The sequence below is a fragment of the Salmo salar genome, chromosome ssa18, assembly GCF_905237065.1.
Source record: "Salmo salar chromosome ssa18, Ssal_v3.1, whole genome shotgun sequence".
Lineage (NCBI taxonomy): Eukaryota > Metazoa > Chordata > Actinopteri > Salmoniformes > Salmonidae > Salmo > Salmo salar.
In genome coordinates this window covers 82,291,885-82,363,973 of record NC_059459.1, presented here as the reverse complement: position 1 = coordinate 82,363,973, position 72,089 = coordinate 82,291,885, and the positions used below count along the sequence as shown (strand labels likewise).

The 72,089-nt window shown below is 41.9% G+C and overlaps 1 protein-coding gene across 1 annotated transcript; it reads left to right on the top strand.

Moving 5' to 3' along the window:
- The first annotated feature begins 31,378 nt into the window (after positions 1-31,378).
- On the top strand, positions 31,379-58,805 carry if4e2 (Eukaryotic translation initiation factor 4E type 2). The gene is given in 8 exon segments (NM_001141413.1): positions 31,379-31,542; positions 38,698-38,782; positions 42,241-42,375; positions 42,832-42,936; positions 49,259-49,307; positions 50,991-51,094; positions 58,301-58,437; positions 58,565-58,805. Coding segments are annotated over 8 exon segments (672 nt in total). The 5' UTR covers positions 31,379-31,525; the 3' UTR covers positions 58,605-58,805.
- Positions 58,806-72,089: the final 13,284 nt, after the last annotated feature.

Below are 72,089 nucleotides of genomic sequence, written 5' to 3'. Positions count from 1 at the left end.
ACAGCTCTCACACACACACACACACACACACACACACACACACAGCTCTCTCTCACACACACACACACACACACACACACAGCTCTCTCTCACACACACACACTCTCACACACACTCTCACACACACACACTCTCACACACACACACACTCTCACACACTCTCACACACACACACACACACAGCTCTCACACACACACACACACACACACACACACACACAGCTCTCTCTCACACACACACACACAGTTCTCTCACACACACACACACACACACACAGCTCTCACACACACACACAGCTCTCACACACACACACACACACACACACACACACACACACACACAGCTCTCTCTCACACACACACACAGCTCTCTCTCACACACACACACACACACACACAGCTCTCTCTCACACACACACACACACAGCGTTGTCAGGGGTAACCAGCTGAGCCGGGTCAGAATGTGGATCTGAGCGCTAAGAGGATGGGAAACAGTCAGGGATCAGCACACACACCACCTCTATACACACACCACCTCTATACACACACCACCTCTATATACACACCACCTCTATACACACACTATACACACACCACCTCTATACACACTATACACACCACCTCTATATACACACTATATACACACCACCTCTATACACACACCACCTCTATACACACACTATACACACACCACCTCTATACACACTATACACACCACCTCTATATACACACTATATACACACCACCTCTATACACACACCACCTCTATATACACACCACCTCTATACACACACCACCTCTATACACACACCACCTCTATACACACTATACACACACCACCTCTATACACACACCACCTCTATACACACACTATATACACACCACCTCTATACACACACCACCTCTATATACACACTATACACACACCACCTCTATACACACACCACCTCTATACACACACCACCTCTATATACACACTATACACACACCACCTCTATACACACACCACCTCTATATACACACTATATACACACCACCTCTATACACACACCACCTCTATATACACACTATACACACACCACCTCTATACACACACCACCTCTATATACACACTATACACACACCACCTCTATACACACACCACCTCTATACACACACCACCTCTATACACACACCACCTCTATACACACACCACCTCTATACACACACCACCTCTATACACACTATACACACACCACCTCTATACACACACCACCTCTATATACACACCACCTCTATACACACACCACCTCTATACACACTATACACACACCACCTCTATACACACACCACCTCTATACACACACCACCTCTATACACACACCACCTCTATACACACACCACCTCTATACACACTATACACACACCACCTCTATATACACACTATACACACACCACCTCTATACACACACCACCTCTATACACACACCACCTCTATACACACACCACCTCTATACACACACCACCTCTATACACACTATACACACACCACCTCTATACACACACCACCTCTATATACACACTATACACACACCACCTCTATACACACACCACCTCTATATACACACTATACACACACCACCTCTATACACACACCACCTCTATATACACACTATACACACACCACCTCTATACACACACCACCTCTATATACACACTATACACACACCACCTCTATACACACACCACCTCTATATACACACTATACACACACCACCTCTATATACACACTATACACACACCACCTCTATATACACACTATACACACACCACCTCTATACACACACCACCTCTATATACACACTATACACACACCACCTCTATATACACACTATACACACACCACCTCTATATACACACTATACACACACCACCTCTATACACACACTATATACACACCACCTCTATATACACACCACCTCTATACACACACCACCTCTATACACACACCACCTCTATACACACTATATACACACCACCTCTATACACACTATACACACACCACCTCTATACACACTATACACACACCACCTCTATATACACACCACCTCTATACACACCACCTCTATATACACACTATACACACACCACCTCTATATACACACTATACACACACCACCTCTATACACACACTATACACACACCACCTCTATATACACACTATACACACACCACCTCTATATACACACTATACACACACCACCTCTATATACACACTATACACACACCACCTCTATACACACTATACACACACCACCTCAATATACACACTATACACACACCACCTCTATACACACACTATACACACCACCTCTATACACACACTATACACACACCACCTCTATACACACACTATACACACACCACCTCTATACACACACCACCTCTATACACACACCACCTCTATATACACACTATACACACACCACCTCTATACACACACCACCTCTATACACACACCACCTCTATATACACACTATACACACACCACCTCTATACACACACTATACACACACCACCTCTATACACACACCACCTCTATACACACACCACCTCTATATACACACTATACACACACCACCTCTATATACACACCACCTCTATATACACACTATACACACACCACCTCTATATACACACTATACACACACCACCTCTATATACACACTATACACACACCACCTCTATACACACTATACACACACCACCTCTATATACACACCACCTCTATATACACACTACACACACACCACCTCTATATACACACTATATACACACACCTCTATACACACACCACCTCTATACACACTATACACACACCACCTCTATACACACACCACCTCTATATACACACTATACACACACCACCTCTATATACACACCACCTCTATATACACACTACACACACACCACCTCTATATACACACTATATACACACCACCTCTATACACACACCACCTCTATACACACTATACACACACCACCTCTATACACACACCACCTCTATACACACTATACACACACCACCTCTATACACACACCACCTCTATACACACTATACACACACCACCTCTATACACACTATACACACACCACCTCTATACACACACCACCTCTATATACACACCACCTCTATACACACTATACACACACCACCTCTATACACACACTATACACACACCACCTCTATACACACACCACCTCTATACACACACCACCTCTATATACACACCACCTCTATACACACTATACACACACCACCTCTATACACACACTATACACACACCACCTCTATACACACACCACCTCTATACACACACCACCTCTATATACACACCACCTCTATATACACACCACCTCTATACACACACTATACACACACCACCTCTATATACACACCACCTCTATACACACTATACACACACCACCTCTATACACACACTATACACACAGCACCTCTATATACACACCACCTCTATACACACACCACCTCTATACACACTATACACACCACCTCTATATACACACTATACACACACCACCTCTATACACACACTATACACACACCACCTCTATACACACACCACCTCTATACACACTATACACACACCACCTCTATACACACACTATACACACACCACCTCTATACACACACCACCTCTATACACACACTATACACACAGCACCTCTATATACACACCACCTCTATACACACTATACACACCACCTCTATATACACACTATACACACACCACCTCTATACACACACCACCTCTATACACACACCACCTCTATATACACACACCACCTCTATACACACACTACACACACACCACCTCTATATACACACTATACACACACCACCTCTATATACACACTATATACACAACACCTCTATATACACACTATATACACACCACCTCTATATACACACTATACACACACCACCTGTATATACACACTATACACACACCACCTCTATATACACACTATACACACACCACCTCTATACACACACCACCTCTATACACACACTACACACACACCACCTCTATATACACACTATATACACACCACCTCTATATACACACTATACACACACCACCTCTATATACACACTATACACACACCACCTCTATACACACACCACCTCTATACACACACTACACACACACCACCTCTATATACACACTATATACACACCACCTCTATATACACACTATATACACACCACCTCTATATACACACCACCTCTATATACACACTATACACACACCACCTATATATACACACTATACACACACCACCTCTATACACACACTATACACACACCACCTCTATATACACACTATACACACACCACCTCTATATACACACACCACCTCTATACACACACTACACACACACCACCTCTATATACACACTATACACACACCACCTCTATACACACTATATACACACCACCTCTATATACCACCACCTCTATATACACACTATACACACACCACCTCTATACACACTATATACACACCACCTCTATATACACACCACCTCTATATACACTATACACACACCACCTCTATACACACTATACACACACCACCTCTATACACACTATACACACACCACCTCTATATACACACTATATACACACTATATACACACCACCTCTATATACACACTATACACACACCACCTCTATACACACTATACACACACCACCTCTATATACACACCACCTCTATATACACACCACCTCTATACACACACTATACACACACCACCTCTATATACACACCACCTCTATATACACACCACCTCTATACACACTATACACACACCACCTCTATATACACTATATACACACCACCTCTATATACACACCACCTCTATATACACACCACCTCTATATATACACTATACACACACCACCTCTATATACACACACCACCTCTATATACACTATATACGCACCACCTCTATATACACACCACCTCTATATACACACCACCTCTATATACACACTATACACACACCACCTCTATACACACTATACACACACCACCTCTATATACACACTATACACACACCACCTCTATACACACTATACACACTATACACACACCACCTCTATATACACTATACACACACCACCTCTATATACACACTATACACACACCACCTCTATACACACTATACACACACCACCTCTATACACACACCACCTCTATATACACACCACCTCTATATACACACTATACACACACCACCTCTATATACACACTATACACACACCACCTCTATATACACACTATACACACACCACCTCTATACACACTATACACACACCACCTCTATACACACACTATCTCTATATACACACCACCTCTATATACACACTATACACACACCACCTCTATACACACTATACACACACCACCTCTATACACACACCACCTCTATATACACACTATACACACACCACCTCTATACACACACCACCTCTATATACACACTATACACACACCACCTCTATATACACACTATACACACACCACCTCTATATACACACTATACACACACCACCTCTATACACACTATACACACACCACCTCTATACACACACCACCTCTATATACACACCACCTCTATATACACACTATACACACACCACCTCTATATACACACTATACACACACCACCTCTATATACACACTATACACACACCACCTCTATACACACTATACACACACCACCTCTATACACACACTACCTCTATATACACACCACCTCTATATACACACTATACACACACCACCTCTATACACACTATACACACACCACCTCTATACACACACCACCTCTATATACACACTATACACACACCACCTCTATACACACACCACCTCTATATACACACTATACACACACCACCTCTATACACACTATACACACACCACCTCTATATACACACTATACACACACCACCTCTATACACACTATACACACACCACCTCTATACACACCACCTCTATACACCCTATACACACACCACCTCTATACACACTATACACACACCACCTCTATATACACACACCACCTCTATACACACTATACACACACCACCTCTATATACACACACCACCTCTATATACACACCACCTCTATATACACACACCACCTCTATATACACACCACCTCTATATATACACACCACCTCTATATACACACACCACCTCTATATACACACACCACCTCTCTATACACACCACCTCTATATACACACCACCTCTATATACACTATACACACACCACCTCTATACACACACCACCTCTATATACACACACCACCTCTATATACACACACCACCTCTCTATACACACCACCTCTATATACACACCACCTCTATATACACTATACACACAACACCTCTATATACACACAACACCTCTATATACACTATACACACACCACCTCTATACACACTATACACACACCACCTCTATATACACAGTATATACACACCACCTCTATATACACACTATACACACACCACCTCTATACACACACTATACACACACCACCTCTATATACACACTATACACACACCACCTCTATACACACTATACACACACCACCTCTATACACACTATATACACACCACCTCTATATACACACTATACACACACCACCTCTATATACACACTATACACACACCACCTCTATACACACACTATACACACACCACCTCTATACACACTATACACACACCACCTCTATATACACACTATACACACCACCTCTATATACACACTATATACACACCACCTCTATATACACACTATACACACACCACCTCTATACACACTATACACACACCACCTCTATACACACTATACACACACCACCTCTATACACACACCACCTCTATACACACACCACCTCTATATACACACCACCTCTATACACACACCACCTCTATACACACACCACCTCTCTATACACACTATACACACACCACCCTATATACACACCACCTCTATATACACACTATACACACACCACCTCTATATACACACTATACACACACCACCTCTATATACACACTATACACACACCACCTCTATATACACACTATACACACACCACCTCTATACACACTATACACACACCACCTCTATACACACTATACACACACCACCTCTATATACACACTATACACACACCACCTCTATATACACACTATACACACACCACCTCTATACACACCACCACCTCTATACACACACCACCTCTATACACACCTATACACACACCACCTCTATATACACTATACACACACCACCTCTATACACACTATACACACACCACCTCTATATACACACTATACACACACCACCTCTATATACACACTATACACACACCACCTCTATACACACTATACACACACCACCTCTATATACACACTATATACACACCACCTCTATACACACACTATACACACACCACCTCTATATACACACACCACCTCTATATACACACTATACACACACCACCTCTATATACACACTATACACACACCACCTCTATATACACACTATACACACACCACCTCTATATACACACTATACACACACCACCTCTATATACACACTATACACACACCACCTCTATACCCTACACACACCACCCCTATACACACCTATACACACACCACCTCTATACACACACTATACACACACCACCTCTATATACACACTATACACACACCACCTCTATATACACACTATACACACACCACCTCTATATACACACTATACACACACCACCTCTATATACACACCACTATACACACACCACCTCTATATACACACTATACACACACCACCTCTATATACACACTTTACACACACCACCTCTATACACACACCACCTCTATACACACACCACCTCTATAACACACTATACACACACCACCTCTATATACACAGTATATACACACCACCTCTATATACACAGTATACACACACCACCTCTATACACACACTATACACACACCACCTCTATATACACACTATACACACACCACCTCTATACACACACCACCTCTATATACACACACCACCTCTATATACACACACTATACACACACCACCTTTATACACACACCACCTCTATACACACTATACACACACCACCTCTATATACACACTATACACACACCACCTCTATATACACACTATACACACACCACCTCTATACACACTATACACACACCACCTCTATATACACACTATACACACCACCTCTATATACACACTATATACACACCACCTCTATATACACACTATACACACACCACCTCTATACACACTATACACACACCACCTCTATATACACACTATACACACACCACCTCTATACACACACCACCTCTATATACACACCACCTCTATATACACACCACCTCTATACACACACCACCTCTATATACACACTATACACACACCACCTCTATATACACACCACCTCTATATACACACTATATACACACCACCTCTATATACACACTATACACACACCACCTCTATATACACACTATACACACACCACCTCTATACACACACCACCTCTATATACACACTATACACACACCACCTCTATATACACACTATACACACACCAGCTCTATACACACTATACACACACCACCTCTATACACACTATACACACACCACCTCTATATACACACTATACACACACCACCTCTATATACACACTATACACACACCACCACTATACACACTATACACACACCACCTCTATACACACACTATACACACACCACCTCTATATACACTATACACACACCACCTCTATATACACACTATACACACACCACCTCTATATACACACTATACACACACCACCTCTATATACACTATACACACACCACCTCTATATACACACTATATACACACCACCTCTATACACACACTATACACACACCACCTCTATATACACACTATATACACACCACCTCTATATACACACTATACACACACCACCTCTATATACACACCACCTCTATATACACACTATATACACACCACCTCTATATACACACTATACACACACCACCTCTATATACACACCAACTCTATATACACACTATACACACACCACCTCTATATACACACTATACACACACCCCCTCTATATACACACTATACACACACCACCTCTATATACACACTATACACACACCACCTCTATATACACACTATACACACACCACCTCTATATACACACTATACACACACCACCTCTATACACACACTATACACACACCACCTCTATACACACACTATACACACACCACCTCTATATACACACACTATACACACACCACCTCTATATACACACTATACACACACCACCTCTATATACACACTATACACACACCACCTCTATATACACACCAATTTACACACACCACCTCTATATACACACTATACACACACCACCCCTATACACACCACCCCCTATACACACACCACCTCTATACACACACCCCTCTATACACACACCACCTCTATATACACACTATACACACACCACCTCTATATACACACTATACACACACCACCTCTATATACACACTATACACACACCACCTCTATACACACACCCCCTCTATACACACACCACCTCTATACACACACCACCTCTATATACACACTATACACACACCACCTCTATATACACACTATACACACACCACCTCTATATACACACTATACACACACCACCTCTATACCCTATACACACACCACCTCTATACACACACTACCTCTATATACACACCACCTCTATATACACACTATACACACACCACCTCTATACACACTATACACACACCACCTCTATACACACTATACACACACCACCTCTATACACACACCACTATACACACACCACCTCTATATACACACTATACACACACCACCTCTATACACACACTATACACACACCACCTCTATACACACACTATACACACACCACCTCTATATACACACTATACACACACCACCTCTATACACACTATACACACACCACCTCTATATACACACTATACACACACCACCTCTATACACACTATACACACACCACCTCTATACACACACCACCTCTATACACACACCACCCTATACACACACCACCTCTATACACACACCACCTCTATATACACACTATACACACACCACCTCTATATACACACTATACACACACCACCTCTATACACACTATACACACACCACCTCTATACACACACCTATACACACACCACCTCTATACACACACCACCTCTATACACACACCACCTCTATATACACACTATACACACACCACCTCTATATACACACTATACACACACCACCTCTATACACACTATACACACACCACCTCTATACACACTATACACACACCACCTCTATACACACACACCACCTCTATACACACTATACACACACCACCTCTATACACACACCACCTCTATAACACACTATACACACACCACCTCTATATACACACTATACACACACCACCTCTATACACACTATACACACACCACCTCTATACACACTATACACACACCACCTCTATATACACACTATACACACACCACCTCTATACACACTATACACACACCACCTCTATATACACACTATACACACACCACCACTATACACACTATACACACACCACCTCTATACACACACTATACACACACCACCTCTATATACACTATACACACACCACCTCTATATACACTATACACACACCACCTCTATATACACACTATACACACACCACCTCTATATACACACTATACACACACCACCTCTATATACACTATACACACACCACCTCTATATACACACTATATACACACCACCTCTATACACACACTATACACACTACCTCTATATACACACTATATACACACCACCTCTATATACACACTATACACACACCACCTCTATATACACACCACCTCTATATACACACTATATACACACCACCTCTATATACACACTATACACACACCACCTCTATATACACACCAACTCTATATACACACTATACACACACCACCTCTATATACACACTATACACACACCACCTCTATATACACACTATACACACACCACCTCTATATACACACTATACACACACCACCTCTATACACACACTATACACACACCACCTCTATACACACACTATACACACACCACCTCTATATACACACACTATACACACACCACCTCTATATACACACTATACACACACCACCTCTATATACACACTATACACACACCACCTCTATATACACACTATACACACACCAACTCTTTACACACACTACCTCTATATACACACTATACACACACCACCTCTATACACACTATACACACACCACCTCTATACACACACCACCTCTATATACACACTATACACACACCACCTCTATACACACACTATACACACACCACCTCTATATACACACTATACACACACCACCTCTATATACACACTATACACACACCACCTCTATACACACTATACACACACCACCTCTATACACACACCACCTCTATATACACACCACCTCTATATACACACTATACACACACCACCTCTATATACACACTATACACACACCACCTCTATATACACACTATACACACACCACCTCTATACACACTATACACACACCACCTCTATACACACACTACCTCTATATACACACCACCTCTATATACACACTATACACACACCACCTCTATACACACTATACACACACCACCTCTATACACACACCACCTCTATATACACACTATACACACACCACCTCTATACACACACCACCTCTATATACACACTATACACACACCACCTCTATATACACACTATACACACACCACCTCTATACACACCACCTCTATATACACACTATACACACACCACCTCTATACACACTATACACACACCACCTCTATACACACACTATACACACACCACCTCTATATACACACACTATACACACACCACCTCTATATACACACTATACACACACCACCTCTATATACACACTATACACACACCACCTCTATACACACTATACACACACCACCTCTATACACACACTACCTCTATATACACACCACCTCTATATACACACTATACACACACCACCTCTATACACACTATACACACACCACCTCTATACACACACCACCTCTATATACACACTATACACACACCACCTCTATACACACACCACCTCTATATACACACTATACACACACCACCTCTATATACACACTATACACACACCACCTCTATATACACACTATACACACACCACCTCTATACACACTATACACACACCACCTCTATACACACACCACCTCTATATACACACCACCTCTATATACACACTATACACACACCACCTCTATATACACACTATACACACACCACCTCTATATACACACTATACACACACCACCTCTATACACACTATACACACACCACCTCTATACACACACCACCTCTATATACACACCACCTCTATATACACACCACCTCTATACACACACCACCTCTATACACACACCACCCTATACACACACCACCTCTATACACACACCACCCTTTACACCTATACACACACCACCCTATACACACACCACCTCTATACACACCCACCTCTATATACACACTATACACACACCACCTCTATACACACTATACACACACCACCTCTATATACACACTATACACACACCACCTCTATACACACTATACACACACCACCTCTATACACACCACCTCTATACACCCTATACACACACCACCTCTATACACACTATACACACACCACCTCTATATACACACGCCACCTCTATACACACTATACACACACCACCTCTATATACACACACCACCTCTATATACACACCACCTCTATATACACACACCACCTCTATATACACACCACCTCTATATACACACACCACCTCTATATACACACACCACCTCTCTATACACACCACCTCTATATACACACCACCTCTATATACACTATACACACACCACCTCTATACACACACCACCTCTATATACACACACCACCTCTATATACACACACCACCTCTATATACACACACCACCTCTGTATACACACCACCTCTATATACACACCACCTCTATATACACTATACACACAACACCTCTATATACACACAACACCTCTATATACACACAACACCTCTATATACACTATACACACACCACCTCTATACACACTATACACACACCACCTCTATATACACAGTATATACACACCACCTCTATACACACACTATACACACACCACCTCTATATACACACTATACACACACCACCTCTATACACACTATACACACACCACCTCTATATACACACTATACACACCACCTCTATATACACACTATATACACACCACCTCTATATACACACTATACACACACCACCTCTATACACACTATACACACACCACCTCTATACACACTATACACACACCACCTCTATAGACACACCACCTCTATACACACACCACCTCTATACACACACCACCTCTATATACACACCACCTCTATATACACACCACCTCTATACACACACCACCTCTATATACACACTATACACACACCACCTCTATATACACACTATATACACACCACCTCTATATACACACTATACACACACCACCTCTATATACACACTATACACACACCACCTCTATACTACACACTATACACACACCACCTCTATATACACACTATACACACACACCAGCTCTATACACACTATACACACACCACCTCTATACACACTATACACACACCACCTCTATATACACACTATACACACACCACCTCTATATACACACTATACACACACCACCTCTATACACACTATACACACACCACCTCTATACACACACCACCTCTATACACACACCACCTCTATACACACACTATACACACACCACCTCTATACACACTATACACACACCAGCTCTATATACACACTATACACACACCACCTCTATATACACTATACACACACCACCTCTATATACACACTATATACACACCACCTCTATACACACACTATACACACACCACCTCTATATACACACTATATACACACCACCTCTATATACACACTATACACACACCACCTCTATATACACACCACCTCTATATACACACTATATACACACCACCTCTATATACACACTATACACACACCACCTCTATATACACACCAACTCTATATACACACTATACACACACCACCTCTATATACACACTATACACACACCACCTCTATATACACACTATACACACACCACCTCTATACACACACTATACACACACCACCTCTATACACACACTATACACACACCACCTCTATACACACACTATACACACACCACCTCTATATACACACTATACACACACCACCTCTATATACACACTATACACACACCACCTCTATATACACACTATACACACACCACCTCTATATACACACACCACCTCTACATACACACTATACACACACCACCTCTATATACACACTATACACACACCACCTCTATATACACACTTTATACACACCACCTCTATACACACACCACCTCTATACACACACCACCTCTATATACACACACCACCTCTATACACACTATACACACACCACCTCTATATACACAGTATATACACACCACCTCTATATACACAGTATACACACACCACCTCTATACACACACTATACACACACCACCTCTATATACACACTATACACACACCACCTCTATACACACACCACCTCTATATACACACACCACCTCTATATACACACACTATACACACACCACCTTTATACACACACCACCTCTATACACACTATATACACCCCACCTCTATATACACACTATACACACACCACCTGTATATACACACTATACACACACCACCTCTATACACACTATACACACACCACCTCTATATACACACTATACACACCACCTCTATATACACACTATATACACACCACCTCTATATACACACTATACACACACCACCTCTATACACACTATACACACACCACCTCTATATACACACTATACACACACCACCTCTATACACACACCACCTCTATATACACACCACCTCTATACACACACCACCTCTATATACACACTATACACACACCACCTCTATATACACACTATACACACACCACCTCTATATACACACTATACACACACCACCTCTATATACACACATACACACCCACCTCTATACACACTATACACACACCACCTCTATATACACACTATACACACACCACCTCTATACACACTATACACACACCACCTCTATACACACTATACACACACCACCTCTATATACACACTATACACACACCACCTCTATATACACACTATACACACACCACCTCTATACACACACTATACACACACCACCTCTATATACACACTATACACACACCACCTCTATACACACACCACCTCTATATACACACTATACACACACCACCTCTATATACACACTATACACACACCACCTCTATAACACACTATACACACACCACCTCTATATACACACTATATACACACCACCTCTATACACACACTATACACACACCACCTCTATATACACACTATACACACACCACCTCTATATACACACTATACACACACCACCTCTATATACACACCACCTCTATATACACACTATATACACACCACCTCTATATACACACTATACACACACCACCTCTATATACACACCAACTCTATATACACACTATACACACACCACCTCTATATACACACTATACACACACCACCTCTATATACACACTATACACACACCACCTCTATATACACACTATACACACACCACCTCTATATACACACTATACACACACCACCTCTATATACACACTATACACACACCACCTCTATACACACACTATACACACACCACCTCTATACACACACTATACACACACCACCTCTATATACACACTATACACACACCACCTCTATATACACACTATACACACACCACCTCTATATACACACTATACACACACCACCTCTATATACACACTATACACACACCACCTCTATATACACACACCACCTCTATATACACACCACCTCTATATACACACTATACACACACCACCTCTATATACACACTATACACACACCACCTCTATATACACACCACCTCTATACACACACCACCTCTATATACACACTATACACACACCACCTCTATATACACACACCACCCTATACACACACCACCTCTATACACACACCACCTCTATATACACACACCACCCCTATACACACACTATACACACACCACCTCTATACACACACTATACACACACCACCTCTATATACACACACTATACACACACCACCTCTATATACACACTATACACACACCACCTCTATATACACACCACCTCTATATACACACTATACACACACCACCTCTATACACACACTATACACACACCACCTCTATATACACACCACCTCTATACACACACCACCTCTATACACACTATACACACACCACCTCTATATACACACTATACACACACCACCTCTATATACACACCTATACACACACCACCTCTATACACACACTATACACACACCACCTCTATATACACCTATACACACACCACCTCTATACACACTATACACACACCACCTCTATATACACACTATACACACACCACCTCTATATACACACTATACACACACCACCTCTATATACACACACCACCTCTATATACACACTATACACACACCACCTCTATATACACACTATACACACACCACCTCTATATACACACTATACACACACCACCTCTATATACACACTATACACACACCACCTCTATACACACACTATACACACACCACCTCTATACACACACTATACACACACCACCTCTATATACACACTATACACACACCACCTCTATATACACACTATACACACACCACCTCTATATACACACTATACACACACCACCTCTATATACACACTATACACACACCACCTCTATACACACACTATACACACACCACCTCTATATACACACTATACACACACCACCTCTATATACACACTATACACACACCACCTCTATATACACACTATACACACACCACCTCTATATACACACACCACCTCTATATACACACTATTCACACACCACCTCTATATACAGACTATACACACACCACCTCTATATACACACTTTATACACACCACCTCTATACACACACCACCTCTATATACACACTATACACACACCACCTCTATATACATACTATATACACACCACCTCTATATACACACCACCTCTATATACACACACCACCTCTATACACACTATACACACACCACCTCTATACACACACTATACACACACCACCTCTATACACACACTATACACACACCACCTCTATATACACACTATACACACACCACCTCTATACACACTATACACACACCACCTCTATACACACACTATACACACACCACCTCTATATACACACTATACAACTTACACACACCACCTCTATATACACACACCACCTCTATATACACACACTATACACACACCACCTCTATATACACACTATATACACACCACCTCTATATACACACCACCTCTATATACACACTATACACACACCACCTCTATACACACACTATACACACACCACCTCTATATACACACCACCTCTAAATACACACACCACCTCTATACACACACCACCTCTATATACACACTATACACACACCACCTCTATATACACACTATACACACACCACCTCTATACACACACTATACACACACCACCTCTATATACACTATACACACACCACCTCTATACACACTATACACACACCACCTCTATATACACACTATACACACACCACCTCTATATACACACTATACACACACCACCTCTATATACACACTATACACACACCACCTCTATATACACACACCACCTCTATATACACACTATACACACACCACCTCTATATACACACTATACACACACCACCTCTATATACACACTATACACACACCACCTCTATATACACACTATACACACACCACCTCTATACACACACTATACACACACCACCTCTATACACACACTATACACACACCACCTCTATATACACACTATACACACACCACCTCTATATACACACTATACACACACCACCTCTATATACACACTATACACACACACCACCTCTATATACACACACCACCTCTATATACACACTATACACACACCACCTCTATATACAGACTATACACACACCACCTCTATATACACACTTTATACACACCACCTCTATACACACACCACCTCTATATACACACTATACACACACCACCTCTATATACATACTATATACACACCACCTCTATATACACACCACCTCTATATACACACACCACCTCTATACACACTATACACACACCACCTCTATACACACACTATACACACACCACCTCTATACACACACTATACACACACCACCTCTATATACACACTATACACACACCACCTCTATACACACTATACACACACCACCTCTATACACACACTATACACACACCACCTCTATATACACACTATATACACACTATACACACACCACCTCTATATACACACACCACCTCTATATACACACACTATACACACACCACCTCTATATACACACTATATACACACCACCTCTATATACACACCACCTCTATATACACACTATACACACACCACCTCTATACACACACTATACACACACCACCTCTATATACACACCACCTCTAAATACACACACCACCTCTATACACACTATACACACACCACCTCTATATACACACTATACACACACCACCTCTATATACACACTATACACACACCACCTCTATACACACACTATACACACACCACCTCTATATACACTATACACACACCACCTCTATACACACTATACACACACCACCTCTATACACACTATACACACACCACCTCTATATACACACACCACCTCTATATACACACTATACACACACCACCTCTATACACACACTATACACACACCACCTCTATACACACTATACACACACCACCTCTATATACACACACCACCTCTATATACACAATATACACCACACACCACACCTCTAAATACACCACACCTCTATATACACCACACCTCTATATACACCACACCTCTATATACACCACACACCACACCTCTAAATACACCACACACCACACCTCTATATACACCACACACCACACCTCTATATACACCACACCTCTATATACACCACACACCACACCTCTAAATACACCACACCTCTATATACACCACACCTCTATATACACCACACACCACAGCTCTAAATACACCACACACCACACCTCTATATACACCACACCTCTATATACACCACACCTCTATATACACCACACACCACACCTCTAAATACACCACACCTCTATATACACCACACCTCTATATACACCACACCTCTATATACACCACACCTCTATATACACTACACCTCTATATACACCACACACCACACCTCTAAATACACCAAACCTCTATATACACCACACCTCTAAATACACCACACCTCTATATACACCACACACCACACCTCTATATACACCACACCTCTATATACACCGCACACCACACCTCTATATACACCACACCTCTATATACACCACACCTCTATATACACCACACACCACACCTCTATATACACCACACACCACAACTCTATATACACCACACACCACACCTCTATATACACCACACCTCTATAAACACCACACCTCTATATACACCACACACTACACCTCTATATACACCACACCTCTACATACACCACACACCACACCTCTATATACACCACACCTCTATATACACCACTCACCACACCTCTAAATACACCACACCTCTATATACACCACACCTCTATATACACCACACCTCTATATACACCACACACCACACCTCTATATACACCACATGCCACACCTCTATATACACCACACCTCTATATACACCACACACTACACTCTAAATACACCACACCTCTATATACACCACACACCACACCTCTATACACCACACCTCTATATACACCACACCTCTATATACACCACACCTCTATATACACCACACACCACACCTCTATATACACCACATGCCACACCTCTATATACACCACACCTCTATATACACCACACCTCTATATACACCACACACCACACCTCTATATACGCCACACCTCTATATACACCACACCTCTATATACACCACACCTCTATACACACACCACACCTCTATATACACCACACACCACACCTCTAAATACACCACATCTTTACACACTCCACACCTCTATACAAATCAAATCAAAGTTTATTTGTCACGTGCGCCGAATACAACAGGTGTAGTAGACCTCACAGTGAAATGCTGAATACAACAGGTGTAGTAGACCTCACAGTGAAATGCTGAATACAACAGTTGTAGTAGACCTCACAGTGAAATGCTGAATACAACAGGTGTAGTAGACCTCACAGTGAAATGCTGAATACAACAGTTGTAGTAGACCTCACAGTGAAATGCTGAATACAACAGGTGTAGTAGACCTCACAGTGAAATGCTGAATACAACAGGTGTAGTAGACCTCACAGTGAAATGCTGAATACAACAGGTGTAGTAGACCTCACAGTGAAATGCTGAATACAACAGGTGTAGTAGACCTCACAGTGAAATGCTGAATACAACAGGTGTAGTAGACCTCACAGTGAAATGCTGAATACAACAGGTGTAGTAGACCTCACAGTGAAATGCTGAATACAACAGGTGTAGAGACCTCACAGTGAAATGCTGAATACAACAGGTGTAGTAGACCTCACAGTGAAATGCTGAATACAACAGGTGTAGTAGACCTCACAGTGAAATGCTGAATACAACAGGTGTAGTAGACCTCACAGTGAAATGCTGAATACAACAGGTGTAGTAGACCTCACAGTGAAATGCTGAATACAACAGGTGTAGTAGACCTCACAGTGAAATGCTGAATACAACAGGTGTAGTAGACCTCACAGTGAAATGCTGAATACAACAGTTGTAGTAGACCTCACAGTGAAATGCTGAATACAACAGGTGTAGTAGACCTCACAGTGAAATGCTGAATACAACAGGTGTAGTAGACCTTACAGTGAAATGCTGAATACAACAGGTGTAGTAGACCTCACAGTGAAATGCTGAATACAACAGGTGTAGTAGACCTCACAGTGAAATGCTGAATACAACAGGTGTAGTAGACCTCACAGTGAAATGCTGAATACAACAGGTGTAGTAGACCTCACAGTGAAATGCTGAATACAACAGGTGTTAGACCTCACAGTGAAATGCTGAATACAACAGGTGTAGTAGACCTCACAGTGAAATGCTGAATACAACAGGTGTAGTAGACCTCACAGTGAAATGCTGAATACAACAGGTGTAGTAGACCTTACAGTGAAATGCTGAATACAACAGGTGTAGTAGACCTCACAGTGAAATGCTGAATACAACAGGTGTAGTAGACCTCACAGTGAAATGCTGAATACAACAGGTGTAGTAGACCTCACAGTGAAATGCTGAATACAACAGGTGTAGTAGACCTCACAGTGAAATGCTGAATACAACAGGTGTAGACCTCACAGTGAAATACTTACTTACAGGCTCTAACCAACAGTGCAAAAAAGGTATTAGGTGAACAATATTACAATTAGGTAAAGAAACAAAACAACAGTAAAAAGACAGGCTATATACAGTAGAGGCTATATACAGTAGAGGCTATATACAGTAGAGAGGCTATATACAGTAGAGGCTATATACAGTAGAGAGGCTATATACAGTAGAGAGGCTATATACAGTAGAGAGGCTATATACAGTAGAGAGGCTATATACAGTAGAGAGGATATATACAGTAGAGAGGCTATATACAGTAGAGAGGTTATATACAGTAGAGGCTATATACAGTAGAGGCTATATACAGTAGAGAGGTTATATACAGTAGAGAGGCTATATACAGTAGAGAGGCTATATACAGTAGAGAGAGGTTATATACAGTAGAGAGGCTATATACAGTAGAGAGGCTATATACAGTAGAGAGGCTATATACAGTAGAGAGAGGTTATATACAGTAGAGAGGTTATATACAGTAGAGAGGCTATATACAGTAGAGAGGCTATATACAGTAGAGAGGCTATATACAGTAGAGAGAGGCTATATACAGTAGAGAGGTTATATACAGTAGAGAGGCTATATACAGTAGAGAGAGGCTATATACAGTAGAGAGGCTATATACAGTAGAGAGGCTATATACAGTAGAGAGGCTATATACAGTAGAGAGGCTATATACAGTAGAGGCTATATACAGTAGAGGCTATATACAGTAGAGAGAGGTTATATACAGTAGAGAGGCTATATACAGTAGAGAGGCTATATACAGTAGAGAGGCTATATACAGTAGAGAGGCTATATACAGTAGAGAGGTTATATACAGTAGAGAGGTTATATACAGTAGAGGGGCTATATACAGTAGAGACTATATACAGTAGAGAGGCTATATACAGCAGAGAACCTATATACAGTAGAGGCTATATACAGTAGAGAGGCTACATACAGACACCGGTTAGTCAGGCTGATTGAGGTAGTATGTACATGTAGATATGGTTAAAGTGACTATGCATATAGGATGAACAGAGAGTAGCAGTAGCGTAAAAGAGGGGTTGGCGGGTGGTGGGACACATTGCAGATGGGACGGTTAACCAATGTGCGGGAGCACTGGTTGGTCGGCCCAATTGAGGTAGTATGTACATTAATATATAGTTAAAGTGACTATGCATATAGGATGAACAGAGAGTAGCAGCAGCGTAAAACGATGGGTTGGGGGGGATGCAGATAGACCGGGTAGCCATTTGATTACATGTTCAGGAGTCTTATGGCTTGGCGGTAAAAACTGTTGAGAAGCCTTTTTGTCCTAGACTTGGTACTCCGGTACCGCTTGCCATGCTGTAGTAGAGAGAACTGTCTGTGACTGGGGTGGCTGGGGTCTTTGACAATTTTTAGGGCCTTCCTCTGACACCGCCTGGTGTAGAGGTCCTGGATGGCAGGAAGCTTGGCCCCAGTGATGTACTGGGCCATACGCACTACCCTCTGTAGCTCCTTATGTTCAAATGCCGAGCAGTTGCCATACCAGGCAGTGATGCAACTAATTAGGATACTCTCGATGGTGCAGCTGTAGAACCTTTTGAGGATCTGAGGACCCATGCCAAGTCTTTTTAGTTTCCTGAGGGGGAATAGGCTTTGTCGTGCCCTCTTCACGACTGTCTTGGTGTGTTTGGACCATTCTAGTTTGTTGTTGATGTGGACACCAAGGAACTTGAAGCTCTCAACCTGCTCCACTACATCCCTGTCGATGAGAATGGGGGCGTGCTCGGTCATCCTTTTCCTGTAGTCCGCAATAAGCTCTTTAGTCTTGGTTACGTTGAGGGATAGGTTGTTATCCTGGCACCACACGACCAGGTCTCTGACCTCCTCCCTATAGGCTGTTTCGTCATTGTCGGTGATCAGGCCTACCACTGTTGTGTCGTCTGCAAACTTAATGATGGTGTTGGAGTCGTGCCTGGCCATGCAGTTGTGGGTGAACAGGGAGTACAGGAGGGGACTGAGCACGCACCCCTGGGGAGCTCCGGTGTTGAGGATCAGCGTGGCGGATGTGTTGTTACCTACCCTCACCACCTGGGGGCGGCCCATCAGGAAGTCCAGGCTCCAGTTGCAGAGGGAGGTGTTTAGTCCCAGGATCCTTAGCTTAGTGATGAGCTTTGAGGGCACTATGGTGTTGAACGCTGAGCTGTAGTCAATGAACAGCATTCTCACATAGGTGTTCCTTTTGTCCAGGTGGGAAAGGGCAGTGTAGAGTGGAATAGAGAATGCATCATCTGTGGATCTGTTGGGCGGTATGCATATTGGAGTGGGTCTAGGGTTTCCGGGATGATGGTGTTGATGTGAGCCATGACCTGCCTTTCAAAGCATTTCATGGCTACGGACGTGAGTGCTACGGGTCTGTAGTCATTTAGGCAGGTTGCCTTAGTTCTATTGGGCACAGGGACTATGGTGGTCTGCTTGAAACATGTTGGTATTACAGACTCAGACAGGGAGAGGTTGAAAATGTCCGTTTGTTAACAAGAAATTTGTGGAGTGGTTGAAAAACGAGTTTTAATGACTCCAACCTAAGTGTACGTAAACTTCTGACTTCAACTGTAGGTGTTACAGACTCGGTCCGGGAGAGGTTGAAAATGTCAGTGAAGACACTTGCCAGTTGGTCAGCGCATGCTCGGAGTACACGTCCTGGTTGACCTGTTTAAAGGTCTTGCTCACATTGGCTATAGAGAGTGTGATCACACAGTCGTCCGGAACAGCTGGTGCTCTCATGGATGCTTCAGTGTTGCTTACCTCAAAGTGAGCATAGAAAGCATTTACCTCGCCTGGTAGGCGAGATAAATGGGCAGTTTGCGGCTGGATTTCCCTTTGTAGTCTGTAATAGTTTGCGTGCCTTCCACATCCGACGAGCGTCAGAGCCAGTGTAGTAGGATTTAATTTTAGTCTTGTATTGACGCTTTGCCTGTTTGACGGTTCGTCTGAATGCATAGCGGGATTTCTTATTAGTGTCCCGCTCTAGTCTTTACCTTGGTGCGGATGTCGCCTGTAATCCATGGCTTCTGGTTGGGATATGTACGTACGGTCACTGTGGGGACGACGTTGATGAAGCTGGTGACTGATGTGGTGGACTCCTCAATGCCATTGGATGAATCCCAGAACATATTCCAGTCTGTGCTAGCAAAACAGTCCTGTAGCTTAGCATCTGCGTCATCTGACCATTTCCGTTTTGAGCATGTCACTGGTACATGTGACATGCTGGTAAAAAATTGGTTAAACTGATTTTAAGTTTTCCTGCATTAAAGTCCCCGGCCACTAGGAGCGCCGCCTCTGGATGAGCGTTTTCCTGTTTGTTTATTTCCTTATACAGCTGACTGAGTGCGGTCTTAGTGCCAGCATTTGTCTATGGTGGTAAATAAACAGCCACGAAAAGTATAACTGAAAACTCTCTAGGCAAGTAGTGTGGCCTGCAATTTATCACAATATGCTCTACTTCAGGCGAGCAAAATCTAGAGACTTCCTTAGATTTCGTGCATCAGCTGTTGTTTACAAATATGCACAGACCGCCCCCCCCCCTCGTCTTCCCGGAGTGTGCTGTTCTATCCTTCCGGTGCAGCGTATTATCCCGCTAACTGAATATCCATGTCGTCATTCAGCCACGACTCCGTGAAACATAGGATATTACAGTTTTTGATGTCCCGTTGGTAGGATATTCGTGATCGTACCTCGTCTAATTTATTGTCCAAATCGTTGGCGAGTAGTATTGACGGTAACGACAGCTTTCCCAGTCGCCTTCTCCGGTCCTGACCAGGCACACCTCTATACACCTCTATACACCCACCACACCTCTATACACCTCTATACACCCACCACACCTCTATATACAGCTCTACACCACCACACCTCTATATACAGCTCTAAACCCACCACACCACAATACACCTCTACACCCACCACACCACAATACACCTCTACACCCACCACACCACAATACACCTCTACACCCACCACACCACAATACACCTCTACACCCACCACACCACAATACACCTCTACACCCACCACACCACAATACACCTCTACACCCACCACACCACAATACACCTCTACACCCACCACACCACAATACACCTCTACACCCACCACACCTCTCTACACCCACCACACCTCTATACAGCTCTACACCCACCACACCACAATACACCTCTACACCCACCACACCACAATACACCTCTACACCCACCACACCTCTATATACAGCTCTACACCCACCAAACCTCTATACACACACCACACCTCTATATACAGCTCTACACCCACCACACCTCTATATACAGCTCTACACCCACCACACCTCTATATACAGCTCTACACCCACCACACCTCTATACACCTCTATACACCCACCACACCTCTATATACAGCTCTACACCACCACACCTCTATATACAGCTCTAAACCCACCACACCACAATACACCTCTACACCCACCACACCACAATACACCTCTACACCCTCCACACCACAATACACCTCTACACCCACCACACCACAATACACCTCTACACCCACCACACCACAATACACCTCTACACCCACCACACCTATATACATCTCTACACCCACCACACCTCTATACACCTCTACACCCACCACACCTCTATATACAGCTCTACACCCACCAAACCTCTATACACACACCACACCTCTATATACAGCTCTACACCCACCACACCTCTATACACCTCTACACCCACCACACCTCTATATACAGCTCTACACCCACCACACCTCTATATACAGCTCTACACCCACCACACCACAATACACCTCTACACCCACCACACCACAATACACCTCTACACCCACCACACCACAATACACCTCTACACCCACCACACCACAATACACCTCTACACCCACCACACCTCTATACAGCTCTACACCCACCACACCACTATATACCTCTCTACACCCACCACACCTCTATACACCTCTACACCCACCACACCTCTATATACACCTGTACACCCACCACACCACAATACACCTCTACACCCACCACACCTCTATACACCTCTACACACACCACACCTCTATATACAGCTCTACACCCACCACACCTCTATATACAGCTCTACACCCACCACACCTCTATATACAGCTCTACACCCACCACACCTCTATACACCTCTATACACCCACCACACCTCTATATACAGCTCTACACCACCACACCTCTATATACAGCTCTAAACCCACCACACCACAATACACCTCTACACCCACCACACCACAATACACCTCTACACCCTCCACACCACAATACACCTCTACACCCACCACACCACAATACACCTCTACACCCACCACACCACAATACACCTCTACACCCACCACACCTATATACACCTCTACACCCACCACACCTCTATACACCTCTACACCCACCACACCTCTATATACAGCTCTACACCCACCAAACCTCTATACACACACCACACCTCTATATACAGCTCTACACCCACCACACCTCTATACACCTCTACACCCACCACACCTCTATATACAGCTCTACACCCACCACACCTCTATATACAGCTCTACACCCACCACACCACAATACACCTCTACACCCACCACACCACAATACACCTCTACACCCACCACACCACAATACACCTCTACACCCACCACACCACAATACACCTCTACACCCACCACACCTCTATACAGCTCTACACCCACCACACCACTATATACCTCTCTACACCCACCACACCTCTATACACCTCTACACCCACCACACCTCTATATACACCTGTACACCCACCACACCACAATACACCTCTACACCCACCACACCTCTATACACCTCTACACCCACCACACCTCTATATTCACCTCTACACCCACCACACCTCTATACACCTGTACACACCCACCACACCTCTATATACAGCTCTACACCCACCACACCTCTATACACCTGTACACCCACCACACCTCTATACACCTGTACACCCACCACACCTCTATACACCTGTACACCCACCACACCTCTATATACAGCTCTACACCCACCACACCTCTATATACAGCTCTACACCCACCACACCTCTATACACCTGTACACCCACCACACCTCTATACACCTGTACACCCACCACACCTCTATACACCTGTACACCCACCATACCTCTATATACAGCGCTACAACCACCACACCTCTATACACCTGTACACCCACCACACCTCTATATACAGCTCTACACCCACCACACCACTATATACACCTCTACACCCACCACACCACTATATACAGCTCTACACCCACCACACCTCTATACACCTCTACACCCACCACACCACAATACACCTCTACACCCACCACACCACAATACACCTCTACACCCACCACACCACAATACACCTGTACACCCACCACACCTCTATACACCTGTACACCCACCACACCTCTATATACAGCTCTACACCCAACACACCTCTATATACAGCTCTACACCCACCACACCTCTATACACCTCTACACCCACCACACCTCTATATACAGCTCTACACCCACCACACCTCTATATTCAGCTCTACACCCACCACACCTCTATATTCAGCTCTACACCCACCACACCTCTATATACAGCTCTACACCCACCACACCTCTATATACAGCTCTACACCCACCACACCTCTATATACAGCTCTACACCCACCACACCTCTATATACAGCTCTACACCCACCACACCTCTATACACCTCTACACCCACCACACCTCTATATACAGCTCTACACCCACCACACCTCTATACACCTCTACACCCACCACACCTCTATATACACCTCTACACCCACCACACCTCTATACACCTCTACACCCACCAAACCTCTATATACATCTCTACACCCACCACACCTCTATACACCTCTACACCCACCACACCTCTATATACAGCTCTACACCCACCACACCTCTATATACAGCTCTACACCCACCACACCTCTATATACAGCTCTACACCCACCACACCTCTATATACAGCTCTACACCCACCACACCTCTATATACAGCTCTACACCCACCACACCTCTATATACAGCTCTACACCCACCACACCACAATACACCTCTACACCCACCACCCCTCTATATACAGCTCTACACCCATCACACCACAATACACCTCTACACCCACCACACCTCTATATACAGCTCTACACCACCACACCACAATACACCTCTACACCCACCACACCTCTATACACCTCTACACCCACCACACCTCTATACACCTCTACACCCACCACACCTCTACACCCACCACACCTCTATATACATCTCTACACCCACCACACCTCTATACACCTCTACACCCACCACACCTCTATATACAGCTCTACACCCACCACACCTCTATATACAGCTCTACACCCACCACACCTCTATATACAGCTCTACACCCACCACACCTCTATATACAGCTCTACACCCACCACACCTCTATATACAGCTCTACACCCACCACACCTCTATATACAGCTCTACACCCACCACACCACAATACACCTCTACACCCACCACACCTCTATATACAGCTCTACACCCATCACACCACAATACACCTCTACACCCACCACACCTCTATATACAGCTCTACACCACCACACCACAATACACCTCTACACCCACCACACCTCTATACACCTCTACACCCACCACACCTCTATACACCTCTACACCCACCACACCTCTACACCAACCACACCTCTATATACAGCTCTACACCCACCACACCTCTATATACACCTGTACACCCACCACACCTCTATATACAGCTCTACACCACCACACCACAATACACCTCTACACCCACCACACCTCTATACACCTCTACACCCACCACACCTCTACACCCACCACACCTCTATATACAGCTCTACACCCACCACACCTCTATATACACCTGTACACCCACCACACCTCTATATACAGCTCTACACCCACCACACCTCTATACACCTGTACACCCACCACACCTCTATATACAGCTCTACACCCACCACACCTCTATATACAGCTCTACACCCACCACACCTCTATATACAGCTCTACACCCACCACACCTCTATATACAGCTCTACACCCACCACACCACAATACACCTCTACACCCACCACACCTCTATACACCTGTACACCCACCACACCTCTATACACCTCTACACCCACCACACCTCTATACACCTCTACACCCACCACACCTCTACACCCACCACACCTCTACACCCACCACACCTCTATACACCTGTACACACACCACACCTCTATATACACCTCTACACCCACCACACCTCTATATACACCTCTACACCCACCACACCTCTATATACAGCTCTACACCCACCACACCTCTGGACGTTCCCCCCATCTTTGCCACATGGCCTGAAACTGCACCATTTTGTTTCTCTATAGCCGACGCACTTTCAATATTTAAATAATAAATCATTAGATTGTTCGATTGTGTTAATGATGGCTTTTGATTGATTTCCTAGTTCTTAATATATGTTTTCTCAAGATGAGTGATGAGAATCATCCTGCCCATTGGGTATCTCACCTAACCCCCATAATGTCATGTTTTGAAATATGCAGACAGATTCATTAAAAGTATGTTTACATTGTAATACTTCTGACAGCTAAACTTTCTAGCTCCGCCCACAACTTCCAGACTTCATAACGTTCCCAGAAAGCTTGGATTATTGAGTCGTTACTAGTTTTACACTTAAGATATGACTCTGCCATTGTAGAATGTGAATTTTGTCTGTTGTATAATACATTATATACATTAGTTTATACTTTTTCATTAACTGTAATTTTGTTATTTATGTTCCAACTTTGACTCCATAGTTAATTTTCTTTTTAAGATATTGTCATTTGGAAATCTTCCCTATCATATGAACATCCTTTTCCCTCAAGGTTGCTCTGATGTCCAAAATAAATCAAATACTTTATATGTGCTTGTTTGTGCTTGCCTGGCTTAATAAACCAATAGAAAAGTCACAAAATTGCAAACCATCACCACTGTCAGTGCCAGCCTTGTATTACATCTACTGACGACAGAACAGAACAGAAGGTAGTAGCGCCCTCCTGTGGTGGACCATGATATTACTGCTACAGTTCTTCAGATAGAGCACACCGGTCCGCAACATGTATTACATTATGATGATTATTATTATCTAAAACAGGAAAGCAGGCCATAGATCCGTCCATCCTTCCAACATCAATACATTCGAGAAATGAACGGAGCTGGGGCATTCCGCTTTCAACTTCGTTCCGTTTGTCCCATCCACCGACCCGTCTGCTTCCACTCCCAAGCGGAACCGCGGCCAGCTGTCTGGCGTGTTGTTTGAACGTTACCAGCTGTCTAATGAAAACGATTACCGTTTAAACCCATCAACTATCCTTGTTGTGGTGAGGTTCGCCTCTCTGTGAAGAAGACTGCTCGAAGCTGAGATGAACCAATTTGAACAGTAAGTTATCTTTCTGAGCTAGCCATGATGCTAACCACGATGTTAGTTGATTTTATATCTACCCACAGTCACCAGTTAGCTAACATCTACCCACAGTCACCAGTTAGCTAACATCTACCCACAGTCACTAGTTAGCTAACATCTACCCACAGTCACCAGTTAGCTAACATCTACCCACAGTCACTAGTTAGCCAACATCTACCCACAGTCACTAGTTAGCTAACATCTACCCACAGTCACCAGTTAGCTAACATCTACCCACAGTCACCAGTTAGCTAACATCTACCCACAGTCACCAGTTAGCTAACATCTACCCACAGTCACCAGTTAGCTAACATCTACCCACAGTCACTAGTTAGCTAACATCTACCCACGGTCACCAGTTAGCTAACATCTACCCACAGTCACCAGTTAGCCAACATCTACCCACAGTCACCAGTTAGCCAACATCTACCCACGGTCACCAGTTAGCCAACATCTACCCACGGTCACCAGTTCGCTAACATCTACCCACAGTCACCAGTTCGCTAACATCTACCCACGGTCACCAGTTAGTTAACTTTAGCTAACATCTACCCACAGTCACCAGTTAGCTAACATCTACCCACGGTCACCAGTTAGCTAACATCTACCCACGGTCACCAGTTAGCTAACTTTAGCTAACATCTACCCACCGTCACCAGTTAGCTAACTTTAGCTAACATCTACCCACCGTCACCAGTTAGCTAACTTTAGCTAACATCTACCCACCGTCACCAGTTAGCTAACTTTAGCTAACATCTACCCACCGTCACCAGTTAGCTAACTTTAGCTAACATCTACCCACGGTCACCAGTTAGCTAACTTTAGCTAACATCTACCCTTGCTTGGTTGTAACCTGCATGAAAGTGCTAACTATTTAAGTCAGGCTCCACTGAAAATGTGCATATTGAATCCGCCATGGAGGCCAGTTTTTTAATAACATTATCGTATGCCACACCTGCTTGCCATAGTTTTGAAGTAATCGCGTAAAAGCCTTTATTTGAGGCCATTTTTCATGCTGCCAGCTCCTATGAGTTATATTGAGCACCGCGCTCAACTCGTTGTTCTGCCTCACAATGCCAGCTGTCCCCGGTGAGCGGTATCACTGTCTGGCTGGGTGCTCGTTGTGGCGACCCACGGTGCGATAAATGGCTGGTGCCGATCCAGCAAAAGTTCCACATTTTCTGGTCATGGTTAACCCTACTTTATTCACAAAAATATGTCCCTCTTTCAAGATGTGGCCAATTTTTAAACCCACAATTATTTTTATTTTTTAATTTAGCAGACGTTCTGGATAAGACTTACACTAGTGAGTGCATACATTCTCGTACTGGACCCCCGTGGGAATCGAACCCACAACCCTGGCGTTGCAAGCGCCATGCTCTACCAACTGAGCCACACGGGACCACACATTCTAGATTTAAAATAAATATTTTTGTAGCTTCTAAATAGCTGCTGGGTAGTTTGATATGAATTGAGTGTATGCTGCACAGGTTCACTGAGTTGCAAACCAACTGGATGGGTCTAGCTCATTGATTTGTGGATCTGAGGTATGTAGTACCCGCCGATGGCCACGGGGAGGAACCAGAGAGCTGTAAAACATTACTGTTTTTTTTGCTCCCAGATAATGAAATCTAACCCTAGTTAGATTTTAACCATAACTCTAACCCTAGTTAGATTTTAACCATAACTCTAACCCTAGTTAGATTTTAACCATAACTCTAACCCTAGTTAGATCTCTTAAAGTTAGGTATAACCTAGTTTAACCATAAATCTAACCCTGAACACCCAGTGACCCTGAACACGCAGTGACCCTGAACACCCAGTGACCCTGAACACGCCGTGACCCTGAACACGCAGTGACCCTGAACACCCAGTGACCCTGAACACGCCGTGACCCTGAACACGCAGTGACCCTGAACACGCCGTGACCCTGAACACGCAGTGACCCTGAACACGCCGTGACCCTGAACACGCCGTGACCCTGAACACGCCGTGACCCTGAACACGCCGTGACCCTGAACACGCAGTGACCCTGAACACGCCGTGACCCTGAACACGCCGTGACCCTGAACACGCCGTGACCCTGAACACGCCGTGACCCTGAACACGCAGTGACCCTGAACACCCAGTGACCCTGAACACGCCGTGACCCTGAACACGCCGTGACCCTGAACACGCCGTGACCCTGAACACGCAGTGACCCTGAACACGCCGTGACCCTGAACACGCAGTGACCCTGAACACGCAGTGACCCTGAACACCCAGTGACCCTGAACACGCCGTGACCCTGAACACGCCGTGACCCTGAACACCCAGTGACCCTGAACACCCAGTGACCCTGAACACGCAGTGACCCTGAACACGCCGTGACCCTGAACACCCAGTGACCCTGAACACGCCGTGACCCTGAACACGCCGTGACCCTGAACACGCCGTGACCCTGAACACGCCGTGACCCTGAACACCCAGTGACCCTGAACACGCAGTGACCCTGAACACGCAGTGACCCTGAACACGCCGTGACCCTGAACACGCAGTGACCCTGAACACGCCGTGACCCTGAACACGCAGTGACCCTGAACACCCAGTGACCCTGAACACCCAGTGACCCTGAACACCCAGTGACCCTGAACACCCAGTGACCCTGAACACCCAGTGACCCTGAACACGCAGTGACCCTTAAAGCCATATCCTTAATTCTGGTCCAGGGTAGCCTGCAACACTTCTACAAACTATTTTAGTAGTTAGTTAGTTAGGCAGGACACTTTTTATAAAGAAGCCACATTTGTATTTATTTTAAATGTGGATTGAACTGGGTGAAAGTCCTGCTGTTGGCATTGGGGCAGGTTTGAGACTGATCTCTGGAATTAATAAGGAAAATATACATTTCTCATCTACCTCTCCAATGTCTTTACGTTCTGCTGTGAATTAATAACTTAAAATTGCTAAATATTTCCAATAGATGGCAGTATAAAACCACAAAGCATCAGTTCCAGTCTAAAGCAGCAATATGAAAAATAAACTGCAATATCCAATTTACATAAGTATTCAGACCCTTTACTCAGTTCTTTGTTGAAGTACATTTGGCAGCGATTACAGCCTCAAGTCTTCTTGGGTATGATGCTACAAGCTTGGCACACCTGTATTTGGGGAGTTTCTCCCATTCTTCTCTGCAGATCCTCTCAAGCTCTGTCAGGTTGGATGGGGAGCGTCGCTGCACAGATATTTTCAGGTCTCTCCAGAGATGTTCGATCGGGTTCAAGTCCAGGCTCTGGCTGGGCCACTCAAGGACATTCAGAAAATTGTCCCGAAGCCACTCAAGGACATTGTCTTGGCTGTGTGCTTAGGGTCGTTGTCCTGTTGGAAGGTGAACCTTTGCCCCAGTCTGAGGTCCTGAGCGCTCTGGAGCAGGTTTTCATCAAGGATCTCTCTGTACTTTGCTCCGTTCATCTTTCCCTCGATCCTGACTAGTCTTCCAGTCCCTGCCGCTGAAAAACATCCCCACAGCATGATGCTGCAACCACCATGCTTCACTGTAGGGATGGTGCCAGGTTTCCTCCAGATTTAGGCCAAAGAGTTCAATCTTAGTTTCATCAGACCAGAGAATCTTGTTTCTCATGGTCTGAGAGTCCTTTAGGTGCCTTTTGGCAAACTCCAAGCAGGCTGTCGGGCCTTTTTCTGAGTAGTGGCTTCCGTCTGGCCACTCTACCATAAAGGACTGATTGGTGGAGAGCTGCAGAGATGGTTGTCCTTCTGGAAGGTTCTCCCATCTCCACAGAGGAACTGCGTGACCATCGGGTTCCTGGTCACCTCCCTGACCAAGGCCCTTCTCCCCCGATTGCTCAGTTTGGCCGGGCGGCCAGCTCTACGAAGAGTCTTGGTGGTTCCAAACTTTTCCATTTCAGAATGATGGAGGCCACTGTGTTCTTGGGGACCTTCAATGCTGCAGACATCGTTTGGTACCCTTCCCCAGATCTGTACCTCGAAACAATCCTGTCTCAGAGATCTACGGACAATTCCTTCCACCTCATGGCTTGGTTTTTGCTCTGACATGCACTGTCAACTGTGGGACCTTATATAGACAGGTGTGTGTCTTTCCAAATCATGTCCAATCAATTGAATTTATCACAGGTGGACTCCCAATTTGTAGAAACATCTCAAGGATGATGAATGGAAACAGGATGCACCTGAGCTCAATTTCGAGTCTCAAAGGGTCTTACTTATGCAAAAAAATGTATTTTTTTTAAATAAATTTGTAAAAATGTATAGAAACCTTTTTTCGCTTTGTCATTACGGGGTATTGTGTGTAGATTGATGAGGGAGACAATTCATTTCATCCAAAAGTAAAGGGGTCTGGATACTTTCCGAATGCACTGTACACAATCCATGTCTCAGGGCTTAAAAATCCTTCTTTAACCCGTCTCCTCCCCTTCATCTACACAATTTTAAGTGGATTTAACAACTGACATCAATAAGAGATTATAGATTTCACCTGGATTCACTTCAGTCTATGTCATGGAAAGAGCAGCTGTTCCTAATGTTTTTTACACTGTCATTAAAACAGTGAACAAAACTGTGTTTGTTGGGGGGGGGGATTGTAATGGCAACAAACAACTAATCAACAACTCTGGACTGGTACCTAATTAGACCAGTTCCATTTCCTAATCAACAACTCTGGACTGGTACCTAATTAGACCAGTTCCATTTCCTAATCAACAACTCTGGACTGGTACCTAATTAGACCAGTTCCATTTCCTAATCAACAACTCTGGACTGGTACCTAATTAGACCAGTTCCATTTCCTAATCAACAACTCTGGACTGGTACCTAATTAGACCAGTTCCATTTCTTAAGTGTTCCCTTTTATTTTTTGGAGCAGTGTACTATTATGAGTGGAACTTCTCCTGGTTAGGGTTAGGCAGGAGGCCCTGGATCAGTGGGAGGTTAGGGTTAGGCAGGAGGCCCTGGATCAGTGGGAGGTTAGGGTTAGGCAGGAGGCCCTGGATCAGTGGGAGGTTAGGGTTAGGCAGGAGGCCCTGGATCAGTGAGAGGTTAGGGTTAGGCAGGAGGCCCTGGATCAGTGGGAGGTTAGGGTTAGGCAGGAGGCCCTGGATCAGTGGGAGGTTAGGGTTAGGCAGGAGGCCCTGGATCAGTGGGAGGTTAGGGTTAGGCAGGAGGCCCTGGATCAGTGGGAGGTTAGGGTTAGGCAGGAGGCCCTGGATCAGTGGGAGGTTAGGGTTAGGCAGGAGGCCCTGGATCAGTGGGAGGTTAGGGGTGAGGGCTCACTTTCAAGCACACTCACTACCTCTATCAGTCCATCTCCAGGTGCTACAGAGATACTGGTCCAAGGACCTCTAGAGCGTTCTGACCAACTAACTGCCATCTCTCCAGAGCCCAGATTATAATTGGATCTAGCTAACGTGTGGCAGTTAGTCAACATGCATAGCTTCTGACACATCCCATGATCCTCCTTGCTTTACGTCTGACAGATATAGCTACCATAGGCTAGATAATGGGTTCTGATAATTGCACTTTAGTTAATTATCTAGCCTATGGTAGCTATATCTGTCAGACGTAAAGCAAGAAGGATCATGGGATGTGTGTAAAACTGACAGTCTAGTTGTAAAACGCAACTACTTAGCTTGCTAACCAACAAGCTAACTAGCTTGACACTCAGTAATGTTAGCTTACCATGTTAGCTTACCATGTTTTCAGGACAACTCGACATTCCTCTTGCCATTCCCAGTCGACTTCTTGCTTACTCCCGTCTCTCGGTCTTCTTCCAGGTTCAAAACTGTGTGGCTGTAGACAGTCCAGCGGCTGTAGACAGTCCAGCGGCTGTAGACAGTCCAGCGGCTGTAGACAGTCCAGTGGCTTATTGTCAAAAAGCCACACGCTCGTTACACAGCCAGCTGGTGCAGTCAATTCTTTGTTCCAAAGCTATTTACCGACACAGCAGCATCGCTTTTATCTCAATGTCGATTATAAAACAGTGACATATCAAATTGATACATTTGCAAATTATTGTTTATGGGGGGTGCTAATATGAAACATGGCATTTAATGAATATATAAATGTAGAACGAACTCTCCATCTTCAGTGTTTCCTTGGGGGTACAATAACTACTGAGCACAGGGCTTGAAATCATCTCCCCAGGTTAAACAACACTAATCCTGATTCGTCCAAATGATCAATGAAGAAACCCCAAAACGAGGAACTACTGCTAGTCTTGACAGATTCTCGTCGTTTACATGTGAATCTGTCCACCAGAGATTATAATCCATGTCTCAAGATTTCAAAATCCTTTAACCCGTCTCATCCGCTTTATCTACACTGATTTAAATTTAATAAGTGACATCAATGGATCATAGCTTTCACACAGATTCACCTGGTCAGATTCACCTGGTCAGATTCACCTGGTCAGTCTGTCATGGAAAGAGCATAATGTTTTGTACACGTGTATATTCTCTCCCCCAGTCTGAAAGATGACGACCCAGAGGACCAGCAGTGTTGGGGTGTATATTCTCTCCCCCCAGTCTGAAAGATGACGACCCAGGGTATCAGCAGTGTTAGGGTGTATAATGGGTGTATATTCTCTCCCCCCAGTCTGAAAGATGACGACCCAGGGTATCAGCAGTGTTAGGGTGTATAATGGGTGTATAATGGGTGTATATTCTCTCCCCCCAGTCTGAAAGATGACGACCCAGGGTATCAGCAGTGTTAAGGTGTATAATGGGTGTATAGCATGGGTGTATATTCTCTCCCCCAGTCTGAAAGATGACGACCCAGGGTATCAGCAGTGTTAGGGTGTATAATGGGTGTATATGGTTATATCTCTCCCCCAGTCTGAAAGATGACGACCCAGGGTATCAGCAGTGTTTGGGTGTATAATGGGTGTTTCTCTCCCCCAGTCTGAAAGATGACGACCCAGGCTATCAGCAGTGTTAGGGTGTATAATGGGTGTATATTCTCTCCCCCAGTCTGAAAGATGACGACCCAGGGTATCAGCAGTGTTAGGGTGTATAATGGGTGTATATTCTCTCCCCCCAGTCTGAAAGATGACGACCCAGGGTATCAGCAGTGTTAGGGTGTATAATGGGTGTATAATGGGTGTATATTCTCTCCCCCCAGTCTGAAAGATGACGACCCAGAGGATCAGGATGAGACGGTCTGTAACCGGGAGGAAGACTGCTCCATCAACAACAATCGACGCAAGGTACGCCACACACCATCACGCACACAGCACCAGTCAAAAGTTTGGACACCTACTCATTAACGGGTTTTTCTTTATTTTTGCTATTTTCTACATTGTAGAATAATAGTGAAGACATCAAAACTATGAAATGATAAATGGAATCATGTAGTAACCAAATAAGTGTTAAACAAATCAAAATATATTTGAGATTCTTCAAAATTGCCACCTTTGCCTTGATGATGGCTTTGCACACTCTTGGTATTCTCTCAACTAGCTTCACGAGGTAATCACCTGGAATGCATTTCAACTAACAGGTGTGCCTTGTTAACCTGTTGGGGATAGGGGGCAGTATTGACACGGCTGGATAAAAAACGTACCCGATTTAATCTGGTTACTACTCCTGCCCAGTAACTAGAATATGCATATAATTATTGGCTTTGGATAGAAAACACCCTCAAGTTTCTAAAACTGTTTGAATGGTGTCTGTGAGTATAACAGAACTCATTTGGCAGGCAAAACCCTGAGAAGGTTTCATGCAGGAAGTGGCCTGTCTGACAAGGTGTCGTTCTTCTTGTCTCTGTTTATTGAAGAGTGAGGATCTTAGCTGTCCCGTGACACTTCCTATGGCTGCCATAGGGTCTCAGAAGGCGGCAAAAAGCTGAATCGTGGCTTTGCAGGCTCTGGCTGAAACAAAGTAGCGCGTTTGGGTAGTGGCTGGTTACAGTACTGTGAGACTCAGGCTCGTGCCCGCGTCGACCGAAAGCTTTGTTTTCTTTCCTCTGTTTAGCTAAATGGAGATTCCCGGTCGGAATATTATCGCTTTTTTACGAAAAAATGGCATAAAAATGGATTTTAAACAGCGGTTGACATGCTTCGAAGTACGGTAATGGAATATTTAGATTTTTTTTGTCACGAATCGTGCGACCCTGATTTACCATTTCAGATAGTGTCTGGGACGCACGAACAAAACGCCGCTATTCGGATATAACAATGGATTATTTTGGACCAAACCAACATTTGTTATTGAAGTAGCAGTCCAGTGCATTCTGACGAAGACAACAAAAGGTAATGAAACTTTTATAATAGTAAAGCTCATATTGGTGAGTGCTAAACTTGCCGGGTGTCTAAATAGCTAGCCCTGTGATGGCTGGGCTATGTACTTAGAATATTGCAAAATGTGCTTTCACCAAAAAGCTATTTTAAAATCGGACATATCGAGTGCATAGAGGAGTTCTGTATCTATAATTCTTAAAATAATTGTTATGCTTTTTGTGAACGTTTATCGTGAGTAATTTAGTAAATTGTTAGCGAATTCCCCGGAAGTTTGCGGGGGGTATGCTAGTTCTGAACGTCACATGCTAATGTAAAAAGCTGGTTTTTGATATAAATATGAACTTGATTGAACAAAACATGCATGTATTGTATAACATAATGTCCTAGGGTTGTCATCTGATGAAGATCATCAAAGGTTAGTGCTGCATTTAGCTGTCTTCTGGGTTTTTTGTGACATTATATGCTAGCTTGAAAAATGGGTGTCTGATTATTTCTGGCTTGGTACTCTGCTGACAATCTAATGTTTTGCTTTCGTTGTAAAGCCTTTTTGAAATCGGACAGTGTGGTTAGATTAACGAGAGTCTTGTCTTTAAATAGCTGTAAAATAGTCATATGTTTGAGAAATTGAAGTAATAGCATTTCAAAGGTTTTGAAAATCGCGCCACAGGATTCAACTGGCTGTTGCGTAGGTGGGACGATTTCGTCCGCCTTGCCCAGAGAGGTTAAATGTTAATTTGTGGAATTTCTTTCCTTCTTAATGTGTTTGAGCCAATCAGTTGTGTTGTGACAAGGTAGGGGTGGTATACAGAAGATAGCCCTATTTGGTAAAATACCAAGTCCATATTATGGCAAGAACAGCTCAGATAAGCAAAGAGAAACGACAGTCCATCATTACTTTAAGACATGAAGGTCAGTCAATCAGGAAAAGTTCAAGAACTTTGAATGTTTTTTTCAAGAGCAGTCGCAAAAACCATCAAGCACTATGATGAAACTGGCTCTCATGAGGACCGCCACAGGAAAGGAAGACCCAGAGTTACCTCTGCTGCAGAGGATGAGTTCATTAGAGTTACCAGCCTCAGAAAATGCAGCCCAAATAAATGCTTCACAAAGTTCAAGTAACAGACACATCTCAACATCAACTGTTCAGAGGAGACTGTGTGAATCAGGCCTTCATGGTCGAATTGCTGCAAAGAAACCACTACTAAAGGACACCAATAATAAGAAGAGACTTGCTTGGGCCAAGAAACACGAGCAATGGACATTAGACCGGTGGAAATCTGTCCTTTGGTCTGATGAGTCCAAATTAGATATTTTTGGTTTCAACCGCTGTGTCTTTGTGAGATGCAGAGTAGGTGAAAGGATGATCTCTGCATGTGTGGTTCCCACCGTGAAGCATGGAGGAGGAGGTGTGATTCCCACCGTGAAGCATGGAGGAGGAGGTGTGATGTTGTGGGGGTGCTTTGCTGGTGGCACTGTCTGTGATTTATTTAGAATTCAAGGCACACTTAACCAGCATGGCTACCACAGCATTCTGCAGCGATACGCCATCCCATCTGGTTTGCGCTTAGTCCTACTATCATTTGTTTTTCAACAGGACAATGACCCAACACACCTCCAGGCTGTGTAAGGGCTGTTAGACCAAGGACAGTGATGGAGTGCTGCATCAGATGACCTGGCCTCCACAATCCCCCGACCTCAACCCAATTGAGATGGTTTGGGATGAGTTGGACCACCGAGTGAAGGAAAAGCAGCCAACAAGTGCTCAGCATATGTGGGAACTCCTTCAAGACTGTTGGAAAAGCATTTCAGGTGAAGCTGGTTGAGAGAATGCCAAGAGTGTGCAAAGCTGTCATCAAGGCAAAGGGTGGCTACTTTGAAGAAATGTCAAATATAAAATATATTTTGATTTGTTTAACACTTTTTTTTGTGGGGTTACTACATGATTCCATATGTGTTATTTCATAGTTTTGATGTCTTCACTATTATTCTACAATGTAGAAAATAAAGAAATATTAAGAAAAACCCTTGAATGAGTAGGTGTGTTTAAACTTTTAACTGGTACTGTAGCTTTTTCATTTCATTGTATATATTTTCGCTAATCCAACCTGCAAAATGTGCTAGATGCCAACAACGGTCTATTTGAAAGAAAGACATAATAATAATAATAATAATATACCACATCCTTTAATATGATATGCATTACGTTACATTCCAGAACTGGCAAATGGGATTCATCCCCTCCGTCTGTCTGTCTGTGCTCATCCTGTTTTCCCTCAAATCTGATTCAATATTTGGGTTCAAGTAATTCTCCTTGCAGATTAAGCCCCTGTTTTATAGATAATGCCTCATACTGACTGTGGTGTGTGTGTGTGTTTGTGTGTGTGTGTGTGTGTGTGTGTGTGTGTGTGTGTGTGTGTGTGTGTCAGACGGTGAGTCCTGCAGCAGGGGAACATCCTCTCCAGTATAACTATACCTTGTGGTATTCCCGGAGGACTCCGTCCCGACCCGCCAACACACAGAGTTATGAACAGAACATCAGACAGATCGGCACGGTGGCCTCGGTCAGTACACACACACATCACACACACACACACACACACACACACTCACACACCACTAACACACATCATATACAGACACACAGACACACACACACACACACACCACTAACACACATCATATACACACACACCACTAACACGCGCACACACACACACACACACATCATATACACACACACACACACGAGACACAGACACACACATCATATACACACACACACACAGAGACACAGACACAGACACACACACACACACACACACACACACACACACACACCACTAACACACATCATATACACACTGTGTTAAACATGTGGATGATAGGGTTTGGATGTGACCAGCTGATTGGTTGCTGTTATCTTGTGCTGTGATTGGTTGATATTGTAATCCTGTGATTGGTTGATATTGTAATCCTGTGATTGGTTGATATATTGTAATCCTGTGATTGGTTGGCAGGTGGAGCAGTTCTGGAAGTTCTACAGTCACCTGGTTCGACCGGGAGATCTGACTGGCCACTCTGACTTCCACCTGTTTAAAGAGGGAATCAAACCCATGTGGGAGGTAACATGTCTATGTATGTATGTAGATTTATTATATATAGGTATAATGTAGGAGGTAATGTAGATTTATTATATATAGGTGTAATGTAGGAGGTAATGTAGATTTATTATATATAGGTATAATGTAGGAGGTAATGTAGATTTATTATATATAGGTATAATGTAGGAGGTAATGTAGATTTATTATATATAGGTATAATGTAGGAGGTAATGTAGATTTATTATATATAGGTGTAATGTAGGAGGTAATGTAGATTTATTATATATAGGTATAATGTAGGAGGTAATGTAGATTTATTATATATAGGTATAATGTAGGAGGTAATGTAGATTTATTATATATAGGTATAATGTAGGAGGTAATGTAGTTTTATTATATAGGTATAATGTAGGAGGTAATGTAGATTTATTATATATAGGTATAATGTAGGAGGTAATGTAGATTTATTATATATAGGTAATGTAGATTTATTATATATAGGTGTAATGTAGGAGGTAATGTAGATTTATTATATAGGTATAATGTAGGAGGTAATGTAGATTTATTATATAGGTATAATGTAGGAGGTAATGTAGATTTATTATATATAGGTATAATGTAGGAGGTAATGTAGATTTATTATATATAGGTGTAATGTAGGAGGTAATGTAGATTTATTATATAGGTATAATGTAGGAGGTAATGTAGATTTATTATATATAGGTATAATGTAGGAGGTAATGTAGATTTATTATATATAGGTATAATGTAGGAGGTAATGTAGATTTATTATATATAGGTATAATGTAGGAGGTAATGTAGATTTATTATATATGGTATAATGTAGGAGGTAATGTAGATTTATTATATATAGGTATAATGTAGGAGGTAATGTAGATTTATTATATATAGGTATAATGTAGGAGGTAATGTAGATTTATTATATAGGTATAATGTAGGAGGTAATGTAGATTTATTATATATAGGTATAATGTAGGAGGTAATGTAGATTTATTACATATAGCTATAATGTAGGAGGTAATGTAGATTTATTATATATAGGTATAATGTGGAGGTAATGTAGATTTATTATATATAGGTATAATGTGGGAGGTAATGTAGATTTATTATATAGATATAATGTAGGAGGTAATGTAGATGTATTATATATAGGTATAATGTAGGAGGTAATGTAGATTTATTATATATAGGTATAATGTAGGAGGTAATGTAGATTTATTATATATAGGTATAATGTAGGAGGTAATGTAGATTTATTATATATAGGTATAATGTAGGAGGTAATGTAGATTTATTATATATAGGTATAATGTAGGAGGTAATGTAGATTTATTATATATAGGTATAATGTAGGAGGTAATGTAGATTTATTATATGTAGGTATAATGTAGGAGGTAATGTAGATTTATTATATATAGGTATAATGTAGGAGGTAATGTAGATTTCTTATATAGGTATAATGTAGGAGGTAATGTAGATTTATTATATAGGTATAATGTAGGAGGTAATGTAGATTTCTTATATAGGTATAATGTAGGAGGTAATGTAGATTTATTATATATAGGTATAATGTAGGAGGTAATGTAGATTTATTATATATAGGTATAATGTAGGAGGTAATGTAGATTTATTATATATAGGTATAATGTAGGAGGTAATGTAGATTTATTATATAGGTATAATATAGGAGGTAATGTAGATTTATTATATATAGGTATAATGTAGGAGGTAATGTAGATTTATTATATATAGGTATAATGTAGGAGGTAATGTAGATTTATTATATAGGTATAATGTGGGAGGTAATGTAGATTTATTATATAGGTATAATGTAGGAGGTAATGTAGATTTATTATATATAGGTATAATGTAGGAGGTAATGTAGATTTATTATATATAGGTATAATGTAGGAGGTAATGTAGATTTATTATATATAGGTATAATGTAGGAGGTAATGTAGATTTATTATATAGGTATAATGTAGGAGGTAATGTAGATTTATTATATATAGGTATAATGTAGGAGGTAATGTAGATTTATTATATAGGTATAATGTAGGAGGTAATGTAGATTTATTATATATAGGTATAATGTAGGAGGTAATGTAGATTTATTACATATAGCTATAATGTAGGAGGTAATGTAGATTTATTACATATAGGTATAATGTGGGAGGTAATGTAGATTTATTGCATATAGGTATAATGTGGGAGGTAATGTAGATTTATTATATAGGTATAATGTGGGAGGTAATGTAGATGTATTATATATAGGCATAATGTAGGAGGTAATGTAGATTTATTATATATAGGTATAATGTAGGAGGTAATGTAGATTTATTATATAGGTATAATGTAGGAGGTAATGTAGATTTATTATATAGGTATAATGTAGGAGGTAATGTAGATTTATTATATATAGGTATAATGTAGGAGGTAATGTAGATTTATTATATATAGGTATAATGTAGGAGGTAATGTAGATTTATTATATATAGGTATAATGTAGGAGGTAATGTAGATTTATTATATATCGGTATAATGTAGGAGGTAATGTAGATTTATTATATATAGGTATAATGTAGGAGGTAATGTAGATGTATTATATATAGGTATAATGTGGGAGGTAATGTAGATTTATTATATAGGTATAATGTGGGAGGTAATGTAGATTTATTATATATAGGTATAATGTAGGAGGTAATGTAGATTTATTATATATAGGTATAATGTAGGAGGTAATGTAGATTTATTATATAGGTATAATGTAGGAGGTAATGTAGATTTATTATATATAGGTATAATGTAGGAGGTAATGTAGATTTATTATATAAGGTATAATGTAGGAGGTAATGTAGATTTATTATATATAGGTATAATGTAGGAGGTAATGTAGATTTATTATATATAGGTATAATGTAGGAGGTAATGTAGATTTATTATATATGGTATAATGTAGGAGGTAATGTAGATTTATTATATATAGGTATAATGTAGGAGGTAATGTAGATTTATTATATATAGGTATAATGTAGGAGGTAATGTAGATTTATTACATATAGGTATAATGTAGGAGGTAATGTAGATTTATTATATATAGGTATAATGTGGGAGGTAATGTAGATTTATTATATATAGGTATAATGTAGGAGGTAATGTAGATTTATTATATATAGGTATAATGTGGGAGGTAATGTAGATTTATTATATAGGTATAATGTAGGAGGTAATGTAGATGTATTATATATAGGTATAATGTAGGAGGTAATGTAGATTTATTATATATAGGTATAATGTAGGAGGTAATGTAGATTTATTATATAGGTATAATGTAGGAGGTAATGTAGATTTATTATATATAGGTATAATGTAGGAGGTAATGTAGATTTATTATATATAGGTATAATGTAGGAGGTAATGTAGATTTATTATATATAGGTATAATGTAGGAGGTAATGTAGATTTATTATATATAGGTATAATGTAGGAGGTAATGTAGATTTATTATATATAGGTATAATGTAGGAGGTAATGTAGATTTATTATATATAGGTATAATGTAGGAGGTAATGTAGATTTATTATATATAGGTATAATGTAGGAGGTAATGTAGATTTATTATATATAGGTATAATGTAGGAGGTAATGTAGATTTATTATATGTAGGTATAATGTAGGAGGTAATGTAGATTTATTATATATAGGTATAATGTAGGAGGTAATGTAGATTTATTATATATGGTATAATGTAGGAGGTAATGTAGATTTATTATATATAGGTATAATGTAGGAGGTAATGTAGATTTCTTATATAGGTATAATGTAGTAGGTAATGTAGATTTATTATATAGGTATAATGTAGGAGGTAATGTAGATTTATTATATAGGTATAATGTAGGAGGTAATGTAGATTTATTACATATAGGTATAATGTAGGAGGTAATGTAGATGTATTATATATAGGTATAATGTAGAAGGTAATGTAGATGTATTATATATAGGTATAATGTAGGAGGTAATGTAGATTTATTATATAGGTATAATGTAGGAGGTAATGTAGATTTATTACATATAGGTATAATGTAGGAGGTAATGTAGATTTATTATATAGGTATAATGTAGGAGGTAATGTAGATTTATTATATATAGGTATAATGTAGGAGGTAATGTAGATTTATTATATATAGGTATGATGTAGGAGGTAATGTAGATGTATTACATATAGGTATAATGTAGGAGGTAATGTAGATTTATTATATAGGTATAATGTAGGAGGTAATGTAGATTTATTATATAGGTATAATGTAGGAGGTAATGTAGATTTATTATATAAGGTATAATGTAGGAGGTAATGTAGATTTATTATATATAGGTATAATGTAGGAGGTAATGTAGATTTATTATATATAGGTATAATGTAGGAGGTAATGTAGATTTATTATATATAGGTATAATGTAGGAGGTAATGTAGATTTATTATATATAGGTATAATGTAGGAGGTAATGTAGATTTATTATATATAGGTATAATGTAGGAGGTAATGTAGATTTATTATATAGGTATAATGTAGGAGGTAATGTAGATTTATTACATATAGGTATAATGTAGGAGGTAATGTAGATTTATTACTATAGGTATAATGTGGGAGGTAATGTAGATTTATTATATATAGGTATAATGTAGGAGGTAATGTAGATTTATTATATATAGGTATAATGTAGGAGGTAATGTAGATTTATTATATATAGGTATAATGTAGGAGGTAATGTAGATTTATTATATAGGTATAATGTAGGAGGTAATGTAGATTTATTATATAGGTATAATGTAGAAGGTAATGTAGATTTCTTATATAGGTATAATGTAGGAAGTAATGTAGATTTATTATATAGGTATAATGTAGGAGGTAATGTAGATTTATTACATATAGGTATAATGTAGGAGGTAATGTAGATGTATTACATATAGGTATAATGTAGAAGGTAATGTAGATGTATTACATATAGGTATAATGTAGGAGGTAATGTAGATTTATTATATAGGTATAATGTAGGAGGTAATGTAGATGTATTACATATAGGTATAATGTAGGAGGTAATGTAGATTTATTATATATAGGTATAATGTAGGAGGTAATGTAGATTTATTATATATAGGTATAATGTAGGAGGTAATGTAGATTTATTATATATAGGTATAATGTAGGAGGTAATGTAGATTTATTATATAGGTATAATGTAGGAGGTAATGTAGATTTATTACATATAGGTATAATGTAGGAGGTAATGTAGATTTATTATATAGGTATAATGTAGGAGGTAATGTAGATTTATTATATATAGGTATAATGTAGGAGGTAATGTAGATTTATTATATAGGTATAATGTAGGAGGTAATGTAGATTTATTATATAGGTATAATGTAGGAGGTAATGTAGATTTATTATATAGGTATAATGTAGGAGGTAATGTAGATTTATTACATATGGTATAATGTAGGAGGTAATGTAGATGTATTATATATAGGTATAATGTAGGAGGTAATGTAGATTTATTATATAGGTATAATGTAGGAGGTAATGTAGATTTATTATATAGGTATAATGTAGGAGGTAATGTAGATTTATTACATATAGGTATAATGTAGGAGGTAATGTAGATTTATTATATAGGTATAATGTAGGAGGTAATGTAGATTTATTATATATAGGTATAATGTAGGAGGTAATGTAGATTTATTATATATAGGTATAATGTAGGAGGTAATGTAGATTTATTATATAGGTATAATGTAGGAGGTAATGTAGATTTATTATATAGGTATAATGTAGGAGGTAATGTAGATTTATTACATATAGGTATAATGTAGGAGGTAATGTAGATTTATTATATATAGGTATAATGTAGGAGGTAATGTAGATTTATTATATAGGTATAATGTAGGAGGTAACGTAGATATTATTATTATTATTATTTATAGGTGTAATGTGGGTTTATTATTATATAGGTAACATGTGGGTTTATTATTATATATAGGTATAATGTGGGTTTATTATTATATATAGGTATAATGTGGGTTTATTATTATATATAGGTATAATGTGGGTTTATTATTATATATAGGTATAACATGGGAGGTGTGTGTCTCTAAGATGGTGAGTTCATCAGCATGATATCATCCCATCCTGTATAACCATAGCTTTTTGGTATTCACAGGGTTGTGTGTGTGTGTGTGTGTGTGTGTGTGTGTGTGTGTGTGCGTGTGCGTGCGTGCGTGCGTGCGTGTGTGTGCGTGTGCGTGTGCGTGTGTGTAACCCTCCAGGATGAAGCTAATAAGAACGGTGGGAAGTGGATCATCAGGCTGCGGAAAGGTCTGTAGTAGTTGTTATTATAAGACAACCTGTTCGCTTTGCCCCTCATGTTGCCTTTTACCATTCTCTAAACCTCCCTTCATGGTTAGACAACACATACTGGAGGTACTGGATAGTTACAGTAGCTAGCCTAGCTAACGAACTAGCTACATCACATCAACACATACTGGAGGTACTGGATAGCTACAGTAGCTAGCTTAGCTAACGAACTAGCTACATCACATCAACACATACTGGAGGTACTGGATAGCTACAGTAGCTAGCCTAGCTAACGAACTAGCTACATCACATCACATACTGGATATACTGGATAGCTACAGTAGCTAGCCTAGCTAACGAACTAGCTACATCACATCAACACATACTGGAGGTACTGGATAGCTACAGTAGCTAGCCTAGCTAACGAACTAGCTACATCACATCACATACTGGAGGAGGTACTGGATAGCTACAGTAGCTAGCCTAGCTAACGAACTAGCTACATCACATCAACACATACTGGAGGATGTACTGGATAGCTACAGTATCTAGCCTAGCTAACGAACTAGCTACATCACATCACATACTGGAGGAGGTACTGGATAGCTACATTAGCTAGCCTAGCTAACGAACTAGCTACATCACATCAACACATACTGGAGGAGGTACTGGATAGCTACAGTAGCTAGCCTAGCTAACGAACTAGCTACATCACATCAACACATACTGGAGGAGGTACTGGATAGCTACAGTAGCTAGCCTAGCTAATGAACTAGCTACGTCACATCAACACATACTGGAGGAGGTACTGGATAGCTACAGTAGCTAGCCTAACTAATGAACTAGCTACATCACATCAACACATACTGGAGGTACTGGATAGCTACAGTAGCTAGCCTAGCTAACGAACTAGCTACATCACATCAACACATACTGGAGGAGGTACTGGATAGCTACAGTAGCTAGCCTAGCTAACAAACTAGCTACATCACATCAACACATACTGGAGGAGGTACTGGATAGCTACAGTAGCTAGCCTAGCTAACAAACTAGCTACATCACATCAACACATACTGGAGGAGGTACTGGATAGCTACAGTATCTAGCCTAGCTAACGAACTAGCTACATCACATCACATACTGGAGGAGGTACTGGATAGCTACATTAGCTAGCCTAGCTAACGAACTAGCTACATCACATCAACACATACTGGAGGAGGTACTGGATAGCTACATTAGCTAGCCTAGCTAACGAACTAGCTACATCACATCACATACTGGAGGAGGTACTGGATAGCTACATTAGCTAGCCTAGCTAACGAACTAGCTACATCACATCAACACATACTGGAGGAGGTACTGGATAGCTACAGTAGCTAGCCTAGCTAACGAACTAGCTACATCACATCAACACATACTGGAGGAGGTACTGGATAGCTACATTAGCTAGCCTAGCTAACGAACTAGCTACATCACATCAACACATACTGGAGGAGGTACTGGATAGCTACAGTAGCTAGCCTAGCTAACGAACTAGCTACATCACATCAACACATACTGGAGGAGGTACTGGATAGCTACAGTAGCTAGCCTAGCTAGATAAAAATTGCTTGAATTGAGCAGTAGCCCTGATTTTCACAAGCACTGGAGTATGTCTACTGTGTGAAACAGGAGGTGAAATCTGACACCACTTGTTGTTGACAGGTCTGGCCAGCAGGTTCTGGGAGAACATTATTCTGGCCATGTTGGGAGAACAGTTCATGGTGGGAGAGGAAATCTGTGGGGTGGTGGTCTCTATACGCTTCCAGGTACACACACACACACACACACACACACACGTGTGGTTTGGTCGCATGACCGCTAGGGGCAATGCAGCTCAATCTACCACATTCCTGGCTATTGGTTGTCACTAGTTACCACAGCCACAAAGTCATAAAACCTACCTATTTACTATTCTCTGTTCTTAAAATGCGGTTTTAACCTGTTATGGATAGGGGGCAGTATTTTTCACGACCGGATAAAAAACGTACCCGATTTAATCTGTTTATTACTCCTGCCCAGAAACTAGAATATGCATATAATTGTTTGATTTGTATAGAAAACACCCTAAAGTTTCTAAAACTGTTTGAATGGTGTCTGTGAGTATAACAGAACTCATATGGCAGGCAAAAACCCTGAGAAGATTCCAAACAGGAAGTGCCCTCTCAGACCATTTCTTGGCCTTCTTTAGCCTCTTTATTGAAAACGTGAAGAGTCCATTTTACATTTTCAGTCTTTGAACGAAAACAACGACTCCCGGTCTGAATATTATCGCTATTTTACGAGAAAAATCGCATAAAAATTGATTTTAAACAGCGTTTGACATGCTTCGAAGTACGGTAATGGAATATTTCAAAAAATTTTGTCACGATATGCGCCGGTGCGTCACCCTTCGTTACCCTTTGGATAGTGTCTTGAACGCACAAACAAAACGCCGCTATTTGGATATAACTATGGATTATTTGGAACCAAACCAACATTTGTTGTTGAAATAGAAGTCCTGGGAGTGCATTCTGACGAAGAACAGCAAAGGTAATCCAATTTTTCTTTATAGTAAATCTGAGTTTGGTGAGTGCCAAACTTGGTGGGTTTCAAAATAGCTCGCCTGTGATGGCCGGGCTATCTACTCAGAATATTGCAAAATGTGCTTTCACCGAAAAGCTATTTTAAAATCGGACACCGCGATTGCATAAAGGAGTTCTGTATCTATAATTCTTAAAATAATTTATGTTTTTTGTGAACGTTTATCGTGAGTAATTTAGTAAATTCACCGGAAGTGTTCGGTGGGAATGCTAGTCACATGCTAATGTAAAAAGCTGGTTTTTGATATAAATATGAACTTGATTGAACAAAACATGCATGTATTGTATAACATATGACTATTTTACACCATTTTAAAGACAAGACTCTCGTTAATCTAACCACATTGTCCGATTTCAAAAAGGCTTTACAACGAAAGCAAAACATTAGATTATGTCAGGAGATTACCCAGCCAGAAATAATCACACACCCATTTTTCAAGCTAGCATATAATGTCACATAAACCCAAACCACAGCTAAATGCAGCACTAACCTTTGATGATCTTCATCAGATGACAACCCTAGGACATTATGTTATACAATACATGCATGTTTTGTTCAATCAAGTTCATATTTATATAAAAAACCAGCTTTTTACATTAGCATGTGACGTTCAGAACTAGCAAAAATACCGAAAACTTCCGGTGAATTTACTAAATTACTCACGATAAACGTTCACAAAAACATAATTATTTTAAGAATTAAAACTTACAAATTGGTGCATTCACATTATGATATCCAGTGGAACAACCACTTTACAATAGTGCATCTAAATCTTTTAAGGGGGGGGGGGGTTGGAAGGATTACTTTATCCTATCCTAGGTATTCCTTAAAGAGGTGGGGTTTCAGGTGTCTCCGGAAGGTGGTGATTGACTCCGCTGTCCTGGCGTCGTGAGGGAGCTTGTTCCACCATTGGGGTGCCAGAGCAGCGAACAGTTTTGACTGGGCTGAGCGGGAACTGTGCTTCCTCAGAGGTAGGGAGGCGAGCAGGCCAGAGGTGGATGAACGCAGTGCCCTTGTTTGGGTGTAGGGCCTGATCAGAGCCTGAAGGTACGGAGGTGCCGTTCCCCTCACAGCTCCGTAGGCAAGCACCATGGTCTTGTAGCGGATGCGAGCTTCAACTGGAAGCCAGTGGAGAGAGCGGAGGAGCGGGGTGACGTGAGAGAACTTGGGAAGGTTGAACACCAGACGGGCTGCGGCGTTCTGGATGAGTTGTAGGGGTTTAATGGCACAGGCAGGGAGCCCAGCCAACAGCGAGTTGCAGTAATCCAGACGGGAGATGAGAAGTGCCTGGATTAGGACCTGCGCCGCTTCCTGTGTGAGGCAGGGTCGTACTCTGCGAATGTTGTAGAGCATGAACCTTCAGGATCGGGTCACCACCTTGATGTTAGTGGAGAACGACAGGGTGTTGTCCAGGGTCACGCCAAGGTTCTTAGCACTCTGGGAGGAGGACACAATGTAGTTGTCAACCGTGATGGCGAGATCATGGAACGGGCAGTCCTTCCCCGGGAGGAAGAGCAGCTCCGTCTTGCCGAGGTTCAGCTTGAGGTGGTAATCCGTCATCCACACTGATATGTCTGCCAGACATGCAGAGATGCGATTCGCCACCTGGTTATCAGAAGGGGGAAAGGAGAAGATTAATTGTGTGTCGTCTGCATAGCAATGATAGGAGAGACCATGTGAGGATATGACAGAGCCAAGTGACTTGGTGTATAGCGAGAATAGGAGAGGGCCTAGAACAGAGCCCTGGGGGACACCAGTGGTGAGAGCACGTGGTGCGGAGACAGATTCTCGCCACGCCACCTGGTAGGAGCGACCTGTCAGGTAGGACGCAATCCAAGCGTGGGCCGCGCCGGAGATGCCCAACTCGGAGAGAGTGGAGAGGAGGATCTGGTGGTTCACGGTATCAAAGGCAGCAGATAGGTCTAAAAGGATGAGAGCAGAGGAGAGAGAGTTAGCTTTAGCAGTGCGGAGAGCCTCCGTGACACAGAGAAGAGCAGTCTCAGTTGAATGACCAGTCTTGAAACCTGACTGATTTGGATCAAGAAGGTCATTCTGAGAGAGATAGCAGGAGAGCTGGCCAAGGACGGCACGTTCAAGAGTTTTGGAGAGAAAAGAAAGAAGGGATACTGGTCTGTAGTTGTTGACATCGGAGGGATCGAGTTTAGGTTTTTTTCAGAAGGGGTGCAACTCTCACTCTCTTGAAGACGGAAGGGGCGTAGCCAGCGGTCAAGGATGAGTTGATGAGCGAGGTGAGGTAAGGGAGAAGGTCTCCGGAAATGGTCTGGAGAAGAGAGGAGGGGATAGGGTCAAGCGGGCAGGTTGTTGGGCGGCCGGCCGTCACAAGACGCGAGATTTCATCTGGAGAGAGAGGGAGAAAGAGGTCAAAGCACAGGGTAGGGCAGTGTAAGCAGGACCAGCGGTCTCGTTTGACTTAGCAAACGAGGATCGTATGTCGTCGACCTTCTTTTCAAAATGGTTGACGAAGTCATCCGCAGAGAGGGAGGAGGGGGGAGGGGGATTCAGGAGGGAGGAGAAGGTGGCAAAGAGCTTCCTAGGGTTAGAGGCAGATGCTTGGAATTTAGAGTGGTAGAAAGTGGCTTTAGCAGCAGAAACAGAAGAGGAAAATGTAGAGAGGAGGGAGTGAAAGGATGCCAGGTCCGCAGGGAGGCGAGTTTTCCTCCATTTCCGCTCGGCTGCCCGGAGCCCTGTTCTGTGAGCTCGCAATGAGTCGTCGAGCCACGGAGCAGGAGGGGAGGACCGAGCCGGCCTGGAGGATAGGGGACATAGAGAGTCAAAGGATGCAGAAAGGGAGGAGAGGAGGGTTGAGGAGGCAGAATCGGGAGATAGGTTGGAGAAGGTTTGAGCAGAGGGAAGAGATGATAGGATGGAAGAGGAGAGAGAGTAGCGGGGGAGAGAGAGAGCGAAGGTTGGGACGGCGCAATACCATCCGAGTAGGGGCAGAGTGAGAAGTGTTGGATGAGAGCGAGAGGGAAAAGGATACAAGGTAGTGGTCGGAGACTTGGAGGGGAGTTGCAATGAGATTAGTGGAAGAACAGCATCCAGTAAAGATGAGGTCAAGCGTATTGCCTGCCTTGTGAGTAAGGGGGGAAGGTGAGAGGGTGAGGTCAAAAGAGGAGAGGAGTGGAAAGAAGGAGGCAGAGAGGAATGAGTCAAAGGTAGACGTGGGGAGGTTAAAGTCACCCAGAACTGTGAGAGGTGAGCCATCCTCAGGAAAGGAACTTGTCAAGCTCATTGATGAACTCTCCAAGGGAACCTGGAGGGCGATAAATGATAAGGATGTTAAGCTTGAAAGGGCTGGTAACTGTGACAGCATGGAATTCAAAGGAGGCGATAGACAGATGGGTCAGGGGAGAAAGAGAGAATGTCCACTTGGGAGAGATGAGGATCCCAGTGCCACCACCCCGCTGACCAGAAGCTCTCGGGGTGTGCGAGAACATGTGGGCAGACGAGGAGAGAGCAGTAGGAGTAGCAGTGTTACCTGTGGTAATCCATGTTTCCTTCAGCGCCAAGTCGAGGGACTGGAGGGTAGCATAGGCTGAGATGAACTCTGCCTTGTTGGCCGCAGACCGGCAGTTCCAGAGGCTGCCGGAGACCTGGAACTCCACGTGGGTTGTGCGCGCTGGGACCACCAGGTTAGAGTGGCAGCGGCCACGCGGTGTGAAGCGTTTGTATGGCCTGTGCAGAGGGGAGAGAACAGGGATAGACTGACACATAGTTGACAGGCTACAGAAGAGGCTACGCTAATGCAAAGGAGATTGGAATGACAAGTGGACTACACGTCTCGAATGTTCAGAAAGTTAACCTCTTACATCTAGACGTTCCGCTAGCGGAACACCTGCTCCATTATCCAATGATGGGCGTGGCGCGAAATACAAACTCCTCTAAAATACAAAAACTTCAATTTTTCAAACATATGACTATTTCACAGCATTTTAAAGATAAGACTCTCCTTTATCTAACCACACTGTCCGATTTCAAAAAGGCTTTACAACGAAAGCAAAACATTAGATTATGTCAGCAGAGTACCAAGCCAGAAATAATCAGACACCCATTTTTCAAGCTAGCATATAATGTCACAAAAACCTAGAAGACAGCTAAATGCAACACTAACCTTTGATGATCTTCATCAGATGACAACCCTAGGACATTATGTTATACAATACATGCATGTTTTGTTCAATCAAGTTCATATTTATATCAAAAACCAGCTTTTTACATTAGCATGTGACGTTCAGAACTAGCATACTAGCAAACTTCCGGGGAAATCGCTAACATTTTACTAAATTACTCACGATAAACGTTCACAAAAAGCATAACAATTATTTTAAGAATTATAGATACAGACCTCCTCTATGCACTCGATATGTCCGATTTTAAAATAGCTTTTTGGTGAAAGCACATTTTGCAATATTCTAAGTACATAGCCCAGGCATCACGGGCTAGCTATTTAGACACCCGGCAAGTTTAGCACTCACCAATATCAGCTTTACTATTATAAAAGTTTCATTACCTTTTGTTGTCTTCGTCAGAATGCACTCCCAGGACTGCTACTTCAATAACAAATGTTGGTTTGGTCCAAAATAATCCATCGTTATATCCGAATAGCGGCGTTTTGTTCGTGCGTCCCAGACACTATCTGAAATGGTAAATCAGGGTCACGCGCGTGGCGCAATTCGTGACAAAAAAAATCGAAATATTCCATTACCGTACTTCGAAGCATGTCAACCGCTGTTTAAAATCCATTTTTATGCCATTTTTCTTGTAAAAAAGCGATAATATTCCGACCGGGAATCTCCGTTTAGGTAAACAGAGGAAAGAAAACAAAGCATTCGGTCGACGCGGGCACGAGCCTGAGTCTCACAGTACTGTAACCAGCCACTACCCAAACGCGCTACTTTGTTTCAACCAGAGCCTGCAAAGCCACGATTCAGCTTTTTACCGCCTTCTGAGACCCTATGGCAGCCGTAGGAAGTGTCACGGGACAGCTAAGATCCTCACTCTTCAATAAACAGAGACAAGAAGAATGACACCTTGTCAGACAGGCCACTTCCTGCCTGAAACCTTGTCTATCCATATGTAATAAGTATATGCATATTCTAGTTACTGGGTAGGAGTGGTAACCAGATTAAATCGGGCACGTTTTTTAATCCAGCCGTGAAAATACTGCCCCCTAGCCATAACAGGTTAAGCTTACGTTGCAAAAATCTTTTTTACTAAAATGATTAACATGATACAGTACTGCTGGCTGGTGGAGTAGGCTAGCTAGCAGTGGCTGCGTTGTTGACTTTGTTTGAAAGTGTAGCTGGCTAGGTAATCTCGATAGTTTCAGTACTACACCTTGTCATGATACAAAAGCAACTTTGTAGCTAGCTAACATAACACTAATCAAGACGTTCCTTTGTAATGTATTTAGTTTCTACAATGCTGCTCGTCGGTAAAAGTTGGCTGGGTTTGGAAATGGCGTCGCGGAGGACGAAAATAGCTGGCCAGCTAACCTCGATAATTATTCTAAACTACACAATTATCAAACTATGACAAACTATGACAAAGACAACTTATTGACTAAAATGAGTAAAATGATACAGTACTGCTGGCTGGTAAAGTAGGCTAGCTAGCAGTGGCTGTGTTGTTGACTTTGTTTGAAAGTGTAGCTGGCTAGGTAACCTCGATAGTTTCAGTGCTACACCTTATCATGATACAAAGGCAACTGTGTAGCTAGCTCTTCACGTGCACGCGTGCCCCTGTGTCATTGTTCTCAGATCGACCACTTACCAAATGCGCTACTGTTTTTCAGCCATGGCCTGCAAAGTCATCATTCAACGTTCTGCCGCCTTCTGAGAGCCTATGGGAGCCTTAGAAAGTGTCACGTTACAGCAGAGATCCTCAGTTTTCAATAAAGAGAGTGTAGAAGGCCAAGAAATGGTCAGAGAGGGCACTTCCTGTACAGAATCTTCTCAGGTTTTGGCCTGCCATTTGAGTTCTGTTATACTCACAGACACCATTCAAACAGTTTTAGAAACTTTAGGGTGTTTTCTATCCAAATCAAACAATTATATGCATATTCTAGTTTCTGGACTGGAGTAATAACCAGATTAAATCGGGTACGTTTTTTATCCGGATGTGAAAATACTGCCCCCTACCCTAGAGAGGTTAAATGTCACATCCCTGCTACTAGGGGCACGAAGTTGGCAAAGGATTCTGAAGGGCACAGTGGAGCCCTCGATGACTCGACAACTAGCGTTTGAGATTGACTTGTAAACGCTATCGAGTGGTCAGAGTAATGTGTGTTTCTCTAGGAAGACCTCCTGTCTATATGGCATGTGACAGCCAGCGATCAGGGTTAGGGTGTATAATGTTCTTGTTGTTTACAGGAAGATATCCTGTCTATATGGAATAAGACAGCCAGCGATCAGGTGACGACATCTAGAATCCGAGACACTCTTCGACGCGTCCTGAACCTCCCTCCCAACACCATCATGGAGTACAAGACACACAACGACAGCCTCAAGTACGATTCACACACGATACACACTCCCACCTAACACCATCGTGGACACACAACGACCACTCAGTGTTGTGTTGTCTCTATGGAGAATTCGGTTTATTGATATCTCTCGTGTGTGTTTTCTTCTTAGGGATAATTCCAGCTTCCGCAACACAAAGATCACCCTGTGAAGCGATGGAGGACAGAAGGAGGGAGAGACAGAAGAGCGGAGGAGAAAGGGCGAGACTCTGCCTCGGTCTCTCTCTCACTCAGAGATTTTTCGGAGATAGAGTAGTGTGTTTTTGCAGCTTGTCCCCGAGTTACAACAGGCCAGTGTGGGACCAACTGTGTGTTTTCTTCCATGACAATACAGAAATAAAAGTGTCTTTGGTAATCCTGTCTGACTCATTATTACATTAACCCTAATCTTGATCTGTTTTTTTTAACACTCACTTCTAAATGTGACCTGTGGAATTCTCATGTAATGTTGACTTGGGAGCTCTATATGTGGTTGTTTCCAGTCCAGTGCTCTCAGGCCGGTAGGCAGGTGACCCATGGTGCTCCGACGTACCAGGATTTTCTTTTTATAAAAAAGCGTAGTGTAGAGGCACTTACAGAAGTCTTTTATTTAACCTTTATTTAACTAGGCAATTCAGATAAGAACATTCTTATTTATAATGACGGCCTACACCGGCCAAACCCGGACGATGCTGGGCCAATTGTGCGCCGCCCTACGAGACTCCCAATCACGGCCGGATATGATGGAGCCTGGAATCGAAACAGGGCGTCTGTAGTGACTCCTCGACCGCTGAGATGCAGTGCCTTACATGGAACTCAAACCGGTTGCCCCGCGTGCTCCATCGTGCATACATTTATTCAACCGAATCGTTTCTAGTCATCTCTCCGGAGAAGAAAATGTATGAAATGTATGCATTCACTACTGTAAGTTGCTCTGGATAAGAGCGTCTGCTAAAATGACTAAAATGTAAAATATAAACATTGAGTTGTTATTTTACCTGAAATGCACAAGGTCCTCTACTCAGACAATTAATCCACATAAAATGGTCAGTTGAATCGTTTCTAGTCATCTCTCCTCCTTCCAGGCTTTTTCTTCTCTTGACTTTATATTGCGATTGGCAACTTTCATAAATTAGGTGCATTACCGCCACTGACCTCGTTCGTCTTTCAGTCACCTACGTGGGTATAACCAATGAGGAGCTGGCACGTGGGTACCTGCTTCTATAAACCAATGAGGAGATGGGAGAGGCAGGACTTGTAGCGCGATCTGCATCAGAAATAGAACTGACTTCTATTTTAGCCCTTGGCAAAGCAGATGCTCGTTGGCGCGCGAGCAGTGTGGGTGCAATAATTGAATAACAGATTTCAAAATGTATTTTGCAACGCTCGCGCACACGACACGAGCGGTGTAGTCAGCCTGTTATCCCGCTGCGCCACTTGGGAACCAAAAGTTGCACACATGGGGATAAAATTAGTAGCCTAGGGTCTGGGAAAAATGTGGTCGTTTATCAACTCATTTCATACAATTCTATGGAATTTTACATGACTGGAGACTTTATATACCGTGCAAATGATTGAAATTACAGGCTTCTTTGACACTGACAAACTGAGAATCTGAGATCAATAAAAATGACCTTGTATTGAATCCATCAATAGTTTAGGCCCAGGTGTGTTGTGGGTAAAATATGTGGAAATTAGTCAAAAAAAATGCTTTCCAGTTTCACTGACTCAAGTCACGGGCAGGTGATGGTCGACGCATTCGTGCCAAAAGCTTATCCCTGTTACACTTCTTTGTAAAACAATACTTGGAAGTTGATCAAATATTTTGGCAGCCTACAGCATAGAGTATTCTCTTTTCAGCAGGAGACATTTGCTTTCCAATCTGTCAATTGTATTTGAAATAAAAGGCTTGTATTGTCTGCATGCTCTTCACTGGCTGATTTCCTGCGCGTTCCCGACTAGGCCATGTTATTGGTCTGTTCACGACTAGGCTATGCCTTGTTATTGGTCCGTTCCCGACTAGGCTATGCCTTGTTATTGGTCCATTCCTGTCAAGGGAATTATTTTATCCCCATGATAATAATTAACAATCAATAAGCCTTGACTAATTCCAAAGGTTTGTAAGACACTGGGTAAAGAATAATTAGGCAAGGACTCAGCTTTCTGCAAAAGGTCTGTACAGTTTATTCAGAGAACGTTCTGCCCAACATTAACAAAGAAGTTAATTTTATCCTCTCTCCCCGCTTACGCACACACCTCCACACCAACAGTAGATAACCTACGCACATACATACACACAAACAGTAGGTGAATAATATCCCTCCCTGGACTTCCCACCACTGTTAATCACTATCCAGCGCTGCCTGTTCCTTTCCCCCGAGGTTTAGGAGAACCTTGAAGGCTACTCCCGGTCTCTTCACACACACGTCTACAATTCCCTTAGGCCCACTAATCACACACACACATTTCTCTCCCTTCCGGGTCTCTACTAGACCTTATGGGACTAACCTTCAGTACTTTAATTAGTCATTACCCATGCTACATAACTACTAATTAATAATGGATTCTTTATTCATTTACCTTTATTATATAATTCTCTTATCATTCCACCCTTAAATGACTAAATAATACACATTGATTATCAAATGCTATATGGAAACATAATTGTGATACAAGGATTAACCAAACCAATACATGTATATACATCTGATACTCATCAATGACTGTCCTGGGCCTATTTCCAATTATGACACTTCGTTTACAGGATTTTCATCATAATTATCATGAAAGGAACAGTCAATCTAAACATTGAAACCGGTCTCATTCAACATTGGCTCCTCGTAGTTAAAAGAAATGGAGCCATCTCCCAGGCCTGGAGGCCCGTATTCGTCCCTCCCACTGGTCGGAGCTCGGAATCGGTCCATATCTCACCATCTGCTGCGTCATCGATCTCTCTAGTGTTCTGGTGATTAAACCTCTCACACATGTGACCAAACAACATCCACACAATACTAACACACTCATACAGGTGAAAGCAGCCCACAATACAGTACTTACAACACTTTTCCATTTCCCAAATATGCTATCGAACCATCTGGTCAGGGAAGTATCTACCCCAGCGTTCTCTGCTAACTCATGAGTCAAATTGTTTAGACCGGCCAGGGCCTTGGTTACTGATCCATCTGAAACTGTGTTATCCGGAATGTACGTGCAGCAATGAAACCCAATCATTCTACCTACACCGCCCTTTTCTGCCAATAACATATCGAGAGTCCGTCTATTTTACCAGGTCATGAGGGGGGTGGCGGATAATTGGTCAGAGAACCCCTTTACTGCATCTCCGGTTTCATTCATGAATCCCTGTTGATTATAATAGATGTCATTAATCCAATCCACATTTTTATTTATTGTCAACCACCAAAATAATGTAGTGGTAAAGTCTTCACCTATTTGATTCATAGCTTTATATTCATCTGGAACTTCCCTGAGGATGCCAATAGCATCCATCTAGACAAAGCTACTCCCATCCTGATCAAAACTCCTCCTGTGCCTACTTTAGCCTCCTATAACTGGCCTCTGATGACTAACTCGAACTGGTTGGACCAATAACCCCGGGGCGCAAGTTCCTAACCACCCTTTTTGGTAGTTTCTGTCGTATGCGTCCTTTGCTGGTACTAGCCCACCCTACATCAGTTATAGGTGCTGTGAGGTTAAGAATTTTCTCCTGTACTTCTAAACCTAAGTCAGTCCCATTAATGATTACCTTTCAGCCATTAAAATCATCTAAGTTCTCGGTGCCATTCTTGTATCTATAACACTGGTACTCATCAGGAGTTAAAGTGAACCGAGGTGGGTTGGCCGAGTACTTCAATCTGGCCAACCCCAATCCCTGTAAAGTTATTTGCTTTCCTAGGGAATTGTTTAATGTTTACCTTAAATCCTACATCTTCTGATCTTCTTTGACTCTTTATTCTATAAGTCACTCATCATTGTATTATATAGTTTATCTTTTACTTCTTCTCAATGACAACGGTGTCATATAATTAGTACCGGAAGGTGGTGGATCTGGATATATCAGAAAGGTAACCAAGACTATGATGCAGCTCAGAGTCCCTACTCTTCCCAAAAACCGGCAACCCCCTCCTGCCCTTAGTCGATCTGCTAGGTACCACCCCATACTCACACCTCTAGGAGCACACACAGTGATGAACGGTCAGGATAGGAAATCTTCGTTAAGGAGGTAACACCCAGACCCTGTTGGTACTCGGTTCTTCTCCTAACTGTGTGTGTGATCAGCAGTGCTCATATGTTGTACATACCTTCTTGCAGTGGATAACGTGGACCCAAGTGACTCTCTCAGCTTTTCTAAAGGCAAAGGCAGTGGTTTAACAGAACCTGGTATGGGCCTTCACAACGGGACTGCTTCCAGTTTTTTCTCCTCAGGGACTGGATCCACACCCAGTCTTCTGGTTGGATTGAGTGAATCACCTCCTGTAATTCACCTGTTGGACACAAAATCTTGGACATACGGGTTTGGTTAACAGACAGTCTTCTCATGTGTCTGTTAGTATATATTTAACTTCTATGTCTACCTGTTCTGGTCTCTCTAACCTCTGGCATTCTATTTGTTCTACCTGATTATCTAAATGTAATTCATCATTTAAAGAGATAGATCCTAGTAAATCACTGTAGGGATAATATCTTGACCTCATTATTTTAGCTACCATAATCATGTCCACCAAGTAAGTTGGTAACGCTTCTACCCATTTGCTATACTTATCTATTATTGTTAAACACCCCTTCTTCCCCTCACTTCGGAATAGTTAAATAAGGTCCATTTCCAAATGTTGGAATGGATATTCTACCATTTTTTTAAAGTAATTATCCTCTAGGCCACTTAAGTCTTTCCTAACCTGCAGTGTTTCCTTACCTGCTCTACCATACTTCCTCCCTGTTGACACCTGGCTCCGCCCATGTGTCAATATTGCCGCGTATCTAAACAGTGTCTTTGGTAAGATTAGTAAATTATCCTTATGTCAGACCTTCTCTTGTCGGATTGCCCCTCCAATTCTTCTACATGTTCTTGGCTATCCTGTAACAATTCTCTGTCAAGTGTCTTATCTTCTTTAAGATTTCTCTGTGCTGCCGTTCTCTCCTTTCTTATTTCGCAGGCTCTAGTCAATGCTACTATTTCGGCCTGCAGTAATAGTGTCTGGGCAATGGTTCAGTGTCTAACACCATAGTTCCTGAAACCAACTAAGCTTTCATTCCCCTTTTAGTTAGGGTAACAACTACTTTCAACAAAATCATCATATCTCTTCCTAGCGAATTCACCAAACATAAACTTAAAATCAAAACTAAAATACATCCCAATGGAGCCGATAGTCTCTCCATGAATTAATATCCTAAAGCTAAGCGAACCGAACTCAATTCTCTTCCTATCTTCTCCTCCTCCTGGCCCTCCTTCTTTCCTCCTACTACTCCCAAACCATCAAGGTCTCAGCAGTGCGGGGGAGCCCTTCTCTGTCTGCCCTTCCTTCTATCTGCCTGTCGCTCTTTCTCATAACAGTCAGTGTTAAATATTGGTTCTGTTTCCACCTATTGACTAACTGTCTCCCTGGTGGCACTCCTGGATTTTAGAAAAATCAACATGTCTATGGTAGTAATATCAAGATTATTGCATAGTTAAGTAAGTTTATCTGATACTCTCAATGATCCTGGATCATCACGGATGTCATATATCCCTGTCCTGTTGGTTTAGAATATGTCCTAAACACTTAACCTGTTAGGGCTAGGGGGCAGTATTTACACCGCCGGATAAAAAACGTACCCGATTTAATCTGGTTACCACTCCTACCCAGTAACTAGAATATGCATATACTTATTACATATGGATAGAAAACACCCTAAAGTTTCTAAAACTGTTTGAATGGTGTCTGTGAGTATAACAGAACTCATTTGGCAGGCAAAAATGTGAGAAGGTTTCATTCAGGAAGTGGCCTGTCTGACAAGGTGTCGTTCTTCTTGTCTCTGTTTATTGAAGAGTGAGGATCTTAGCTGTCCCGTGACACTTCCTACGGCTGCCATAGGGTCTCAGAAGGCGGTAAAAAGCTGAATCGTGGCTTTGCAGGCTCTGGCTGAAAAAAAGTAGCGCGTTTGGGTAGTGGCTGGTTACAGTACTGTGAGACTCAGGCTCGTGCCCGCGTCGACCGAAAGCTTTGTTTACTTTCCTCTGTTTAGCTAAACGGAATATTGCAAAATCTGCTTTCACCAAAAAGCTATTTTAAAATCGGACATATCGAGTGCATAGAGGAGGTCTGTATCTATAATTCTTAAAATAATTGTTATGCTTTTTGTGAACGTTTATCGTGAGTAATTTAGTAAAATGTTAGCGAATTCCCCGGAAGTTTGCGGGGGGTATGCTAGTTCTGAACGTCACATGCTAATGTAAAAAGCTGGTTTTTGATATAAATATGAACTTGATTGAACAAAACATGCATGTATTGTATAACATAATGTCCTAGGGTTGTCATCTGATGAAGATCATCAAAGGTTAGTGCTGCATTTAGCTGTCTTCTGGGTTTTTGTGACATTATATGCTAGCTTGAAAAATGGGTGTCTGATTATTTCTGGCTTGGTACTCTGCTGACATAATCTAATGTTTTGCTTTCGTTGTAAAGCCTTTTTGAAATCGGACAGTGTGGTTAGATTAACCTCTTGGGGCTAGGTGGGACGCTAGCGTGCCACCCGTGGTGCACTCCATCAACAGCAGGTGCATTTCAAGAGCGGCAAATTTGAATCCAAATAAATGTCAAAATTCAAATTTTTCAAAAATACAACTATGTTACACCCTTTGAAAGATAAACATCTCCTTAATCTAACCACGTTTTACGATTTCAAAAAGGTTTTACGGCGAAAGCATAAATTTAGAGTATGTTAGGACAGTACATTTACAAGAGTTGTGTGTAATGTTTTGTCAAGTCAAAGACAGGGTCACCAAAACCATAAAACCAGCTAAAATGATGCACTAACCTTTTACAATCTCCATCAGATGACACTCCTAGGACATTATGTTAGACAATGCATGCATTTTTAGTTCTATCAAGTTCATATTTATATCCAAAAACAGCGTTTTACTATGGCATTGATGTTGAGGAAATCGTTTCCTCCAATAACCGGCAGTCAAGTCAGCGTCACAAATTAAATAATTAAAATTAGAAAACATTGGTAAAATATTATATTGTCATTTAAAGAATTATAGATTTACATCTCTTGAACGCAATCAACTTGCCAGATTTAAAAATAACCTTACTGGGAAATCACACTTTGCAATAATCTGAGCACTGCGCCCAGAAAAATACGCGTTTGCGATACAGACTAGACGTCATGTTGGGGAGATCTAAAATCGAAAATACTATGTAAATAATCCATTACCTTTGATTCTCTTCATCAGATGTCACTTCCAGGTATCACAGGTCCATAACGAATGTAGTTTTGTTCAAAAAAGCTCATCATTTATGTCCAAAAATCTCCGTCTTGTTACCACATGATCTAAGCCAGCCGGACTTCTCGTCATGAACGAGGGGAAAAAATATATTTCCGTTCGTTCAAACATGTCAAACGTTGTATAGCATAAATCATTAGGGCCTTTTTTAAACAGAACATGAATAATATTCAAGGTGGACGAATGCATACTCTTTTATAACGTATTGGAACGAGGGTACCCAACATGAACTCGCGCCAGGTGTCTAATGGGACATCATCGTTCCATGGCTCTTGTTCGGTCAGATCTCCCTCCAGAAGACTCAAAACACTTTGTAAAGGCTGGTGACATCTAGTGGAAGCAATAGGAAGTGCCAAAATATTCCTCAGCCCCTGTGTTTTTCAATGGGATAGGTTTAAAGTCAATACAACACATCAGGTATCCACTTCCTGTCAGAAAATGTCTCAGGGTTTTGCCTGCCAAATGAGTTCTGTTATACTCACAGACACCATTCAAACAGTTTTAGAAACTTTAGAGTGTTTTCTATCCATATATAATAAGTATATGCATATTATAGTTACTGGGTAGGATTAGTAACCAGATTAAATCGGGTACATTTTTTTATCCAGACGTGCAAATGCTGCCCCCTAGCCCTAACAGGTTAAGGTTAGGGTTAAGGTTAGGTTGAGGGTTAGAGTGGTTAGAGTGGTTGGGGTTAGGGTTAAGGGTTAGGTATGGGTTAACCTATTACATCTAGACGTTCCGCTAGCGGAACACCACTCCAATATTCAATGATAGGGCGTGGCGCGAAATACAAACTCCTCGAAAACTTCCATTTTTCAAACATATGACTATTTTACACCATTTTAAAGACAAGACTCTCCTTTATCTAACCACACTGTCCAATTTCAAAAAGGCTTTACAACGAAAGCAAAACATTAGATTATGTCAGGAGAGTACCCAGCCATAAATAATAAGACACCCATTTTTCAAGCTAGCATATAATGTCACATAAATCCAAACCACAGACAACCCGGTTTCGGTTGTCCAGGCTGAGTACGGCAGGGCGAGGTCTCCCCCAGTGAAAAATTGTTCTGTGGGATGAAACGCTCCGCCAGACATCATCTGGGCACCCCAGGGATCTCCCGGCCCGGGGATAATTCCAGCGGCACCGCCCACCTCCCAAAGCACCATTTTACCTTAACTTAAAAGAACTCTACCCACACGAAGTAAACACACGCTACTGGACATACTACCAATCCAATTCTAAACTGGGGTAGGTAGTCGTCCAGCGCGGTACGTGAGCCCTCATTTGGCGGGGTTGAGATTGTTGGCCTGTCGGTCTGCACAACGGGTCTCGGAGAGGTCCCGAAGGAGTCCAGTCTATCCACTTTACCCTGCGATTTCCTTCGGGGAGTGGAAGGGCCTATTTTGCTTAGAAGAGCAATCGCTGCGGGGGAGTCCACAAGGTCGGGGTCCCCAGAGTTGTTGGAGAAAAAATACTTCTCGTCCGTTGGGGGTGTAGGTGGGTATATCCAAAAAGAAGTTTAAAATGTTTTCTGAAGATGGTAGGTTGGTGAGAGGATGTTTTTAGGTTAATATTTAACCTATTTATCCAGGGGTCCATGGTCATGGTAACCCCAGGTAGAGAGACTGAAAAGTAATTATATATATATATATATAAATTGTGTATATAAATGAATTGTTTTTATAAGGATCCAAGTGATCAGTAAGAACTATACTTTTTGAGAGTCCGTGGTCACGGTAACTCTGGCTATTTACAGATCTGTTGTTATGGTCCTAATGACCCCCTTTCTTTTTTATGAGGTGTGGAGTATGGGTTCTGTAGGTGTAGTGTGTTTCCAGGAGGCTTTGTTGTTTAGGAATTTTTAGGAGGACCCCCCTAGGCCTGTAGGTCCCGGTGAGATTCTTTGGTTTCTTGTCGGAGCTTTAGAGGTGGCTGCCTACATTTGCTGTGGGGTCCTGTTGCCAACTGGGGAGGTCTTTTTTCTCTCTTTCTTCCATCCAAATTTTAGATGATGTTGGAGTGTTGTAATGGGATTGCTCAGTCTCATCAGTCTCTGTAAGTTGGTGAAATATTTATCCTCCCGGTGAGATTCTTTGGTTCGTTGTGAGAGCTTTGGAGACGGCTGCGTACCTAGGAATCCCTCAGGTTGGCATTTCTTTTTGAAGGTCAGGATGGGTGTGTGGAGAGGAAGTAGTTGCTATGAGAGTAGCCTCTTCTTAATTCTGGTCGCCACCCGGCAGCTTGATGAGTTGTAGGTCATAATGATTGTTATAATTGTGTTGACTTTGAAGAGTAAATGGAAGTAGATGGTTGGGGAGTTGTAACCTGCTCCTGCTGATTATCATTCCATACCACCCTGGTCTGGGTATGGGATGGAAATGAAAGTTCAGAGGCCACCTTAACACTCTACCTCTGCTCCTCTCCCTTAATCGCCCTTGTCAGGGTATGATGTGGGGGTAGGTTTAGGAGGGTTTGTTTCCCCAAAAGGAGCCCTCCTGTGCCACCCTGGTCGGGGTATGGCCGGGTCTCTGGGTCCCCGGGTATGGTGGGGGTTTGCCGCTTTCTTGGAAAGGTTTCGTTTTGTTGGGGAAATATTTTTCCTTAGGGTTAGGGGTTAAGGGTTAAGGGTTATGGTTGGGTTAGGGTTTAGGGTTAGGGTTAGGTTTAAAAATCACAGACGAATCTGATGTGCACTGGCACTGGCAAAACTTTAAATAAATGGTAAAACCATGGTATAAAATACCTTAATTGCTAAAAAAAGGGGGGTTGTGGTTGGGGTTAGGGGTTTAGGGTTAAAAATCACAGACGAATCTGATGTGCACTGGCAAGACTTGAAATAAATGGTAAAACCATGGTATAAAAAACCTTTAATTGCAAAAAAGGGGGAAGGGGAAAAAGGGGGGGGAATTGGGGAAGGAAAAAAGGAATAATAAAAAGATTACCCGGGTCATAATATAAAATAAAACCTGGGTTAACAACCAGGAGTGCAATCCAAAAGGATAGAAGCCAGAAGCCAAGGTCAAGAAAATAAACCTAAAATTGGGGTTGGGTATAAAAGTCTAGAGGTTGGAGTTCGGTATGTTAGCTCCAAGGGTCAGGATTTAGATAAGGGGATATAAGGGTTAGGGTTAGATAAGGGGGTATCAGGGTTAGGGTTAGATAAGGGGGTATCAGGGTTAGGGTTAGATAAGGGGGTATAAGTGTTAGGGTTAGATAAGGGGGTATAAGGGTTAGGGTTAGATAAGGGGGTATCAGGGTTAGGGTTAGATAAGGGGGTATAAGGGTTAGGGTTAGATAAGGGGGTATCAGGGTTAGGGTTAGATAAGGGGGTATAAGGGTTAGGGTTAGATAAGGGGGTATAAGGGTTAGGGTTAGATAAGGGGGTATAAGGGTTAGGGTTAGATAAGGGGGTATGAGGGTAAGGGTTGGATAAGAAGGTATGAGAGGGTTAGGGTTAGGTAAGGGGGTATGAGAGTTAGGGTTGGATAAGGGGGTATAAGGGTTAGGGTTAGGTAAGGGAGTGTAAAGGTTAAGGTTAGGGTTAAGGTTAGGGTTGGCTTTAGATAAGGAAGAATGCGAGTTAGGGTTGGATAAGGGGGTGTAAGGGTTAGGGTTGAAGTTGAATAAAAAGGTATAGAGGTTGAGGTAAAAGTGGGAAATTAGGGTTGGAACCTGAGAACTAGGGGGTTGGAATTAGGGTTAAAATAAACCCAAGGGTCAGGGTTAGATATAGGGTCTAGGAGTTAGGGTTAGGCATGAAGATATAGGATTTAGGGTGGGTGATTAGGATTATAAGAACTTGTAATTAGGATTGAATATAAGGGTCTAAGGGTTTAGGATAGGGAATCAGGATTCGTGAACTAGGAAACCAAAAATAGGGGAACCGCCCAACGGACACACAAAATAAAAAATACATATAAAACAACAATAAGTGCTACTACACAAAGACAAGACCACAATAGACGAATCAACGTCCCACACTGAGTGTGAAAATAAGTGCTATGAAGTTCAAATAAGTGCTCTAAAAATGAGGTAAAACCACACCACACTAAAAGATACGAAAAATTAATATAATTAAAATAAGTGTCATCATATTCCTTAGAAGTGCTGGAAAAGCATATAAAAATATATATATATAGAGTGATAAATAAACAAGTAAAAGGAGACATAACTAAGTATAAAAATAAGTGCTTTCATAAATAAATTGACAAACATACCCCACTAAGTATAGAAAAGCTTTCAACTCAAAATAAGTGCTATAAGGGTATACAAAAGATGGGGTAAAACCACGCCACACTGAAAAATAATAATAAAATAAATATAATAATATAAATAAAATAAGTGCCATCGTATTAATGATAAGTGCTGGAAAATATATATAAAAATAAATTAATAAATTATTAAATTACTTAATAAACAAACATTTATCTGGAGCGGTTCTCCCACAGCCCTCCCCCTCAAAAAAATACCTATACTCAACCAACCTCACTGGAGATAACACCTCCCATAAGCCAAAATAAATTTCATATTTTTCATTCAGGCCCTTAGGAACTATCGTTTGCCAAAATGCAAATACAATACAGTATTCTTATTACCTTTAGCCATATTGTATAGGTGTTGTTTTAGTCTAGCCTGTAGTGCATTCTTGGTTTCTCCTATATAAATCTTTTGGCACAATTTGCACTTAATTACATAAATCAAATTTACCGTTGACAATTCGATTCTCTGTCTTATGGGGAACCCCAAACCCGAGAAGGCATTAGTAATATATTTTGGTCTCTCCAGATATTTTTCCAATTTATTAGGTACCTCTTTCGTCCGGAAGGCAGAGTGGACTAACCTATCCCCAAGGTTTTTATTTTTCCTATATACTGAGATTATTCTACAATCTGACAGCCCATCCACAGCTTGTTGAGCTTCCCGGAAGTTAGACCTCAACATCCTACTAAATCCACCCAGACTCCCAGAGTATGTAGCAACAAATGGTATCAGATTATGTGTTTCTGCTGTTTTGTTGTAACCCTCTTCCCTTCCAAATAATTCTCCTACCTCTGCTTTTATCCCCCTAAGGAAACGTTTTGAATATCCCCGTGGCCCCAAAGCTCCAAAAAGAATGGTTGTTGCCTCCTCCACGTGCTCACATAATGTACAGATTCTATTGAACCGGATCAACTGGGATTTAATTATCCCTCTAAAGGTATGTTTTGGATGATAGTTTGCCTTATGTAGCAGAGCATGCCTATCTGTCTCCTTAAAGAAGACTTTAGTAGCCAATGATTTAGTCTGCCCCTCCGAAGGTACAAAGAAAACCTGAGTGTCTAAAAACTCTAGTTTTTCTCTTTGTATATTGTGGGATATTGTAATTGCAGGATGATGTGTATTTAGGGATTCTAAGAAACACTTAATCTGGTTACCACTCCTACCCAGTAACTAGAATATGCATATACTTATTACATATGGATAGAAAACACCCTAAAGTTTCTAAAACTGTTTGAATGGTGTCTATGAGTATAACAGAACTCAAATGGCAGGTCAAAACCTGAGAGATTCCTTTACAAGGAAGTGGCCTGTCTGACCATTTCTTGAACTTCTTTTCCATCTCTATCTTTTACTAAGGATCTCTGCTCTAACGTGACACTTCCCACGTCGTCCATAGGCGCTCAGAGCCCGGGAAAAAACAGAATGTCGTCATTCCAGCCCCAGGCTGAAACACATTATCGCCTTTCTCAAGTGGCCGATCAAGGGACTCTGGGCTTATGCGCGTGACCCGACCGCCCCGCCTTTGTGATTTTTTTCCTCTGTTTGCCGAAAAGGAGATTCCCTGTCGGAATATTATCGCTTTTCTACGAGAAAAATGGCGTAAAATTGATTTTAACCTGTTGGGTCTAGGGGGCAGCATTTGCACGTCTGGATAAAAAAAATGTACCCGATTTAATCTGGTTACTAATCCTACCCAGTAACTATAATATGCATATACTTATTATATATGGATAGAAAACACTCTAAAGTTTCTAAAACTGTTTGAATGGTGTCTGTGAGTATAACAGAACTCATTTGGCAGGCAAAACCCTGAGACATTTTCTGACAGGAAGTGGATACCTGATGTGTTGTATTGACTTTAAACCTATCCCATTGAAAACACAGGGG